This window comes from Chlorocebus sabaeus, chromosome 18 (genome assembly GCF_047675955.1).
Source record: "Chlorocebus sabaeus isolate Y175 chromosome 18, mChlSab1.0.hap1, whole genome shotgun sequence".
Classification (NCBI taxonomy): domain Eukaryota; kingdom Metazoa; phylum Chordata; class Mammalia; order Primates; family Cercopithecidae; genus Chlorocebus; species Chlorocebus sabaeus.
In genome coordinates this window covers 72,351,038-72,423,126 of record NC_132921.1, presented here as the reverse complement: position 1 = coordinate 72,423,126, position 72,089 = coordinate 72,351,038, and the positions used below count along the sequence as shown (strand labels likewise).

General features: G+C 40.2%; 1 long non-coding RNA gene across 1 annotated transcript; it reads left to right on the top strand.

Annotated features, from left to right (window-relative positions):
* Nucleotides 1–40,171: 40,171 nt before the first annotated feature.
* Nucleotides 40,172–60,733, top strand: LOC119618417 (uncharacterized). Its single transcript, XR_005234724.2, has 4 exons — nt 40,172–40,596; nt 40,836–40,924; nt 60,287–60,391; nt 60,512–60,733. It is a non-coding gene; the product is annotated as an uncharacterized lncRNA (long non-coding RNA).
* Nucleotides 60,734–72,089: the final 11,356 nt, after the last annotated feature.

Sequence of the window (72,089 nt, the reverse complement as noted above, 5' to 3'; positions counted from 1 at the left end):
GGTGGTTGTGCCTTAGAGGCTTTCATGGAGTGTGGTGGTCAAGCTGTCTGTTACGGCTGCAGTCCTGAAGGCTTGAGTGTGGTGGCTGGTGGATCTGCTTTTCATCCCACTTGAATGGCTGTTGTTTCTCACCATGCTGGCCTTTAAATAAGGCTGGAAATGACACTGCAGCTGGCTTTTTCTGGAATGACTGATACAAGGGAGACCAAATGAGTAAGTTATCTCGACTGGTCACAGAGACCATCCTTAATATGACAAGGGAGGGAACCACACAAGATTGTAAATACCATGAGGTAGGAATTCTTTGGGGCCACGTTGGAAGCTGGCTTACAAAGCCTACAATGTTCATAACATTGTACCCCTTACTATGATTTCTCTTTGTTTCTAGTCATCTAAGACCCATATTCCAGATCATATCATCAATTTATTGGCTGTGGCCCAAGAGTCAATATTAATCCATACCTCATTTTTGTTAATATCACTTAGTTTTGTTAATATATTTATGAACGCCACTCTGAATTCTGTCCATTGAGTGAATGAATCTTTCCCTTCAATAATTGTCTAGCCATGAGCAGGCTGCAATGGAGCCAACTTTGAGACCAGTGTGGGCCCTCCACATCTGAGCTACATTGTGTAAGCTGTGCTACTTTTGGGGATCCTGCAATATTAATCTTATGGGGATACTCATTCAGATGTGAAGTTAAGTAAGTCATCAGGGAGATGCATGTGGGGCTCCTAGACAGCACTGCCACTTGCTTGTGTTTGCAATGGGTTCCTTCAGTGGATTCCCCTGTGACATATTCTTGAATACACCATTTCTTTTTGATGCAGTTCCTTTGTGCAGTTAGCTTCCAATTGGAGTATTCATCTGATATAACCCATTACATGCAGAGTATTCCAGGTTTCAAAATAATTTGTGTCATTCAGTAATAGATACAGTTTCCATCAGGGATCAATAAAAGGCTAACAGTGGTCTCTCAAAAAGAGTTTACCTGGCAGCCATCTCAAGCAGTTTTCTAATTTAAAATATTGAGTGGTCATCACTGGTTGGCAATCAAGGGCTTCTGTCAAACGTCCTGTCAGCATGGGTATTTGTTGTGGACACTTTTTTTTTTTGAGGCAGAGTCTCGCTAAGTCCCACAGCCCAGAGTGCAGTGGCGCAATCTCAGCTCATTGCAAGCTTTGCCTCCTGTTTTTCACTGCATTCTTCTGCTTCAGCCTCCCGAGTAGCTGGGACTACAGGTGCCCGCCACCAAGCCCAGCTAATTTTTTGTATTTTTAGTAGAGATGGGGTTTCACCGTGTTAGCCAGGATGGTCTCGATCTCCTGACCTCATGATCCGACCACCTCAATATCCCGAAGTGCTGGGATTACAGGCGTGAGCCACCGCAACCAGCCTGTGGACACTTTGTTTTTTGTTTGTTTGTTTGTTTGTTTTTGAGACGGAGTCTCGCTCTGTCGCCCAGGCTGGAGTGAGTGGCACGATCTCGGCTCACTGCAAGCTCCGCCCCCGGGTTCACACCATTCTCCTGCCTCAGCCTCCCGAGTAGCTGGGACCACAGGTGCCGCCACCTCGCCCGGCTAATTTTTTGTATTTTTAGTAGAGACAGGGTTTCACCGTGTTCGCCAGGATGGTCTCGATCTCCCAACCTCGTGATCCGCCCGCCTCGGCCTCCCAAAGTGCTGGGATTACAGGCGTGAGCCACCGTGCCCAGCCCTGTGGACACTTTTAATATCATTTCATTGAATTGTTTTTAGAGGTTGCTTTGGGGATTAAAACATACATCTTTAATTTATCACAATCTATTTAAAGCTAATTTTTAATTACTTTTGACGAAATGTAGAAACTTTTCAATAGAAATTCATACAAATTGAGGGGAAAAATATATACTCATATATTTGCCATTTCGAATGCTTTTACTTCCTCGTTCAGGCTTGAGTTACTATCAGGTGTTACTTTTCTTCATTCTGAAGGACTTTCTTTAGTATACTTTAAGGTAAAAATCAGCTAGTAGTAATTTTTTTTTTTTTTTTTTTTTTTTTTTTTTTGGGACAGAGTCTTGCTCTGTTGCCAGGCTGGAGTGTAGTCGCAGCTAGCAGTGAAATTTTTTGTTGTTGTTCATCTGAAAATGGCTTAATTTAATACTTCAATTTTGAAAGATACTTTTGAAGGATATAGAATTATTGGTTGCAGTTTTATTTTTCTTTCAGTCTCTTGTGACATTCCAACATCCCCTGTCTTCCATTGTTTCTGTTGAAATATTGTCCACCAATCTTATCGTTGTTTATCTGTATGTACTATTTTTTGGCTGCTTTCATGACTTTTTCTTCATTTTTACTTTTTTAGAAATTTGATTATGATGTGTAGTCTAGTTTCTTTGTATTCACCTTCTTCAAGATTGATCTCTTGGATCTGTTTAGTTAAAGGTATTCACCAAGTTTAGGAATTTCAGCCATATTTTTTCCCATTAGGATGCCTTTTATTTCTTTTTCTTGTCTGATTGCTCTGGCTAGGACTTCCAGTATCATGTTGAGTAGGAGTGGTGGGAGTGGGCATTCCTGTCTTGTTCTAGTTCTTAGAAGAAATGCTTCCAGTTTTTGTCCATTCAGTATGATGTGGCTGTGGGTTTGTCATAGATGGCTCTTGTTATTTTCATATGTATTTCTTAAATGTCTCGTTTCTTGACCTTTTTTTTTTTTTATCATGAAGGAATGTTGGATTTTATCAAAAGATTTTTCTATGTATATTGAGATGATCATATGGTTTTTGTTTTTAATTTTGTTTATGTGGTGAATCACATTTATTGATTTGAATATGTTGAACTAACCTTGCATCTCAGGAATGAAGCCTATTTGGTGATGGAGAATTAATATTTTGATATGCTGCTAGATTTGGTTTGCTAGTATCTTGTTGACGATTTTTACATCTGTGTTCATCAGGAATATTGGCCTGTAGTTTTCTTTTTTGTTGTTGTTGTGTCTTTGCCAGGGTTTAGTATAAGGGTGATGCTGGCTTCATAGAATAAGTTAGGGAGGTGTCTTACTTCTAAGTTTTTTGGAATAGTTTCAGTAGGATTGGTACCAGCTCTTCTTTGTACATCTGGTAGAACTTGGCCATGAATCCATCTGATATGGAGCTTTTGGGGGGTTAGTAGATTTTATAACTGATTCAATTTTGAAACTCTCTACTGGTCTGTTTAGTGTTTCAATTTCTTACTGATTAAGCCTTGGGAAATCGTACGTTTCCATGGATTTGTTCATTTCCTCCAGATTTTCTAGTGTGTTTGCATAGAGGTGTCCATGATAGTCTCTGAGGATATTTTGTGTTTCTGTGAGATTAGGTGTAATGTCACCTTTTCCCTTTCTGATGATTTATTTCATTTCTGATTTTCTTTGTAAATATAGGGTAGTCTATCAATCTTGTTTATCATTTCAAAGAACCAACTTTTGGTTTTGTCGATCCTTTGTTTGCATTTTTAGGTATCAATTTTATTCAGTTCTGCTCTGATTTTAGTTATTTCTTTTCTTCTGCTACCTGTGGAGTTACTTTGTTCTTGGTTTTTTAGTTATTCTAAGTGTGATGATGGATTGATAATTTGAAATCTCTTCAACTTTTTGAATTTTGGGTTTAGCATTTTGACCGTGCTATGTGGAGATGTGGTGTGGTTAGTTTGTTTGCTTTTTCACTTACCAAGTTTGGAGTTCTATGCGTTTCCTGAATCTATGAGGTAATGAAGGGTTACACAACTTGGTAAGTTGGGGGTTATTATTTCTTCAATTAATTTTATTCTCCATTATCTCCCTCTTTGCCTGTGGGAAGTTCAATTATACACATTAGAATATTCCATATTGTCTGAAAGTGCCCCACAAGTCACTGAGTCTGTGTTTTTAAATCTTTTTTTCTCTTCAAATTAGATGATTGCTGTTGATAATTCTTCAAACTGAATTTTTTTTTGCCTTCTCTAATTTGCTGTTAAGTCCAATTCATCTCATTTTCAATTTAAATCACTTTTTTCATTTTATTTTCATTTGACTTTTTGCATATTTTCCATTTCTTTACCAGGATACCATACCTATTCACTTGCTGTGACTATCTTTTGCTGTAAGTTCACATTGATTTTACAATTTGTATTTTAAATTTGGCTTTAAAACCTTTTTGCTTTAAATTTTTTATCTATTAATTCTAATATCGGAGAGGTTTTATAGTCTGTTCCTAGTGACTGCTTTTCCTCTTGATTCTGTCATCTTTTACCTAATTTTTCCCATGTGTAGTAATTTTAAGTTGTATACTGGGCATTGTGGTTGACACTACAGAGATTCTTGACTTTGTTATTCTATTCTGAAGAGTGCTTACTTTTGTTCTTGAATGCAGTTTAATTACTTACTCATCACCCTGCACATGTGGAGGCTACATTTTTGTTATCATACCAAATGTCCAGGTTTTCTTTTCATCTTAGAACTCATCTTTATTGTTGGGATAAACAGTTTTTTCTAAGTTGCGATCTCTCTTGGATTTCAGTGGAAAGGCCCAGTTCTTTTAATTTGACAAGATTCAGACATCAAACTCTGCCTCCCCTGTGATGGGAAGCAGTTAAAATTCTGCTTAGATTTTTCAGCCTTAATGTTTTTGCTTTCTTCCAACCTCCTGGTATTCTCTTGCACAGCTCATGGGCAAGCCAAATATACGTGGGTAGTAGATATTTGATTTGTGTGCTCTTTCCTCTGTATCTCCCTCCTTTCAAGATGGTTTTCCTCCATTTCCACTCTCTCTGACAACCCTGAACTCCATATTTTCACATATTATCCAAATGAAACAGTACTGTTTTTTCTGCTTGAATTCTAGGTATCACCACAATGTGTGCACTAGGGACGGTTTTTAGGACAAAAATGGTATGAATGTAGCTCTCAGTGAATTTTTTTTCTTTCCAGGGTCAAATTTCCTCCAGGTTCAATCAGTTTCCTCCTGATTCTCCTTATTCTTCAGTGACTTCTAATAGTTGTGCTTTAAAAAGTATTTCATTCAGAGTTTATAATTGTTATGTTCAAGAGGATTAGTCTGATCAAAGATATTTCTGGATTTGACTGTTTTGATTATTTCTGGATCTGGCTCCATAAACTATGCTTAAATATTAATTGCGCTTATGGGTTTATGGTTTACTAAATCAAGCAGGCAATATGTATTTAAACTACAAACTACATGAAGATAGGCCTGTGGTTACAAATTCTCAGGTATGACTCTTCATTTGTACCCAGAACTCAGGCTGAGATAGACAAATTCATTTGTCATCTGTGCAAAAGTAAAATTTTCTATTCGCTCTTTCACTGATGGTATTTCCAAAGTCCAAGTTCCATATAAGATCTCCAGGTCAGCAATCAGCCTTGCATTACAGGACATACCTGAACTCCTGTCCCTGCGAGGCCATTTAAGCCCATTCTTTTTGGTTCTTGATACAGTAGCTCCTGCTATGGCAACTAGAGAGACAATTTACCATGTTTATTTTCCAGTTTCCTCTTGGTTTATTTCCAGTACAAACCATTTACTTAATATACCATTTTGATGTCTAATAGGACCTTCAAACATTATATACCAAAAATAGAGGTCCTGAATTTTTCTATCAATTCTCTTTCCTCCAAACTTCTAATCCCAGTAAATAACATTATTATTCACCTCCTTTCTCAAGTCCTTTCAATCGTCCTCCAAAACGCATCTTAAATCGGCCCACTTAACTCTCCACTAACATCATTCTAACATCAGACCTTAGCATCTTCTGCTTGGTTTGTTGCAATGCCTCCAACTAGGCTCCTTATTCTATCCTTCTCTGACATATCCTCCACGAGCAGCCCAACTACATATTTTAAATAAGGACCATATTATGACACTTCCCTGCTTAAAGCAGTTTAATACTGTTACATTGTTTTTAGTGTAAAATTTCAAACCCTTACGTGGGTCATAAGATTCAGCATGACCAGAATCACACATGTCTCTTCAATCTCTGCTTGCATCACTCCTTCTATCCCTCGGTTCACACCGGCTGGCACCCCAGTCTTCAAACACTTCCTTTACCCACAACTTGGAGGAGTAGTTTTGCATGTGGGAGAGTGGAGGCAGCTTATGCCTAGGTTCTGATCACAGACGCAGTGATGGTGCCATCCTCTGACGTGGTAACTGGGAACAAGTGACCCCAGCCCACAAGATGAGAAAAACTGTGGCTTGGCGCTCACGCTGGGAGCTGGAGGCTGGAGCTGTTCCTATCTGGCCATCTTGGAACCGCCCCCCAACTCCGGTTTTAAAGGTTGGAGAGATGTAGAGGTTTGCACTTGTGGTTACTGCTATTGTTGGAACCAATGAAAATGTTTTCCAGATTATTAACTTTTAGTAGTTGAAGATTTTTAAATGGAAAGATTGCTGGGCGAGACAACCTTGCTGTCTGATTAACGGTATGGATTTCTTCTTTATGATGTTCAACTAGAGTAGGAATTGGCAAACATTTTCTCTAAAGCTCAACACCGTAAATATTTTAAGTTTTACAGGGTAGGTATTCTCTGTTGCAGCCACTCAACTCTAGTGTTTAGTGCAAAACTGACCATTGAAAATACGTAAGTAAATGGGTGTGGCTATGTACCAATAAACCTTATTCATGAACATGGAAGCTTGGATTTCATATAGTTCTCTTGTGTCATGAAATGTTATTATTCTTTTGACATTTTTCCAATTATTCTAAAACAATAAAAACCATTCTTATCTTGCAGACCATACCAAACAGATGCTGGGCCAGATCTGGACTCCCTGGGGCCACAGAGCTTCATTTGAACTAAGTAGAAACCTGCTCTAGTTAGCTCTTCTGTATGTCTTTGAGGCTGGGAGGTAGGCTGGAACAGGCTTACTTTTCTCCTGGGACTCTGAAACTTCACATATTCCAGGATAGTGAAGCTGTTGGCAATCTGTGGTCCTAGTGTATCCCAGTGCATTCCAAAATGAGGCCCCAGTCTTTAATTCAGACTGTAAAGCTCCCACCCCAACAAGAGCCCAGAAAGTTTTCTCTGGTTGTCCACTGCAACAACCAGAGAAAGTTATGAGTTAGCCAGAGGATGAGAGTGCCACCTTCAGTCTACCGCCCATTGACATAATTTTAGTTGAGAGTGAGCAAGAAGACTTCTCTGGGCAGTGTTTTCAACAAGACCATAGGGAATGGGAAACCAGGGGCCTCCTATATCCTGCCTCCCAAAACTATCTGGAGCTTAGGAAAATGTTGAAAGAAGCATTTTATAGCAAAAGAAACATATACTTGGGTGATATATAGGGCTGGGTTTGAAAATACCAGAATTACCTCTCATTGCAAACCCAGAGAAAATTGCGCCAGCTCTCTGAATTTTCATGTCCTCAGGTCTGAGGTGAGTGTAGTGACGCCCGCCCAGGCGACAAGGGCCTTGGGCATAGCGCGAGCCTGGTTAATGACTTTCACTCAGGCCTGCAATACATATATTTATCAGGTGCCTTAATCTGCACAAACCACTGTTCTCTAAAACAAAGTAGACATAGTCTTTGTTTTCATGGAGTTTACAGAGTAGCAGAGAAGACAAAATTAAGTGAATATTAAGAATAAAATAAGAAGTGCTGTGACAGAAGAAAAATAGTCCGCTCTGAGAACACGTGCCAGGAAGGCCAACGGCTCTAAGGAGCCAGGGAAGGTGCCCTAGAGATAACACTTAAGCTGAAGCCTTCAGAAAGAAGAGGTAATTTAGTCATGGCCCAGTGAGATAAGGGACACATGTGAGATTGGGGGGGTCTTTGAATGCTTAGCAAATATTTACGTCTTACTGTGTTCTCAAGAGCTCCAGACCCAGATTATATTTTTTAAGAGAAGAAGAAAGGGTTGGTTGCAATACAAAACTAAAGCTAACCAGTCATGGCCTCCTGGGGGATTACTTCTTCTTTCTTCTAAAGCAGAGCAAAGTTAAATGTCCATCAATGATAAACTGGATTAAGAAAATGTGGCACATATACACCATGGAATACTATGCAACCATAAAAAAGGATGAGTTCATGTCCTTTGTAGGGACATGGATACAGCTGGAAACCATCATTCTCAGCAAACTATCACAAGGACAGAAAACCAAACACCGCATGTTCTCACTCATAGGTGGGAATTGAACAATGAGAACACTTGGACACAGGGTGGGAACCATCCCACACCGGGACCTGTGGCGGGGATGGGGGAGGCATAGCATTAGGAGAAATCCCTAATGTAAATGATGAGCTAAAGGGTGCAGCACACCAACATGGCACATGTATACATATGTAACAAACTGGCATGTTGTGCACGTGTACCCTAGAACTTAATAATAAATAATAATAAAAAAATGCAGGGGAAAAACAGCTTTGCTCTTTTCAGTAACAGGGAGAGGGTTAACATTTAGCTCGACAAGGATTCATTTCCTTTAGGCTTCTAAAAAGTTTGCAATTCAGGAATATTGATCTCTCTAAAGTAGAATGTTGGCCTTTAGTAAGCAATAAAAGAAAAGCATACACAATCTCTTCCCCGCCAAAGAATTTTGTTTTATTGTCTAAGCACCCCATGCCTCTGGAAGGTTCCAGGCCGGGCCATTCATCAGTGCCTCCAGCAAGAATAGTGAAATACTTGGGGGAAAAAAGAAGAAAACAACACGCCTTACTGATGAGGCATCAGAAATGTTTGATTTCCATTTTATGACTTCTAGTATTAATAATTCTAACTTTTCTAGACAAATAAATGTGAAACATCAGAATACAATGTCTTTAGAAATAATTAATGTTAATGTGTTCTAGATAATTTACATATTTACTCTTACTTCTGTCACCTCCTCCCTCAAAGACAAGCACATACGTGCCTTATTTGATCGTGTAGCCAGGGTCTCTTCCCTTAATCTCAATGTATTTGAGTAGCTTTCTAACATTTCTAATCACATTCATACTAAACCTTTAACCACCCCAGTCCACATTGTTTCTACATAATCTAGTGCTTCACCAATACTGACTTCTAGAACCTTAAGGGATGATCCTGAACGATGACAAAATCATTTGAATGTTCCCGTCACAGGATATAGAAACATTTTTATAAAGAATGCCAGTTCCATTAAGGCCAGTCAATAAAATAAATAATAAACGAATGGAACATTCTCATGTAATCTCAAATCACTTGCTCTGATGTCGTGTTACATGTGTATTAGTTCTCATTGCTAAACTTGTGAAAAAACAAAATTTGAAGAGTGATTTTTTAAATGCACAAAAGAGAATACATTAGAAAGAAACAGATTTGTGGCTATTTCTGTTTTACAAATACCAAAAAGTTTACAAGCCCATGTTTTCATCCCATTTTTCTCCCACACAAGAAGAACCCAGGAGTCACGTGAGCTGAATCGGCGTCATTACTCAGTCTAGGTTTCAGATCCATGCTGTGATGAATGGGCGGTTTTCAGGTTATTTACAGTGCTAGGGAAAGAAAACTGAGCAGCAAAGGAGCAGTAGTTTTTCCTGGGACAAGTCCTGCCTCTAACATGCTGGGTAAACTTGCGCTAGCCACTAATATGTTTAGATCTCAGTTTTCTTTCCATTTCATGATGACCATAGTGAATGTAACGGAATTCCCTATGTGCTGTGAACATTAGTTGGTACAAAAGTTATTGCTGGTTTTGCCATTAAAAGTAATGGCATTCAAAGTAATGGCAAAACCAGCATTTACTTTTGCACCAAAGTAATAGCTTTTCCCAGAGCACACTGACCATGTGTTGCTAACTCTCTGCAGATAATTTTTGGTGGCACTTTCTCTTTTGTTTGTTTCGGTTTCTTTCTTTGTTGTTAGTTTTTGGGATTTCTTTGTTTGTTTGTTTTTTGAGACAGGATCTCACTCTGTCTCCCAGGCTGGGGTGCAGTGGCACAATCATAACTGACTGCAGCCTTGACCTCCTGAGCTCAAGTGATCCTCTCACCTCAGCCTCCTAAGTAGCTGGGACTACAGGCGTGTGCCACCATGCCTGATTAATTTTTTTGTTTGCTTATTTTTTGTAGAGACAGGATCTCACTATGTTGCCCAGGCTGGTCTCAAACTCCTGAGCTCAAGCGGTCTACCTGCCTCAGCCTCCCAAAGTGTTAGGATTACAGGCGTGAGCTTCTGTGCTCAGCCTATGATCGCTCTTGCTGTGCAGAAAGATGACACTTGCAACTCCACAGGCAGAAGAGTACAGTAAATACAGAGATCCCCTCTTATCTGCAGTTCCATTACCTACAGTTAACTGCGGACTGAAATCCGTGTAGTCAGCACAATAACATACTTTGAGAGACAGAGATCATATTCACATAACTTTACAGTATATTGTTATAATTGCTCTAGCTTATTATTATTGTTAACCTCTTACTGTGACTAATTTATGAATCAAATTTCATCACAGGTATGTATGCGTAGGGAAAAACATAATTCATACGGGGTTCAGTACTAACCGCAGTTTCAGTCATCCACTGGAGGTCCCGGAACATATTCTCCAAGGATAAAGGAGGAACTTTTGTATATCAATTCATTTGATTTCTACTCAAGTATATTGATAAAAATTTTGGTGGCAGCAACAGTTGAAGTTATTGAATGAAATTAATATTTATAAATGTAAGCCGATCTCAGTGATTATTGATCAAGAACTGAGAATATTTAAAGTGAAAATTAGAGATAAAACTAGTATGTGAAAGTCAAAATGTTGCAGATATTCTCCTCACACTATAAAATCAAATACATGACAGATAGATTAAAGCAACAAATGTAAAAAAAATTAGAAAACCAGAAAGAATAGAGGCAAATATATTTTTATTACATAAATAGGAAATTTTAAAGATATAAAAAATTAGCAAAGAAAAAATAAAAATTTAACTAAAGATTAAAAATTCCTGAGCCTTTAATAATAATAGTTGAACATTTAAAACAAATAATTAAAAAATGTGTAAAAGACATAACAATCAATATATAAAAATATTTTATAAATCAATAAACATAACTAAAGCCTCAAAAGATATCTGGATTAAAGGGCATGGGGAAATACAAGTGAATTATAAATATTTCAAAAATATTTATTTTTACCAGTTATATTTTAAAATGTAACCTGAATAACTAATTTAAAATATTAATAAAGTACAAAGTTAGAAACAAGTGAAAATCCCTCCCATACAAGGCCTATCAGCTCCGTACTTCCTCCAGTATTTTCATAGCTGAAAACCTCAACGTGATCTCAAATATCTTACTAATTTACCTAAGGTTGCCTCCTTATGTGTCTTCTAAAATTTAAATAAATGTCACACCACCCATAATCCATTTTGTATGAAAGACTTTTTCAGTTACTCTTGTCCTGCCTGCACCATATAAGACTTCACTTACATTTGCAGGACACTTCACAAGTTAGGAAGCCCTCGTCCCAACCCAGTACAATAGATACTATCACACCAATTTTATAGGTTAAGAAATAGCTTCTCATAGGTTAATTCATTTGCTCAGTTAGTAAGACGAATTTAAGTGAAATTTATTTTGTGTAATGCTGCCTCCTCTGTTTGTCATAACTTGCTGTTTTTCCATGTTTCCTCTGCTCCTTGATGAGACCAGATGTTTTTTCTCCAAGTGGAATATGAGTAAAGCAAAACTGTACTTATCATCTTTAAAAATAAAATATAAAGATAACAAACACTAGGATCTGAAATTCATATAATTTGGGGAAGAAAATTCTAAAATTCTAATTGTAATCAATTTTCAGAACCTCATAGGTTGAAACACTGCTAAGTTTTATTATTTTTCTTTTACTAATTAAAATTGCTTAATTCAATATGAAGAGATAACGCTTGACAAATGGGTAAATTAATTAACTCTAAAAATAAAAACCAGAAACTTTGAAATGGAGAAACACTCATTTATGACTAGGAGTAAGGTGAATAAGAGACAAACAGCTCCAAAGTAAATTCTTCCCAGAGTATTACAAAGTTTATATTAGAATCAATTCATTATTTATAATAATTAACTCTTTAAATTTAACTTTTAAGTTTTAGACAATTCTAGACTTACATGTAGGTCTAAGAAATAATACAGAGAGGTCCCATGTACTCTTTATCCAGATTACCCGATGATAATTTCTTTCAAAATAATAGTGCACTGCCACAGTCATGATATAGACAGTGTGCACTCAAGATACAGAACAATTTCATCACCAAAGAATCTATTTTGATACCTTGTATAGTCACATCTACTTCCCTCTGGGCCTCCCTCTCACCTCTGGCAACTTCATCTATTGTCTATTTCTACAATTTTATCATTTTAATAATTCTTTATAAGTAGAGTTCTACAAGGTGCAATCTTTCGGATGAACCTTTTCCCCAGCATCATTCTCTAGAGATTCATCCAAGCTGTTGTGAATGTAAACAGTGCGTTCTTTCTTACTGCAAGTAGTATTCTATGGTACGGACATAGCACAGTTAGTTTAACCATTCACTGACTGAAAGAAGTCTGGGTTGTTTCCAGTTTGGCATGATTATGAATAAAGCTGCTATGAACATTCAGGTACAAGCCTTTTTGCGTGAACAGAAGTTTCATTTATCTGGCATAAATGGCCAAGAATATAATTGCTGGGTCACATGTTGGTTGCACGTTTCATTTTTTATTTCATTTAATAAACTATTTTCCAGTGTAACTGCACTGTTTTACATTACCATCAGCAATGTGTAAGTGTCCCAGTTTCTCCACATCCTCAACAGCATTTGTTACCTTAATGTGCATTAAACTAACGGCTAAAGATGTTGAATATTTTTCATATGCTTATTTGCCATCTGTATATCCTCGTTGATAAGATTTCTACTCATACCTTTGCATATTTTCTAAATTAGTTTTTTAATGATTGAGTTTTGAAAAATTTTACATATCCTAGATATTAGTACTTTGATTAAGATGTAGTTTTCAAATATTTTCTCTCATTTTTGTTTGTTATCCTAACAGGGCCATTTGCAAAGTAAAAGTTTAAATTTTAATGAGGTTTAAATTATTATTTTTTTTCCTTTTATGAATTGTGTTTTTAATGTCAAGTCTAAGAACCTTTTGCCTAGCCTTAGATACCAAATATTTTTTTCCTATTTTTTTCTAGGAGTTTTATCATTTTAAATTTTACTTTTAGGTCTGTGATTAACTATGAGATAATTTTTGTATAAAGTGTGAGAATTGGGTTGAGGTTCACCTTTTGGCCTATGGATGTTCAATTACTCCAGCATCAGTTGCTGAAAAGGATATCCTTCCACCATTGAATTACGTTTGCACCTTTGCCAAAACTCAGTTGAACATATTTGTGTGGGGCTACTTCTCAGTTCTCGAAATTGTTCCATTTGTCTATATAACCATTCCTTCACTAATACTACATAGTCTTAATTACCAAAGCTACATAGTAAGTCTTGAAATCAAGTAGACTGACTCTTCCCACTTTATTATTCTTTTCCAAAATTATTTTAGTTATTCAAGTTCTTTTTTATTTCCTTATAAATTTTAGGATAAGTCCATTGATATCTATAATTATAAAGGAGTCAATCCACCAAGTAAGACACAGCAAAGTGTATATATACACACCAAAAACAAATCACATTTTGTAATTTTGATAGGAATCACATTAAACTTGTATAAGAATTGCATTAAACCTCAATTTGAGAACTGGCATCTTTAATATGTTAAATCTTTCAATCCATGAACATGGTATGAGTTTCTTATAGAATGTATATGGTTGGTCATTTTTTAACCAATTATTGTCCATTTCTGTCTTAATTGGTGTATGTAGACTATTTATATTAAATGTAATATTATTGACATCTGAAGTCTTCCATTTTTGTATTCCATTTATCTCTTCTGATTTTCCTTTCTGTTTTTCTTTTCCTTCCTTCCTGTTAGTTATTTAAACATTCATTTAGAATCTTGTTTTGATTTATCTACAGTGCTTTTTATTCTATTTCTTCTATTTCTTTGTGTAGCTTTCTTAATGGTTACTCTAGGGAGATATATATATATCTTAGCAGTCTACTGGTGTCAACCTTTCACCAGGTCAAGTGAGGTTTGGAAAATTTACCTCTCTTTACCATCACACATCTACAATTGTCTTACATATTTAGTCTATACACATTTAGGTACACATCAGTAAGCACAATAGTTTTTGCTTTACGTATCAAATAAATTTAGAAAAGTCAAGAGAGGAAATATGTATTGTATTTATGCATATTTTTCTCTTTCCGTTATTCTTTCTCCCTTCCTGATTGATATGGTTTGTCTCTGTGTCCCCACCCAAATTGCATGTTGAATTGTAGTCCCCACGTGCTGAAGGAGAGCGTGCTGGGAGATGATTTGATCATGGGGGACAGTTTCTAATGGTTTAGCACTATTCCCCTGGTGCTGTGTCGTGAGTTCTCACGAGATCTGATTATTTAGAAGTGTGCATCACTTCCTCCTTCGCGCTCTCTCTCCTGCCACCACCATGTGAAGAAAGCACTTGCTTTCTTTTTGCTTTCTGCCATGTTTGCAAGCTTCCTGAGGCTTCCCAGTCATGCTGCCCGTTAAGCCTGTAGAATTGTGAATCAATTAAACCTCTTTTCTTCATAAATTACCCAGTCTTGGGTAGTTCTTTATAGCAGTGTGAGAACAGACTGGTACACTGATGTTCCAAGTTTCCTTCTCGTATCTTTTCCTTTCTTTGTAAAGAACTCCTTTTACCGTTCTTTTAGGAAAGAACTGCTGGTAAGAGTTTCCCCTTCATCTTGATTTCTTCTTCATTCCTGAAGGATAATTTCAGCGTATAGAATTCTAGGTTGACAATTGCTTTCTTTCAGGTCAGGACTTCAAAAATGGTGTGCCCCTTCTTCTGGTTTTTGTAGTTTCTGATGAGGAATCATTGTCATTTGAATTTTATTTTCTCTACATGTAAAATACCGTTTCTCTTTTGTGACTTACAAGATGTTTTGTCCTTAGTTTTTAGATGTTTGGCTATGATGTGTCATGATGTAGATATATTTGGATGTGACCTATTAAGGGATTCTTCCAGCTACTTAAATCTGTAGATGTGTGAAGCTTGTCTAAATTGGAAAGTTGTTAGCTGGGCACAGTGATGTATGCCTGTAGTCTTAGCAGTGCAAGAAGCTGAGGCAGGAGGATTACTTCAGCCCAGGGGTTTGAGACTGCAGTGAGCTATGATTGTGCCACTGTACTCCAATCTGGGTGACAGAGTGAGACCCTGTCTCTAAAAAAAAAAAATTGCAATAATTGGGAAAGTTTTCAGCCATTTTTTCTTTAATGCTTTTTTAGTCTTAGCTTCTTTCTCCTGCCTTTCTAGACTGCAGTGACACAAATGTTAGATTTTAGCCAGGCACAGGGGCTCATGCCTATAATCCCAACACTTAGGGTGGCCAAGGCAAGAGGATCACTTGAACTCAGGAAGTTGAGACCAGCCTGGACAACATAACAATACCTCATCGCTACTAAAAGTAAAAAAAAAAAAAAAAAAAAAAAAAGCCAGATGTGGTGTCACATGCCTCTAAGTCCCAGCTACTTAAAAGGCTGAGGTGGGAGAGTTTCTTGAGCTCAGGAGGTCAAGGTTGCAGTGAGTTGTGATCACAGCACTGCACTCCAGCCTGGGCAACAGAGCAAGATCCTCTCTCAACAACAACAAATTAGATTTTTAGTTATTGTCCTAAAGGACCCTGAGGCTCTTCTTTCAGTCTACTTTCTCTTTCTTCAGATGGGGTAATTTTTATTGCTCTTCCTTCACATTTACTGATTCTTTCCTTCCTCATACTCATTCTTCTGTTAAAGAGCCAACCAACTTGGTTTTTAAATTTTGGGTAATTATATTTCTACAGTTACAAAAATTCCATTTGGTTCTTTTTTATATTATTTATTTACTTAATAAAACTGTCTTTTTTATTTGTTTCAAGCATTTGTTTATAGTTTAATGAAACATTTTTGTGATAACTACTTTAAAATCTTTGTCAGATAATTCCAACATTTCAGTGTTAGCACCGTTGATTACATTTTTTCATTCAAGTTGATATTTCCCTGGTTTTTGATATGGCAAGTAGTTTGGTTTTGAAATCTGGATACTTTGGGTGTTTTATGAGACTCTGGATCTTATTTAAACCTTACTGGCCTCCTCTGACACCACTTCAGTAGAAGCAGGTGGGAAGAGCTGCCTCATCAGCACCAGATAGGGGTAGAAGTCCACATTTCCCATTCCCATTTCCCAACTATGTTATAACCCCTACAGGGGACAGGATCTTCAGTATTGCTGGACAGAAGAGGGAGGAGAGGCTTAGCTTCCCACTAGACCTCTGCAGATATCACTCTGACTGGGAGTAGCAGGAGTGCCTCACTACTGTCCCCACACTGTCCCCATATAGCCTCCATTGACCCCGCAGGGCCTTGGTACTCCTCAGAACGGCAGCAAAAGTCCTGAGTCTCCACTAGGCCTCCTACAACACAACCTTTATTCCTGTTGGGTGTGTAGGAAGTACAGGCTTCCCACATGACCTCAAATGACCCTGGGAAGGGGGGTCTCATTGCTGGCTGTCAGGGATAGAAGTTCAAGCTCTTTACTCTGCCTCTTCTGACACCACCTCACGAAGGGATTGAGGGTCCTGATAAGAGTGGAGGTCTAGGCTCCCCATTCACCTGGGTTGGCCATTGCTTTTTCTGTGGTGTTTGGGTGCGGCAGTAGAGCATGTGTTATCTTAAAGTTTTCTATCTGGCTCAACTGCTCCCTGCCTGAGCCTTTGTCTAGAGAGAGAAGGCTTTTGTTGGGGCTCTTTTCATCTGTGTTCATTGGTGTTTACAGGATGCTGATTTCTTTAGCCCCAAGTCTAGAACATAGGAGGCGAAAAAGAAAATCTAGGGAACCCACCATGATGCTCTTCTTGGGTTCCCACATCCCTAGACAGTGCTTTCTTCTCCCTACTCTTCAGAGTCTTCATATATATATATATATATTATTTTTTATATATAACGTTCAGGGTTGTTAGTTGTACTTAGTGGGAGGAATAGGGAAAACTACATCTACTCTATCTTCCCAGAAGTGGAAGTTCCAACAATTAACTATTTAAGAAATTTATCTGCCATTTATTTTTCTGAAATATTTAAGAACCTTTTAGATTTGCCAATTCCTCTAATTGAAGCAAATGTTTCAGGGAGGCAATCGGTAAAGAAAATGAAGCATCCATCTAGCATCATCCCACTGGGAGGAAAGAAGGAGACCAAAAGAAGGTAAACAATAGCAAAAAAAATCTCTGAAGGAGTAAATCAAGGTGGAGTTGATGGATAAGGGGGAATAAAACTACTCCTATTATCTGGAAGTTACACTAAATGAAAAGCAAGTCTCCAAGATAGAAGCTGAGCATGACAAACAAATGCCAACAATATCAGGTAAACATGGAATGTTTCAGGTACTCAATGCAAATTGTTATTAATCAGAATTAGTACTTGGCAGGTTGTATTTTAAGTGACTACATATGGAAGCCATTAAACCTTAATTGTTGGAAGGAATGGAGAAAAGGAAGGAAGGAGAGAAGGGTAAGGGAAGGAATGTTTTTGCTGTCTTCCATCTGCAGTACTGAACCTAATCATAGATCAGGTTGTGCCTCATGGAGTTGGGATGCCAAAAGTGATGCATAAATGAATATAATGGTGTTTTTAGCCCTGTTGTATGCTTTCCTGGGTCTTACATCTTTAAACATGGCTCTTCCTGGCATCCTTATCATTTTACTGAACTACTCACTACAGGCAGTGCTTCAGTTCAACAATGAGGGATTCTTTCTTCCACAACTTCCCTACTCCAGGAACTTGGAAAGTGGATCATCTCTGACAGCTAAATTCCAAAACAAACACTTAGCAGATTGGAACATAATTATGCCAATTTATTATCAAAAGCCAGAATAGCTCTCAGGCCAGCAATACCTGATTAAAATTAGAAAGATGCTGGACTACCTTAGGAATAGTGTGCTAAGAAGAAGGAGAATGATCAGTAATGCAAGCAGAGAAAAGAGCAAGTGAAGAGCAAATTTTGGCCCCGTGTCTGCTGCCCTGTGCACAGGAGAAAATGTTCTATCGCCAGAGAGCAGAAACCTCTTCATGGGGCAGGATGTCCCGGTAAGGGGATGGGCTCATGGGGCTGCCACATCAGCCTCCTCTTGCTAACAGCCCCTGCTCCCCTGTCCCTGAGAAACTCCTGATTGTAATTTGGCTCCCATGAAGACCTGTCTGCGGATAGAGAATAGGCTGCACAGAGGAGCGAATTATCTACTCTGCTTTGAGTTCTTATTGTAAAGTAATAAATTGGTATTTTGGTTTTTAATCATCAGTCCCTGGTGAATTTTGTGTGAGTGAGTCCTCTCACTCAAATACTTCTGAGAACACGAACAATCACATTCTGAGCCTGAAAAGCCAAGGACCGGGGTAAGGCTAATGGGCCTCCTGCATTCCTGGGGAGACATGCCTTGCGGACAGCCAGTCTTCCTTGGGGATAACTCTCATTGCTTGTTCCCTTCAAATGCAACAAGTAACCTTCACCCCACTTCAGGTCAGACCCCTGGATGCCTTACACTTACCCCCAGGCACCATCCAGCTGAGACACCACATGCAGGTTGCCAGGCTAGACCTTCACCAGGTACTGCCGCTGGGTCTGAGTCCCAAACTTGCCTTATCCAAGTCAGCTACTTTCAGTTCCAGGTGCTGGCCCCTGACCATTGGCCGCCACACACCATGATTGCCATGTCTCAGGACACAGCACAGGCCAGGAAGCAGCAAACACAATTATAATGGGTTGAATACTTTTAAGTACATTTACAACCTCCCCAAACATTATAAATCGTTATTATTGCAGACTTTGGGTCTGAGGCCCACTGAGAAAAACTTTTCAAGCAATTCAATGCTTTCAGCATTCAATACTGTCTAGTATTTAAGTGCATAATGGAACTGCATATGAGAGGAATGTTTACTTTATCAATATAATTGCAAACATGACCCACGCATCATGTAAAACAAGTCATAAATCATAACCTGCCAGTAAGTCTTGTCAAAGCATCAGAACACAACTCAAGATAAAAATCAGCTAATGCTGTTTCATGCTTGAATTCAGCTTCTAAACACAGAACTGTTTGAGCTCACAGAGATTCAGGTAGGTGAATAAATAGATATGTTTTTGTGTCCAGCAACTGAACCATATCAAATAATGACCGTATGAACCAGGGGGCTTCCTGGGAGTGGGGGGTGCTGTCTCCAGAGTTCAAAATTACCCCCACTTTCTTCCTTCCACTTGTAAGTTAAGGGCCAACCCTCAGGCCCTCAGCAGCTGGCCGCCGCACCTCAGCCCTCTCCCAGCTCCATCCAGATCCAGTGCTCAAGAACTGAGCAATGTCAAAGGGTGAAAAAGAGTTCCGGATTTAGTAGCTACCACCGCACAATACTGGGCTGCAGGTGGGCCTGGGTTCCTTCCTTCATCCACTGAAGTCCTCCACCTTGCCTGTTTCCAAACAATTTCTAAGATAATGGATTAAATGAAAAATACAAAATGTTACTACTTTTTCACGTACACAGACGTAATAACATGCTAAACCTGAGAGAGATTTCCACTTCAATGGACAAAAACATTTTCCCAAACTTTGGCCAGCCATGCTAGAAAAATTGCACAACTCTCCATGTTTTTCTTATCTTTCCTACACATTCAAATATAATTTACTTAAACCAGCATGTCTCAATCTGTGTATCAGGTGCTATGAAGTGTTAGAAAAAACATCTCAGATTCTACGTTTGGAAGTGCTCCATGAGAGATCCGAGGCTTAGAGGCTCACAGGAAACACTAGTACATTTAGAATCTGAAAGATTCTAAGCAGTCTTGTGGTAAAGAACCAATTAGATATTAATTAACATTAATTATTGATTGATATGCTTGCATATGTATGTATGTGCATATGAAATATCTATTTCCAAAAACTTTATTGAGGTATGATACATACAATAAAATGTACTCATGTTTATGCCATAGTTTCATTTGTTTTAACAAATGTATACACCCATGAAACCACCACAACACAAAATATAGAACATTTCCATTACTTCCAAAATTTTTCTTATCATTCCCTCCATAAATCCATAACCCCAGTCTAATGACGAGAAGAACATTCCACAAACCCAAATCAAGCGGCACTGCACAAAAGACCTGACCAGTATTCTTCAAAACTGTCAAGTCATGAAAAACTAGGAAAGAATGAGAAACTGACCCAGACCACAGGAAGAGAAGGGAACATCACAACTAAACACGAGATGCTGGATTGGACTCTGAAGCAATAAAAAAGTATTAATGGAAAACCTGGTGAAATCGGAATAAAGGCTGGAGTTTACTTTAATAGCATTGTCCCTAAGTTGTTCCTCAGTTTTGATAAACATGTCACAGTACTGCACGATGATACCGTGCGGGGGCAGTGAAAGTGAGTGCAGAGAGTGGAGAAACTCCCTGCCCATTTGCTGTCTCACAGTTTCCACAGGTCAGGAGTCCCGGCAGGCTCAGCTAGATCCCCTGCTAAGGTTCTCTGGTCTGCAATCAAGGTGTCAGTCTGGCTGAATTCCTTCCAGGAACATGGGGTCTTCTTCCAAGTGCATGTGAATGTTGGAAGAATTAGTTCCATGTGGACTTATAACTAGGAGTCCAGGTTTTCTGCTAGTTGCTGGTGGAAGCAGCTCTCCAGGAATAGAGGTCCCCAGGTTCCTCTCCACACACCCCTCCTCCTAGGCCCCACACAAAGTGCCTGCCTGCCTCCTCTAGGCCAGTGAGACACTCCCTCACGACTGTTAAGACAGTCTTACATAATGTGACATAATCATGGGCATGAGAGCTCACAGCCTTGCTGTCTGCTATAATCAAGGGAGTGACATCCCGTTGCCCATTGATTAGAAGTAAGTCACGGGCCAGGTGCAGTGACTCATGCCTGTAATCTCAGCACTTTGGGAGGTCAAAGCAGGTGAATCACTTGAGCCCAGGAGTTCGAGACCAGTCTGGGCAACATAATGAGACCCCTGTCTCTACAAAAAAATAAAAATAAATAAATACAAATAATTGGCCAGGCATGATGGCACACACCTGTGGTCCTAGATACCTGGGAGGCTGAGATGGGAGAATCGCTTGAGCCCAGGAGTTCCAGGCTGCAGTGAGCTATGATTGCACCACTACACTCCAGCCTTGGAGACAGAGTAAGACCCTGTCTCCAAAAAAAAAAAAAAAAAAATGATGGGACATGGAGTGGGAGGTGGTCACAATCCTGCTTACACTCAAAGGAGGTGGGGCGGGGCAGGGTATTACTCAGGAGTTATACCAGGTGGCAAAGGTGAAAGACTATCTCAATTCTTTTTGTGTGTGGTGTGTATGGATTTCACCATCCATTTTAGGATGGACTATTAGAGGCACAGAGGCATGAAATAAATCAATTTCAAGTATATAGATGGTCAATGACGTAGCAAGGGCTAGTCCGCAGGTCTTTTTTTTATTATTATTATTATTATACTTTAAGTTCTAGGGTACATGTGCACAATGTGCAGGTTTGTTACATATGTACACATGTGCCATGTTGGTGTGCTGCACCCATGAACTCATCATTTACGTTAGGTATTTCTCCTAATACTATCCCTCCCAGCTCCCCCTACCCCACAACAGGCCCCGGTGTGTGATGTTCCCCTTCCTGTGTCCAAGTGTTCTCATTGTCCCCAGGTCTTATAAAAGAAAAAAAGTTTCTGAAACTATAAGCTTTGTTATTTAGCTTTTAAGTAACGAAAGTTTTTTGAAGTCCATTTAAATTCTTGACTTTTTTGTGTTGAGTTTTTTAAATTGTTTTGGTGCATGTATTTTCAGTTTGATTAACTTTACTGGATGCCCAATATATTGGTGGGCACAAATTAGAACGTTTACAGAATGAGCGTGTTATTTTTCAAAGAACTGTATTGGTCCATTTCACGCTGCTATAAAGAACCACCTGGGACTGGAAAATTTATGAAGAAAAGAGGTTTAATTGACTCACGGTTCCTCAAGCTTAAGAGGAAGCATGACTAAGAGGCCTCAGAAAACTTACAATCATGGTGGAAGGAGAAGGGAAAGCTGTAAGCCGTCCAAATCCAAAAGGATCTTGAAAATACATCCCCTTTAAAAAGCTGTCATCCAGTGAGTTCATGTCCTTTGTAGGGACATGGATACAGCTGGAAACCATCATTCTTAGCAAACTATTGCAAGATCAGAAAACCAGACACCGCATGTTCTCAGTCATAGGTGGGAACTGAACAATGAGAACACTTGGACACAGGAAGGGGAACATCACACACTGGGTCCTATTTGGGGAGGGGGTAGAGGGGAGGGATAGCATTAGGAGATATACCTAATGTAAATGACGAGTTAATGGGTGCAGCACACCAACATGGCACATGTATACATATGTTACCCACCTGCACGTTGTGCACATGTACCCTAGAACTTAAAGTATAATGAAAAATTTTTTTAAAAAGGAAAAAAAAAGTTGTCATCCGGGACATAACACTGTTCTACATATTCACTCCCCTCTTCAAATCCTGGCAGAAGAGACAGTGAGTGAAGGGAAAAGTGCTACACACTTTCAAACAATCAGATCTCGTGATAACTCACTGTCACAAGAACAGCAAGGGCGAAGTCCATCCCCACTATCTAATCACCTCCCACCAGGTTCCTCTTCTGACATGTGGGGATTACAATTGGTGATGAGATTTGGGTGGGGACACAGAGCCAAACCATATCAGGAACAAGCACAATAAAACAAAGTTTGCAGTAAAGCTTTATCAAGATTTGGAAAGGCATAGATTCGATGTAGTGGGAACCCATATTACTTCCTATGATGAGCATGTCCTCATTACCTCTCACACAAATTCTGTCCCTGAACTTTTCTTCTTCAAGGATCATGCTTGGATTATGCCCTTAACCTTTTCATCTTCAAGGATCATGCTTGGATTATGTCATGATAAACAAAATATTATTCAATTATAAGAAAAATATGTCATCTGGCATATTACAAGTGGCACTAGCTCATATTTGGGTCAATTAAAAGACTTTTGCTTAGGGTATATATATTACAGGACAAAATCATAGTTGTGTTGTTCCCAAGGGTGGAAAAGTAGGTTTTTTATTGTTGTTTTACTTGTTTTGTTTTAAAAAGAATGGCATGGATATTTGTGTCAGAAACCCTTGAAGAGATTCCATTCTAAAAGAAAAGTAAGGCTCTGACTTATTCTTAAGAACACAAGTTTTCATGCAATGTAAAACCCATGTATACTGTAACATAGTATAACAGGCATTTCTAAACGACAATTAAGATGACCCATTTCTGTAAAAAATAGCATCTTAGCTCCTCCTCTATGCTGACTAGTCCAAAATAAGAATCACGGGAGAATTCTGAGAATTAACAAAATAGCAAATTTAGTTCAAAAAGTAGTCTTTCATGCTTTGCAGAAAACATAGAATTGAAAAATCAAGCACATTATGTTGGAAGCATTGAAAGGAATGAATAGGAAGTGTTGGGTAAATGGTGGCAATTGTTCCAACCCATCTTTGAATGCAGGAACAGAAGTGAATACAGGAAGCAGCTAAACAGGATCCATTCAGACTCATCCGTCCCTCCTATCTCCAGGAAGTCCACGGGGAAACCGTGGCATGACAGCTGGTGGGACATGAGCACTGAGAGGAGCCACAGAGGGGCCACATCAAACGTTCCAACAAGCCATCAGGAATGGTGGGCCATCTTCGGAATCAGACGAACACCGCACACAGAGCCATGTATAGAGAAGAAGCCGCAAGTAGACCACTGCCTAAAATCATCCATGAACTGTGATTGAAACCAAAAAGCCTCAGAATATTGGAGCTATAAGGAACCTTAGAGATCCTCAAATAAATGAATTTGTTTACATTTTTTTAGTGAAACATATAACCATGTTTGAAAATGGCATACTAGGAGGTACAATTTAAATTGTATTTTTATGTGTATGTTTTATTTTAGAATAACATTTTATTAACCTATATTTATAAATTTCAATGCTATTTCTATTTCTATGATACTGTGTCAATGCATTTCAGATTTTGCAATACTTCAGTGTTTGCTCAAAGCCTTTACTTTAAGAGATGATCTGATATTGCTCGTGCATCTGAAATCAGACAGGTGACTAGCAAGATAAAAGAATGTAACTTTAAAAGCGTAAATCTTCTTGGGATCCAATTATTTGTGAGTGCTCCTCAGCTCCCTCAGGAAAAGAAACTGCTGACATTCTGGTGAAGAAACAGGTAGAGCTCAGGCTGCCCTGCTCTCCTTTGTGGGTACGTTCTTTTAACAAATGAAAGGTGAGTAGACGGCAAATTGGTCTCCATCTTCCCAAAACTCATCAAAAAAAAAAAAAAAAAAAGCGGAACTCACGGCAAATTACATACATACACGAGCACATGCACGAACCCCAGGCTTCCTGGAAGCTGCCCAAATCCAAAGGGATCTTTAAGAAGCTGTCATCCTGGACATAACACTGTTCTACACATTCACTCTCCTCTCCAACACATCTCAAAGAAAGCAAAATACCAGTACTCTTAGCAGACTCATGATCATTCTCGGTCTTCCCAGAAGGAAACAAAAAGACTATCCCTCCTGAGGTACCAATTACCTTTGTGGCACAATCATCAGTATTTTGGCCATATGTAGCTGATTTCTCAGGTTCTAAGCACCCCTTGTGCTAACCAACCAATAGAGCCAGGTCTGATCAGCATTAAGACCTCTACATCCCTATTGCCGACCACACACTTTTAAGATGTGCTCTGGCCTGACAGGCTTCCCTTGTAACAAATACTAGAATAAAATGAATCAGCTACTCAAGGACACTAAGGGAAAATTTAACTGACTATATCCTTTCCTTTCAATCTTAGTTACCTGTGTTCTCCAAGGGAAATCTAAACTAACTGCCAGGGTCCTGAGAGGATCCAGACATATCTGCAAACTTGAGGCATTTTGGGTGCTTCATGAGCACTGGGAAAATCAGTCATGGGGATCAAGGACTCCCTGGTGTCCTGTACACATGCCGTGTTGTGTAACTTGTGTGCATTAGCTAATTTAACCCCTACAGTGACCCTCAGAGCAGAGGTTCTAAGAGTATGTCCATGGATTCCTGGGAGTTCCCCATGGTACATTATTTTTTATTTTATTTTAATATTGTATTAAAACTTCTATAATATTTTAATAAGTTTGTATATATTTAAATGATACTATTTTTAATCATTTTACTTTTATAATTTTTATAACTTTTTTTAATACTACAATGACATTATTTGCCTTTCTCACTGCACTGACATTCTTTTTAAGCTCTGTGGATTCTTTTTTAAAATTTATTTACTTATTTATTTTTTATTTTTTATTATACTTTAAGTTCTGGGATACAGGTGCAAAACGTGCAGATTCATTACATGTTCCGTGATGGTTTGCTGCACCCATTAACCCGTCATCTATATTAGGATATAGATGCTGATATATATCCTATATAATGCTATCCCTCCCCTTTCCCAGCACCCACCAACAGGCCCCGGAGCGTGATGTTCCCCTCCCTGTGTCCATGTGTTCTCATTGTTCAAATCCCACGTGTGAATGAGAACATGTGGTGTTTGGTTTTCTGTTTCTGTATTAGACTGCTGGGAATGATCGTTTCCAGCTTTATCCATGTCCCTGCAAAGGACATGAACTCATTATTTTCTATGGCTGCATACTATTCCATGATGTATATGTGCCACATTTCCTTTATCCAGCCTATCATTGATGGGCATTTGGGTTGGTTCTAAGTCTTTGCTATTGTGAAAAGTGGCACAATAAACATACGTGTGCATGTGTCTTTATAGTATAATGATTTATAATCCTTGGGTATATACCCAGTAATGGGATGGCTGGGTCAAATGGTATTTCTGGTTCTAGATCCTCGAGGAATTGCCACACTGTCTTCCACAATGGTTGAACTAATTTGCACTCCCACCAACAGTGTAAAAGCATTCCTATTTCTCCACATCCTCTCCAGTATCTATTGTTTCCTGAATTTTTAATGATCGCCATTCTAACTGGCATGAGATGGTATCTCATTGTGGTTTTGATTTGCATTTCTCTAATGACCAGGGATGATGAGCTTTTTTTCATATGTTCATTGACTGCATAAATGTCTTCTTTTAAGAAGTATCTGTTCATATCCTTCACCTACTTTTTGATGGAGTTGTTTTTTTTCTTGTAAATTTGTTTAGGTTCCTTATAGATTCTGGATATTAATCCTTTGTCAGATGGACAGACTACAAAAATTTTCTCCCATTCTGTAGGTTGCTTGTTCACTCTGATGATAGTTTCTTTTGCTGTGCAGAAGTTCTTTAGTTTAATGAGATCCCATTTGTCAATTTTGGCTTTTGTTGCAATTGCTTTTGGTGTTTTAGTCATGAAGTCCTTGCTCATGCCTATGTTCTGAATGGTATTGCCTAGGTTTTCTTCTAAGGTTTTTATGGTTTTAGGTCTTATTTAATCCATCTTCAGTTAATTTTTGTATAAGGTGTAAGGAAGGGGTCCAGTTTGGTGTTCTGCATATGGCTAGCCGGTTTTCCCAACACCGTTTATTAAATAGGGAATCTTTTCCTCATTGCTTGTTTTCATTAGGTTTGTCAAAGATCAGATGGCTGTAGATGTGTGGTGTTATTTCTGAGGCCTCTGTTCTGTTCCATTGTCTATATACTGTTTTGGTACCAGTACCATGTTGTTTTGGTTACTGTACCCTTGTAGTATAGTTTGAAGTCAGGTAGTGGGATGCCTCCAGCTTTGTTCTTTTTGCTTAGGGTTGTCTTGGCTATATGGGCTCCTTTTTGGTTCCATATGAAATTTAAAGTAGTTTTTTTCTAATTCTGTGAAGAAAGTCAATGGTAGCTTGTTGGGAATAGCACTGAATCTACATATTACTTTAGGCAGTATGGCCGTTTTCACAATATTGATTCTTTCTATCCATAAGCCTGGAATGTTTTTCCATTTGTTTGCATCCTCTCTTATTTCTTTGAGTAGTGGCTCATGGTTCTCCTTGAACATGTCCTTCACATACCTTGTAAGTTATATTCCTAGGTATTTTATTCTCTTTATAGCAATTGTGAATGGGAGTTTACTCATGATTTGGTTCTCTGTTTGTCTATGATTGGTGTATAGGAATGCTTGTGATTTTTGCACATTGATTTTGTATCCTGAGACTTTGCTAAAGTTGCTTATCAGCTTAAGGAGTTTTTGGGCTGCGATGATGGGGTTTTCTAAATATACAATCATGCCATCTGCAAACAGAGACAATTTGACTTCCTCTCTTCCTATCTGAATACGCTTCATTTCTCTTGCCTGATTGCCCTGGCTGGATCTTCCAATACTATGTTGAATAAGAGTGGTGAGAGAGGCCATCCTTGTCTTGTGTCAGTTTTCAAAGGGAATACTTCCAGCTTATGCCCATTCAGTATGATATTGGCTGTGGGTTTGTCATAAATGGCTCTTATTATTTTGAGGTATGTACCATCAAGACCTAGTATATTGAGTGTTTTTAGCATGAAGGGGTATTGAATTTTATCAAAAGCCTTTTCTGCATCAATTGAGATAATCATGTGGTTTTTGTCATTAGTTCTGTTTATGTGATGGATTTACTGATTTGCATATGTTGAACCAGACTTGCATCCCAGGGATGAAGCCAACTTGATCATGGTGGATAAGCCTTTTCATGTGCTGCTGGATTCAGTTTGCCAGTATTTTATTGAGGATTTTTGCATCAATGTTCATCAGGGATATTGGCCTGAAATTTTCTTTTTTGTTGTGTTTCTGCCGGCTTTTGGTATCAGGATAATGCTGGCCTCATAAAATGAGTTAGGGAGGAGTCCTTCTTTTTCTATTGTTTAGAATAGTTTTTGAAGGAATGGTAATAGCTCCTCTTTGTATCTCTGGTAGAATTTGGCTGTGAATCCGTCTGGACCTGGACTTTTTTTGGTTGGTAGGCTATTAATTACTGCCTCAGTTTCAGAACTTGTTATTGGTCTATTAAAGGATTCTACTTCTTTCTGGTTTAGTCTTGGGAGAGTGTATGTGTCCAGAAATTTATCCATTTTGTCTAGATTTTCTAGTTTACTTGTATAGGGGCGTTTATAGTATTCTCTGATGGTAGTTTGTATTTCTGTGGGATCAGAATCATTTTTTGTTGTGTCTATTTGAGCCTTCTCTCTTTTCTTCTTTATTAGTCTGGCTAGCAATCTACATATTTTGTTAATCTTTTCAAAACATCCTCTCCTGGATTCATTAATTTTTTTAAAGGTTTTTCATGTCTCTATCTCCTTCAGATCTGTTCTGATCTTAGTTATTTCTTGTCTTCTGCTAGCTTTTGAATTTGTTTGCTCCTGTTTCTCTAGTTCTTCTAATTGTGATGTTAGGGTGTTGATTTTAGATCTTTCCTGTTTTCTCCTGTGGGCATTTAGTGCTATAAATTTCCCTCTCAACACTGCTTTAGCTGTGTCGCAGAGATTCTGGTACACTGTATCTTTGTTCTCATTGGTTTCAAAGAACTTATTTATTTCTGCCTTAATTTTGTTATTTACCCCGTAGTCATTCAGGAGCAGGTTGTTCAGTTTCCATGTAGTTGCAGAGTTTTGAGTGAGTTTCTGAATCCTGAATTTAATTTGATTGCACTGCGGTCTGAGAGGCTGTTTGTTATGATTTCCATTCTTTTACATTTGCTGAGGAGTGTTTTACTTCCAATTACATGGCCAGTTTTAAAATTAGTGCTATGTGGTGCTGAGAAGAATGTATATTCTATTGATTTGGGGTGGAGAGTTCTGTAGATGTCTATTAAATCTGCTTGGTCCAGAGCTGAGTTCAAGTCCTGAATATCCTTGTTAATTTTCTGTCTCATCGATCTGTTTCATATTGACAGTGGGATGTTAAAGACTCCCACTATTGAGCCGAGATCGCGCCACTGCACTCCAGCCTGGGAGACACAGCGAGACTCTGTCTCAAAAAAAAAAAAAAAGACTCCCACTATTATTGTGTGGGAGTCTAAGTTTCTTTGTAGGTCTCTAAGGACTTGCTTTATGAATCTGGGTACTTCTGTATTTGGTGCATATATATTTAGGATAGTTAGCTCTTCTTGTTGCATTGATCTGCATAATGGTAAAGTACCATTATGTAATGCCCTTCTTTGTCTTTTTTGATCTTTGTTGGTTTAAAGTCTGTTTTATTAGAGACTAGGATGGCAACACATGTTTTTGTTTTTTCTTTCCATTTGCTTGGTAAATAGTCCTCCATTCCTTTATTTTGAGCCTATGTGTGTCTTTGCATGTGAGATGGGTCTCCTGAACACAGCCCACCAATGGGTCTTGACTCTTTATTCAATTTGCCAGTCTGTGTCTTTTAATTGGGGCATTTAGCCCATTTACATTTAAGGTTAACATTGTTATGTGTGAATTTGATCCTGTCATCATGATGCTAGCTGGTTATTTTGCACATTAGTTGATGCAGTTTCTTCATAATGTCATTGGTCTTTATATTTTGGTATGTTTTTGCAGTGGCTGGTACCGGTTTTTCCTTTCCATATTTAGTGCTTCCTTCTGGAGCTCTTATAAGGCAGGCCTGGTGGTGAAAAAATCCCTTTGCATTTGCTTGTCTGGAAAGGATTTTATTTCTCCTTTGCTTATGAAGCTTAATTTGGCTGGACATGAAATTCTGGGTTGAAAATTCTTTTCTTTAAGAATGTTGAATATTGTCCCCTACTCTCTTCTGGCTTGTAGGGTTTCTGCAGAGAGATCCACTGTTAGTCTGATGGGCTTCCCTTCGTGGGTAACCTTTCTGTCTGACTGCCCTGAACATTTTTTCCTTCATTTCAACCTTGGTGAATCTGACGAGCATGTGTCTTGGGGTTGCTCTTCTCGAGGAGTATCTTAGTGGTGTTCTCTGTGTTTCCCAAATTTAAATGTTGGCCTGTCTTGCTAGGCTGGGGAAGTTCTCCTGAATAATATCCTGAAGTGTGTTTTCCAACTTGGTTCCACTCTGCCTGTCACTTTCAGGTATACCAATCAATCATAGGTTTGGTCTTTTAACATAGTCCCATATTTCTTGGAGGCTTTGTTCATTCCTTTTCATTCTTTATCCTCTAATCCTGTCTTCATGCTTTATTTCATTAAGTTGATCTTCAATTTCTGATATCCTTTCTTCTGCTTCATTGATTTGGCTATTGATACTTGTGTATGCTTCACGAAGTTCTCATGCTGTGTTTTTTCAGCTCCATCGGGTCATTTATGTTCTTCTCTAAACTGGTTATTCTGTTAGCAGTTCCTGTAACCTTTTATCAAGGTTCTTAGCCTCCTTGCATTGGGTTAGAACATGATCCTTTATCTCAGAGGAGTTTGTTATTACCCACCTTCTGAAGCCTACTTCTGTCATTTTGTCAAACTCATTCTCTATCTGCTTTTGTTCCCTTACTGGCGAGGAGTTGTGATCCTTTGGAAAAGAAGAGGAATTCTGGTTTCTGGAATTTTCAGCATGTTTGCACTGGTTTTCCCTCATCTTCGTGGATTTATCTAACTTTGCTCTTTGATGCTGAGGAACTTTGAATGGGGTTTTTGTGTGGGCATCCTTTTTGTTGATGTCAATGTTATTGCTTTCTGATTGTTAGTTTTCCTTCTACAGTCAGACCCCCCTTCTGCAGGTCTGCTGGAGTTTGCTGGAGGTCCACTCTAGACCCTGTTTGCCTGGGTATCACCAGTGGGGGCTGCAGAACAGCAAAGTTTGCTGCCTGTTCCTTCCTCTGGCAGCTTTGTCCCTGCCAGATGCCAGCTGGAACTCTCCTGTATGAGGTGTCTGTTGACCCCTGCTGGGGAGTGTCTCCCAGTCAGAAGGCACAGGGGTCAGAGATCCGCTTGAGGAGGCAGTCTGTCCCATAGCAGAGCTCAAGCGCTGTGCTAGGAGATCTGCTGCTCTCTTCAGATCCTGCAGGCTGGAATGTTTAAGTCTGCTGAAGCTACACCCACAGCCACCCCTTCCCCCAGGTGCTCTGTCCCATGGAGATGGAAGTTTTCTCTATAAGTCCCTGACTGGGGCTGCTGCATTTCTTTCAGAGATGCCCTGCCCAGAGAAGAGGAATCTAGAGAGGCAGTCTGGCTATAGCGGCTTTGCTGCGCTGTAGTGGGTTCCACCAAGTTAAAACTCCCAGATGGCTTTGTTTACACTGTGAGGTGAAAACTGCCTACTCAAGCCTCGGTAATGGCAGATGCCCCTTCCCCCACCAAGCTCAAATGTCCCAGGTCGACTTCAGGCTGCTGTGCTCCAGCGAGAATTTCCAGCCAGTGGATCTTAGCTTGTTGGGCTCCATGGGGCTGGGATCTGCTGAGCAAGACCGCTTGGCTCCCTGACTTCAGCTGCTTTCCAGGGGAGTGAATGGTTCTGTCTTACTGCGGTTCCAGGCACCACTGGGGTATGAAGAAAAACTCCAGCAGCTAGCTCGGTGTCTGCTCAAATGGCCGCCCAGTTTTGTGCTTGAAACCCAGGGCGTGGTGGTGTAGGGACCCAAGGGAATCCCCTGGTCTGTAGGTTGCAAAAACCGTGAGAAAAGCATAGTATCTGGGTCAGACAGCACCTTCCCTCACCGCACAGTCCCTCACAGCTTCCTTTGGCGAGGAGAGGGAGTTCCCCAATCCCTTGCACTTCCCAGGTGAGGCAATGCCCCACCCTGCTTTTGCTCACCCTCTGTGGGCTGCACCCACTGTCTAAGCAGTCCCAGTGAGATGAACTGGGTACCTCAATTGGAAATGCAGAAATCACCTGCCTTCTGTGTTGGTCTTGCTGGGAGCTGCAGACCGGAGCTGTTCCTCTTCAGCCATCTTGCCTGGAACCAGTTCACTGCATGGACATTTGTACTGATGATGCACAAGCAATGTTGGTGGAAATTGCTAGTGCCTTTGCACAAATCAGTGCAGTGGTATGAAACTGTATGGGTGGCCATTGGATTCTTCACTACCAAAGTTTAAAAATAAGCCAGTTTTATTTAAGAAAGTTTTTGATAAACGTGTAGCAATTTTTTATTTTACTAAATCTCCACCCTTGAGTTCCCATCGTTTTATTATTCTGTGAGACAAACGGGAAGTTCTCACAAAGTGCTTCTGCTGCATATGGAAGAAAACCGTCATCTTCAGGAAAAGCACTTGTACAGGTATCTGAGTTGTGAGCTGACCCCACTTCTCCTTTCATGGTACACCATTTTTATAGTACTTGTGACAATGACTGACATGTCAATTATGATTATATGGATGGGTATCTGGAAGCCATTTTCTTGAAAATAAAGTAAGCATCCGACTTGAAGAAAAACAACTAAGAGTATTTGTTCCCAATTTAAAAAAAGTAGACCTTTCAAGCAAAAAAAAAAAAAAAAAAAAAAAAAATCTTACTTAGAAAACCATATCTATCATGGTGAGCTTGTGAAAATGTTGACAAATGTGGGGGTTTGGGTTATCATGTAATAAAATGGATAAACATTTGGAAGATCCTCGTAACTCAGGGAACCTATGCATGACACTACAAAATCATTCAAGGTAAAAGATCCATTCAAAGTGCAAGTTAGACTAATGGATTCAATGTAATCAAATAAAAAGTTCCCTGGTGTGGTTTCAGATTACACATTGCAACTAGCCATTGGGAAACTATAACTTGTGGAGTTTTGGTGTAGTCTCAGAGAAGAATACCCACAACCTTCTTGAAAGCTATTAAAATATTCCTCCCTTTTCCAACTGTATTCCGTGTGAGGCCAGACTTTCATTATGTATTTTAGCCAAAATGACAAAAAACAAGACTGAATGCAGAGGCAGATACAAATCCAGACGTTTTCTATTACTAAAGAGACATTAATGATACTAAAGAGATTTGGGAAATGTAAAACAATGCCACTGTTCTCACTAAAGTATTCTTTGTTTTGGAAAATATGCTTTTCATTAAAAATGGTATTGTTAGTTTTAAATAAGCATATTAAAGATATTTTCAAGCTTCTTATTTTTACTTTCTAATATGGTAAATTAATATGAACTTTTGGGGTCCTCAATAATATTTAAAGGAGTTAACAGGTACTGCAACCAAAAATGTTGAGAACTGCCGCTTTACAGGTAACTACTACAATGGAATCCCATTTGTCTGTCAAAATCCAGACTGGTAGTAGAAACGTGGGTTGAAGAAAGTTGAACAAGTTAGGGAATCATAAATTGATACTATGTTCATACTTTAATCACTTTCCTTTAAAGAAAAGTATGCAAACATCGATTTCTGCCACTCTTTTGATCTAAGGATAAAACATTTTCTTTGAGTGTGGGTCTGCCTTTTGGAGCTTTGCAGTGTCTTCCTTGCATAAACTATACCCATAAAGCAATATCTAAGATTCCTAATTTTTTTAGTGAAGAACAGTATTTAAAACACTGTAGTAGAAATCAACCCAAATGAAGGCCCTTTCTAGGTTTCCAAACTACTTTACACTATTTTTTCCCATTTTTAAACTGTAATCTCACTCATAGCTAATTCAACATAAAATCTTAACCCATCACTTATACTCTTTCCAAAACATCCAACTTAAATTTCATAAAAGCAGCAACTCTCTACACACAAACATTCTGAGAAGTTACAGAATATGTGAAATATTTTATTTACACTAAATTTCAACAAGCAGACACACATTTGGAAATAAATGCAATGATATCGGTAAGCATACATTCTTTGGGTAGAACTGCTATGGTTGACTTAAAATGCACATTGGTAAAGCATAAAATTTGTAAGAATTTTTTTTAAAAAATCAATTTCTTGTAATAAGGGAAATTGGCCATGTTTACAGATTGGGAAACTTGTAGGTGTGGCTGTTCTAAAATTTCATATAATCTCTTTCATGCATGCATCTTACTTTTTTACTTTAATTTTGACTAACCCAGGTCCATTCCAGAATTGACTGGAGATGCCGATTTAACCCAGGGTTCTAAGCTAAGTTGGAAAATATTCATCTAGTTACTCAAGAAGCAACCAATCTCCTAAAAGTAGAGACTGAACAATCAAATAAGTCTAGTTCCTCAGGAAATAAATTTCTATGTGGCTCCACTCCTTTGAAATAGGAAGGAATCATCCTTTGTATTTTGAGATGAATATCTGTTATCTGTCTTCTCTTCTTCTCAACCAAAACCTAAAAGATTTCCCTAAGTCTGTGGTTCAGGGATGGAAGAAAAAATAATGTGCTTCAAGTAAAATAGTAATAGCTAATTTTAAAACATTTCTAGCTAGTGACTAGAATGGGTTAGCACATTTTATTGTCATATCACAAGGCAAAATTATCTCAAAGCCCACAGTCACATAGCCTCCCCGCTTCCTGAAATGATAGCCCTGTGCCAAGAAAGATAAAGGTAGAATGTCCAGGTTTTTCAGGAAAACGGCATGGCTGCATTGTGGTCAGCCACAGCTCTGGAAGATTCTCCCCTTCTAACTAAGCAAGCAGACTGGAGCAGCGCCTGTTGTCGAAGCTACTTCCAACACAAATTCCTAGAAAAACATACACCCCTTTTAGAGAATTTTCTTCTAAAGGAGACCTCATGCTTAGACAGTAATATGAAGACTTCAGTGAACAGGTTCAAAAGTTAATCACAACGAGATTAACTCATAGACTCACTGACTTTGTTTCTTGTTAGCTGAGTTGAGAAATGCCTTAGACATCTCGAAGTCTTTCATGAATGCAATGCTTTACCTCTTGACTTTTTACTCTTTCCCAGATTAAAGTTTGTGATATACCTAACTCAGGATTTAGGCAAACTGAAGGTGAGATGAAAGGCAATAACCAAATAAATTCATTTAAAATTATTATTTTTTTCATTTAAAATTAAATTGTGATATGTTGTAGGTAATTTTTAGTTTAGTTCTCACTTCTCTGTTTCCTGTTTTTTTTTAAGTTGAATATCTTTCAGACATCTGAGAAATGTAGAACATTATTTGGCATTTAGCAACTTCACACACTGGAGATAGCACCTTAAATTTCTCTGATGATACATTTTGGAATTGTTTTCTAACCTCAGCATATTTGTTGGTGTCCTAATTGTGATGATATTATCCAGAAGTGACTGTGAAGAACACATTCTGTAGATTGACTAATTGGAGATAGCCTGCTCTTTGAACTTTACCCATAGAGCTGCGTGGTAATTACAATTGCAATTCATAGCAACATGTTTCAGAAGAGAAGGAAGTCTCTGAACACGCATGAGTCTCCCCTCACTAATCATAAGCTATCACCAAAAGCATAAAATCATGGAATTTTAAATCAATAATTGATGCTCAGTGTCATCTAGTTGAGTCCCAAAGAAATCAGGGCCCAATTTTCCCAGATGAAAAAGAAAATTACAATTGTTCTCAAAAGAGCATAATAATTTTTCTTCTGAAAATATAAAGCAAATTGTTTAAAAACAAATGGAGTGTTTCACACTTAGGTTTGTAAAATATAATAGCTTGAATTGGATTTTCAAATATGCTGTCACCTAGAAAACTGATATGAGGCCGTTTCGACTCCAGCAGCTCAAAAGTGGGTTTTAGTGCAGCATTAAAAGAAGTAACCTTCCCAAAGCCAATAATGGGAACTCAAAGAATGACTGTCAGGCACTCTCAGATAGCTGGAAATGTGAGTTTGGGGCTAGAGTAGGGAGAAGTGGGAAGGAAGCAGTCAAGAGAACCGAAGAGGTAATTTTGTCAGATTCACTGCTCAGCACATTCACAGAAAGCAGCATTTGTTAGTTCCTCTCGTTTCGTGATCCAACATTATCCACTTTTCTCATGCTTACATCAGCAACTAAACACACAACCTCTTAGTGTCCTGTTTGTAATCCATTATTTAAGGAGCTCATGCATAATCCATCACTACCATTGCCTCCTTGCTCATAGTACTACTGCACATGCAAGCAGTACTAAACCAGGAACTATATAAGAAATGATGACAAGAAAGTTATTCATCTTAAGCAATGGAAAAGGGCTATATGTATCTATTGGTTGATCATCTGAAGGTGACCCAGGGTGCAAAAAAGTGCATTATTTGAAAGGCAATATTGCATTGTCAAAAGTGTGTATAGGTAGACAGACATGGGTTTACTTGGACTTTGGGCAAATTAATTAACCTACACGGTGCTCGATTTCCTCACTGGTGAAATAGCTATTTTCATACTTTCCTAGTTGGGATATTGTGAGCATTCAAGAAGACATATGTAAAACTCTGGCCCAGTGCCTAATCCATCCACAGAAAGGACTCAGTAGATTGTAACACAAACAGCAAGAGTGTCCGTAAGAAAAGTATTTCCTTAGAAATTCTTCTAAGCCTAGAAACAATAGTCCAGGACTTGCCTTTAAAGCAGATAAACTAATGACTTCCCTAGAACAAGGTTTTCCTAGTAGTGGTCTGAGTCTATCAGTTTTCCATATTAAAGATTTCTTGCGGGGGAAAAATGCAGTTGAAGGCTTCCTATGGTCATGTAAGTTTTAGATATTGTAGGTAAAGAAAGACCAGTATTTCCTTACTAAATATTTCTTTGGGATTTAATATGCTAATGAGCATTGAAAATGTCCAAGAGAGTAACATAGCATGAAGCGCACCCCAAAAACCTATTCATAGCAGAATTGTTTTTAGGGAATATAGTATGGGACAAGTGACTTATGGAAAAAATGCTGGCAATTGCTGCCATAAAGATACAAGTGATCACAAAAAATTAATTTGACAATGTAAATGGGAAAATCGCATGAAACTCAGAATTCTTCTTTAATAATTTTATTGACAATTAGTAACTCTGCAAATCTCTTTCTGACTTTTTATTTGTATAGTCTAAACATATACCTAAAAATTCAAACATCCGTCATCCTGAAGGAGCCATGGGTTTTGCCAGTCCTTGTCTCCGAAACTGTTGCCAGTACAGCTTGGGGGCTTGGCAGTGCCATTAGCTCAGTACTGAGCCACAAAACCAGAAATCTGATCTCCAAAGGGACCATGCAGGGTGGGCCAGAGCAAAGCAAGGTTTCAGTAGAATGAACTAAATTCCCTTCTGCTCAAGTCTGTGCAGAACTTTCTCGCCTTACAAAGTCATATGAAAACATATCCCTTAGCTTCTGCTTCTGATTCTGTCTCCAATAAAGAAGAAAAAGAAAGTCAAGGGGACCAAATGGGGAACAAACTCTAGGCCACCCTTGATAGCAAAACTATTCCATGTCATAGTTCAGGCAAAATCCAAGACTCTCAAGTCAAGCAAACAAGTACTAAAGTGAGTCACTGGCCCACAAATTGCACTAATCACCAAATCCTGAAACCCACCTTCTCTTGCTGAATTTGAGCAGATAGTAACCAAGAATACAAATGGAGAAAGCGGGTTTGGCATGTGCAAAAGCATTAATGGGTGAAAGTAGCTCCCTAATTGTTACTTAAGGGACACTGTGGGCTTACATCTCCCCAAGAAATATCTCTGCCTTAAAGCTTATGACTGGCAGTCTTTCATGCTTTTAAGTTTTTAAGCCCTGAGCACAAAACTGCAAATCTCCCTTTGAGGGATGGCACATGAACCTGTGCATCTCACACGGAACAAGTACTCACTGAGTAGCCACTATATGCTGGGCACTGTTCTAGATGCTGTTGATACAGCAATTGATTAAAAAAAAACTACAGTCTCTTCCGCCTTAAGAATTTGTATTCTACCATATCATGGCTATCAACAATAGAATGTTTCTGATGTTCATTTTGATGTTACAGCCTACTTGGAACCACATTAGAATTAGTTTGTCAAAGCAAGTTCAAGAGATGATGAACACTGCCCAGGTAGAGCAGGCCAAGACACGGCCATTAGACATGGCCATTATGACTGTCAGGAAAGGATGAAGTCTAAGACCCTGGGCACTGAATCCCTGGGAGTATGTGTGTGTGTGTATGCATACTTACACACACCATGTTTGGCATGGATACTGGAAGTAGTCATGCAAAGAAAACTGAGGCAAGTATGCCAACCTCAAGATTTATCCTAGGCCTGCCTCAAACAAAAATGGTATATGAAAGAACAATAAATGGATACCCACAAAGTACTGTGCCAAAGCAACATTGCCATCTCTATTGTGAGTCTGATGAGTTTCATTAACTATTTACACAGGCTTTGCTAATTGCAAAGGGCACTTGGGGAATTCTAAGAGGGTGCATACTTTTAATGGGAGAATAGAAATTCTGCGTCTGACAACACAGAGTTTTAAAATAAGCTGGGGGAAGCAAAATGATGCAAATGGAAATGTGACAGGCCCTAGTGTCCGCCTGGTTTAAAGAGAGCCCCTGAGGTTGTGCTTGGGCCCATGATCCCTGTCCCAGCCCAGCTGTCTGAACCAGGGGCAGCACCAGATCCCATCTGGAAAAATTAGATTATCATTCTTGGTAGTTTGTAAATGGAGCTATACAACCTTAATTTAGTCTGTAATACTCTTTTATCTAGAGTATCTCACTAATTCCAAAAAAAAAAAAACTTATGAGGGATTGCTGACCCAATTTTGAAAACATAATATTGAAGGTCTCTCTGTCTCTCTCTGTCTCTCTCTCTGTCTCTGTCTCTCTCTCTCTCGCTGTCTCTCTCTCTCTCACACACACATACACACACACCCATGGTGGCCACCACAATTTGGCCAGACTAATAGTGGATGCTGTGCTGTGCTCTGGCTCTCTGCGTCAGTGGACTGTCCTCTATTCTCTCTTCTGTTGACTTCCACTGAGCAGTGTTGGCTGAGGAATAACGTCGTCTTCTCCCCTATCCCACAGGCGAACTGAAAAGCAACTCATAATAAAATGGAAAGCAGTATGAAATAGGTGTAAAGAAACTGTTCGTGTACCTGAGGGTTTTGTAAATACTGATTTTCGTATCATGGAGAGGCTCTAGATTGTGTTTTCCAAAGATGGCTAAAACGGTATCATCTCCCATTCCCTATGCTCTTCTAAGACCTTGCCATTCATTTTCCCATTAAGAGGTAAAGTCCAGTTCGCCTCCTTTTGAATCTGGTTGGGCTTGTGACTCACTTGTAACCAAGAGAATGCAGCAGAATTAGTGCTGTGCGATTTCTAAAGCTAGGTCACAAAAGGCAAGTCGGCTTCTGCCTTCTAAGCTGAGGCGTTCGCCTTTGGATTCTGTGCCACTGTGTAAAGAGTCTGACCACCCTAAGACCACCATGTTGTGAGGAGGCCCAGGTCACATGGTGAGGTCACGTAGATGTTCCAGTGACAGCCCCAAATGAGTGTCTGCTGACAACCAGCATCAGCCACCACACACACAGATGATAACATCTCCAGGACTCTAGTTCCCAGGTGCCTGCATGTCCCCAGGCTCTGAATCCTCCAGCGGAGGCCCAGACACTGGGGAGCACGTGCAACGCATACCATCCCTGTCATGTCCTGTCAGAGTTCCTCACCCACAGTATTCAGGAGCATATAAAATGGTTGCTCTATGCCACTACAGTTTGGAGTTGTTGGTTTCCCAGCAGCACAAAATGGAACAGAGGCTTAAGTTTACTCTTACCCTAGAATTCCAGGAGATCCTACTGTATTCTCTTTCACTCTTCTGCAGATTTTGAGCATTTCTACCAGGTTGTGAGGATTTCTATCACTTGCTGTCAAACCACTGAAATTAATACAAAATTGGTAATCAAAATGGGGTCGCAGAGAACAAGTGTCAGAGTGGATCGGGACCAGCAGGAAGTTATTGTCCTGGGGTAGAGCCGCAATGCACGTCTAACGATAGCAGTATGTCTTGTTTCTTGGGAGTCAGATGTTTTACTTCATCAGATAGCTAGACTTTAGAGGAATTCATCATTTTAAATGTCAGAATATCGGATTCAGTTATTGATTCCTTATGGCCTTCAGTAAAGGTCAGGGAAGTGGCAAGCCTCAGCCAACGCTGCTCAGTGGAAGTCAACAGAAGAGGGAATAGAGGACAGTCCACTGACGCAGAGGGCCAGAGCACAGCACAGCATCCACTATTAGTCTGGCCAAATTGTGGTGGCCACCATGGGTGTGTGTGTATGTGTGTGTGTGAGAGAGAGAGAGACAGCGAGAGAGAGAGAGACAGAGACAGAGAGAGAGACAGAGAGAGAGAGACAGAGAGAGAGAGAGACAGAGAGAGAGAGAGACAGAGAGAGAGAGAGAGATTATGAACTGATTGAAAAGATTACCAGCAGTTGGAATCAGGATACACAGGAGAAGCCAGAAACGTTAGCAAGCCCTTCAGCATGTACCTTCTCCGCCACCAAGTAAAAGTGATGATTCCTCCCCTTGTAATACTCGATTGTCTGTGATGCAACATTTTGGCAAGACTCCAAAGCAGATTTGCGAAGAAATGCACCCTGAAATCCATGCCAAAACTCCACTCTATAATATCGTGTTCATGCTCTGAGGTCATTAAGGAAAAAAATCACAAAAATAGGTGGAACCCCAGAATTTCCTCTAAAAATCAGAAGACTCACAGGTATGGCTTAGCCCTGAAAGTATAGCCAGCCAAGAGATTCACAAAGATGTTTCAACACTATTCTGGACAAATACAATTCTCAAAAATGAAACCGGCACATGGCTGACCATAGTTTTACAAGAATGGTCATGCAAGAAAAATCCCTCAAACTAACAGCCCCCTGAAATGTTCAAGCATAAGTATAAACAATGTGGGTAATGGCTGATTGTTACTAAGACCTCCCTGTCCCCCCTCCACAGAGAAAACCCCCCAGATGCTCTGGTAGAACAATGGCCAAGCAAAATTCTCCCGGAGGACAGGGTCTGCGGCAGTCCTTCTGGGTGACCAGGTAATTTACTTTGTTATCACATAGATTAATCAGCAAATTAACATTTATGAGCATTGTCAGTCATTTCATTTACTTCATCATCCCTGTAGAAGCCTCCAGTCTCAACCAACATGCAACATGATCTTGGTGATTTGTTCAGCCTTCCTCCTTTATTAATTTTTTTTTTTTTTTTTTTTGAGATGGAGTTTCACTTGTCACCCAGGCTGGAGTGCAATGGCACAATGGCTCACTACAACCTCTGCCTCCTGGGTTCGAGGCATCCTCCTGCCTCAGCCTCCCGAGTAGCTGAGACTACAGGCACCCACCACCATGCATAGCTAATTTTTCTACTTTTAGTAGAGATGAGGTTTCACCATGTTGGCCAGGCTGGTCTCGAACTCCTGACCTCGGGTGGTCCACCTTCCTTGACTTCCCAAAGTGCTGAGATTACAGGCATGAGACACCATGCCCGGCCTATTAATTTAACCTTTTTTTTTTTTTTTTTTTTTTGAGACAGGATCTCGTTCTATCACCCAGGCTGGAGTGCAGTGCAGTGGTGCAATCACAGCTCATAACAGCCTTAAATTCCTGAGTTGAAAGATCCTCTCACCTCAGCCTCCAGAGTAACTGGGGACTACGAGTGCATACCACCATCCTCAGCTAAATTTTTTTCATTTTTAGTGAAGATGGGGTCTCACTATATTGCCCAGGTTGGTCTCAAACTCCTGCCCTAAAGTGATCCTCCCACCTCAGCCTTTCAAAGCGCTGGGATTACAGGTGTGAGCCATTGCACCCACCTTTTTTCTCATTTTGAAAAAGTAAAACATTAAAACAGAAATAGGGGAAAAATGAATCTCACCCAGAGGTAACAGGCTCCAAGAACAGTGGCTCCAAAAAGTCTCTCGAGATGAGGGATGGACTTTTCCTTTGTCTCCTCGTTGTGGGGGCGGCGGCAGTGAGTGTGTTCGCAGCTGTGCTTGCATCCTGTTACACGGGATGCCTTTTGATGTGTGGGATGACAGGTGTGTGTCATGGAGGGACAGATGCTGGTAGTGTCTTGGGTACAGTTCCCTGGAGCAGAACCTGAGAAGGGGATGTTTGTGCAAGACATTTATTAATGGAGTGCACTCACAAGAAAGAAACATGGAGGGTGGGTGGGAGCCGTATCTGGAAGGGAGGAAAGAAAAGTGGTAAAGGATGTGGTCTCCGATGCAGTCCGGCTTCAGCCTGAGCCCGCGGGGCCTCTGGAGAATAAACCGTACCACAGAGTCTGCTCAGTCTTGGGGCATGAACGCAAGGTGGGTTTTTGTTTGTTTGTTTGTTTTTTGTTTTTTTTTTTTTTCCATAAAGCAGTCAGTTATTGGCCCAGCACTACAGGAGAAGATACAAAGAGCCTAGGTCCCTTCAAGGGGAGGGACTTCCCTATCTCCCGGGGATGCTGGCTCCACTTTTCAGCCACCTGCCCAAGATGCCTAGTCCTGCAGGAGGGGCCAGAGGCAGATGATGTAGACAATGATGATGTCACAGAGACAAGTGAGAAATAATGGAAGCAGCTCCATTCCCCCGGCAGCTGTGCAGAGAGGCCTGCAGGTCCGAGCCATCAGTAGCAGCCCCTGGGATATCCAGGACATCAGCACATAGAACCAGTGAAAGGGTCCTCCCTCATAGTGACGCATGTCATAGACTCAGATTTATACAAACAAAAGCTGAGTAAACCATGAAAAGAGTCTCTGGTATTTTCAACAATATCACCACAGAGGAACCGTATTGATTTCCTTGTAAGTATTTAGAATTTTCTCTCTCATTTAAAATGTCATATCCGGTTTTTATCATCTCTTTTAAATTTGTAGAAGAGCATTTCCCAAACTCTACTAAAGTGACAGATTTCCATATCCATCTATCTCGCCAACATCCAGGCACGTGCGGGGTACTGGGAGAGGCAACAGTTCCCATATCAGGGGACTTCACAGTGTGACGGGGATATTCAACCTGCACCTGTTCCTTGCAGGTGCAGGTTGAATATCCCCATCCAGCTCTTGGCTCTTCCAGTCATTTAGGCTCCTGTCTTTCCTGGAGGAAGCCTGGTAGTATCTCCCGGGGACACTGGGTCGACTTTTCAGCCACCTGCCCAAGATAGATGGGACCAGGGGCCAGATGATGTGGACAATGATGATGTCACAAAGAGAAGTAAGATATAAAGGAGGCGACTTAGCGGGAAAGGTGATGTGCTGGGTTCTGAAGAAGATGAGAAATACCAGGCCAGGCTGTGCTTTGCCTCTTGGCCTCTCCATTTTCCTTCCTCACTTTTTTCAGCCACAGTGAATCTCTAAGACCTAGTTTTGGCAGAAGGAAGTACCAGAGGGAGCTGAGTTGTTGAACATTATGTGCGATCACGTAATAACTGCAATCAGAAGGGAAACACACAGAGTTCTGGAGAAAGAGAAATTTGCGTTTGTGGACACCTGCTAGGAGCTAGGCACTTTCAAATAGTTCCTGTCACCTAACTTAAGCATCATTACTCAAGTGTTATTTAACTTAAGTATTATGCAGAGAAGTCGAATAATTAGAAAAGTGGCATGACTTATACAAGGCAACATAACAGCTAGAATTTAAATGTAAAACTGCCTGATTCCAAATCCACACTCTTTCTACTACAAGGCCTTGCCCCCTCCTCTGGGCTACACTGACATCAGAGTTGCAGGGGAAGAGGCCATGTCTAACGACAGCCCCCTTTACACGCCAACCTAGTCATGGTCACGGTGGTGTGATGACTGAAAACAAAAAGGAACCAGGATGAAAAATTTGTCTCTGAGGACCCAGAGTAATAAAATCCCAGGATAAGGAAGGCCTTTAGTGGATATATGACCGGCTGTCCCGTTCAGTCTAGAAAATGCCTCCTCAGGGTCCTGCAGACGGTCACCTCCCTCTGCAGGAGGATGTCCAGTGGGAGGGGAGCCACTTCCCCAGGCCTCCCTGACCCTAATGTCAGAAGGTGCTTTCTTAGGTTGAATCAAAATCTCTCTCCCTGTGTCTTCTCATTGCTTCCTGTTCTTTTCTCTGGAGCAACACAATGTAAACAAGGTTATTTTCTTTTGTGCACATCAGAATTTCATATTCAAAGGCCATCATCAGCTCTCTTGTTAGAAGGGATCCGGGCTGAACACCCTCTTTTCTCTCAATGATCCCAGCTGTGACACAGTTTTCTCACCTTCAACATCCTGGAGGCCCAAGACTATTCACATACGCCACATATATCTCTAATCACATCCTATGATTATGACTTGGATAGAAGATAAACACTATTTCCACAATGATGAACGTAAGACATTTGAGATTTTTTAATTTTTAGAGTTGTTATTTTGAATTTTTTACCTTCTTAAATCTAAAAAATACTCCCTTTAGAACTCTTCATTTCTTTCCTAATTTCTCTATCCTACTCTCAAGCAGGATCCACCTGCCAAACGCATTGCTCATTAGGCTGTGATACCAAACTGCACAGGAAAAGCTTAATCTTCAAGAACCTGTAGCTATCCTCCTAGACATCCATATCTCCTTGCCCTAACCCTTTGATTTATGTTACTGTTTTTAAGTCCCATTTTCCAGGCATTTGCTAAGCCAGTAGAGAACTGGGCCAGTTTCCAAAGTCCTGCTAAGAAGTTAATGTTGAATAAAATTTTTTTCAATGCAGCAATTGATCCGCCGTCATTGCCTGTTTGGGCTTCCCAACCACAGCTCCAGGCAATCAAGGAGAAGGCTTATGCCATTTAAACATCTCCCTTCCAGCAAAAGAATCTGGATTGCTTTGTCAGAAAAGCAAAAAAGAGACATGTCCAAATTATAACTCATCTCTCTACCTTCAGCCTTATCAACTATTTTAAGTATCATAACAACTACTCACCAATTGCCTCAAGTCTCATTTTCTCAATGTGATTTCAGTCACTCTGTCTTCAAAGACTATTTTATAGAGCAGCAGACAGATCCCAGACCAACTCTGTTCATTTCTCAAACTCCTGTTCCACGCCCAGAGGCATCCCCTTTCCAATGACTAGACAGGGGCTGGGGACATTTAGAGGCCTGGGTACATTATCTCAAGGCTGGACAACTGTGAAGAGTCAACCCAGTCCCAGAGCTCCTTGCAGAATTGGCTGAAGCCGCTCTTGCAATCTCATTGAGGTTCAAATATTAATACCTCCTGGCCCAACCCAATCGACTCACCTCCAACAGGTGGTGTTCCTCAGCCTTAGTGGGAAATAGTGTTATTTCCCATTAAATCAGCTATCTGCATGTAAATGTCACAGTCTGTTTCCCGTGAAAACCAAACAACTATATACACACACACACACACACACACATATATACACACACATATATATACACACACACACATATATATATACACACACACACATATATGTGATAGAAGAAGGAAAGACATCCAAAGTTGTAGGTGACCTAGATTGGACACATATAGTTGCCTCTTATTGTCGGTGGGGGATTTGTTCCAAGACCCCCCTCAAATACCAAAAGCCATGAATGCTCAAGTCTCTGATACAAAGTGTTGCATATAACCTATGCATATCCTTCCATGTGCTAACTCAGGGGAAGACCATGAAGAGCCTGTGTTCTCTTTAATATTCATTTTATTCTTCGTTTTAAGGCATTTGCCTCAAAACCCTGCAAGGTTACTCATCACTGCCAAATTGGAGTCTGTGAGATTCTTCGGAAGAACCATTCATATCACAAGTTTATATTCAAGTGTCAGTCACTGAGGGATTATTGGGGGCAGTCTGACTTTTTAATGATTGCCATTCTAACTGGTGTGAGATGGTGTCTCACTGTGGTTTTGATTTGCATTTCTCTGATGGCCAGTGATGATGGGCATTTTTTCATGTGTCTGTTGGCTGCATAAATGTCTTCCTTTGAGAAGTGTCTGTTCATATCCTTCACCCACTTTTTGATGGGATTGTTTGATTTTTTCCTTGTAAATTTGTTTAAGTTATTTGCAGATTCTAGATATTAGCCCCTTGTCAGATGGGTAGATTGCAAAAATTTTCTCCCATTTTGTAGGTTGCCTGTTCACTCTGATGGTAGTTTCTTTTGATGTGCAGAAGCTCTTTAGTTTAATTAGATCCTATTTGTCAATTTTGGCTTTTGTTGCCATTGCTTTTGGTGTTTTAGTCATGAAGTCCTTGCCCATGCCTATGTCCTAAATGGTATTGCCTAGGTTTTCTTTTAGTTTCTTTCAGGGTTTTTACAGTTTTAGGTCTAATATTTAAGTCTATAATCCATCTTGAATTAATTTTCGTATAAGGAGTAAGGAAGGGATCCAATTTCAGCTTCCTACATATGGCTAGCCAGTTTTCCCAGCATCATTTATTAAATAGGGAATCCTTTCCCCATTTCTTGTTTTTGTCAGGTTTGTCAAAGATCAGATGGTTGTAGATGTGTGGTATTATTTCTGAGGGCTTTGTTCTGTTCCATTGCTCTATATCTCTGTTTTGGTACCAGTACCATGCTGTTTCGGTTACTGTACCCTTGTAGTATAGTTTGAAGTCAGGTAGCGTGATGCCTCTAGCTTTGTTCTTTTGACTTAGGATTGTCTTGGCAATGCGGGCTCTTTATTGGTTCCATATGAACTTTAAAGTAGTTTTTTCCAATTATGTGGAGGAAGTCATTGATAGCTTGATGGGGATGGCATTGAATCTATAAATTACCTTGGGCAGTATGGCCATTTTCACGATATTGATTCTTCCTATCCACGAGCATGGAATGTTCTTCCATTTGTTTGTGTCCTCTTTTATTTCGTTAAGCAGTGGTTTTTAGTTCTCCTTGAAGAGGTCCTTCACATCCCTTGTAAGTTGATTTCCTAGGTATTTCATTCTCTTTGAAACAATTGTGAATGGGAGTTCATTCATGATTTGGCTCTCTGTCTGTTATTGGTGTATAGGAATGCTTGTGATTTTTGCACATTGATTTTATATCCTGAGACTTTGCTGAAGTTGCTTATCAGCTTAAGGAGATTTTGGGCTGAGATGATGGAGTTTTCTAAATATACAATCATGACATCTGCAAATAGGGACAATTTGACTTCCTCTTTTCCTAATTGAATACCCTTTATTTCTTTCTCCTGCCTGATTGCCCTGTCCAGAACTTCCAACACTATGTTGAATAGGAGTGGTAAGAGAGGGCATTCCTGTCTTGTGCCAGTTTTCAAAGGGAATGTTTCCAGTTTTTATCCATACAGTATGATATTGGCTGTGGGTTTGTCATAAATAGCTCTTATTATTTTGAGATATGTCCCATCAATACCTAATTTTTTGGGAGTTTTTAGCATGAAGGGCTGTTGAATTTTGCCAAAGGCCTTTTCTGCATCTATTGAGAAAATCATGTGGTTTCTGTCTTTGGTTCTGTTTATATGATGGATTACTATTATTGATTTGCATATGTTGAACCAGCCTTGCATCCCAGGGATGGCAGAGACACACACAAAAAAGAGAATTTTAGACCAATATCCCTGATGAACATCGATACAAAAATCCTCAATAAAATACCAGCAAACGGAATCCAGCAGCACATCAAAAAGCTTATCCACCATGATCAAGTGGATTTAATGTCTTAATGAACTATTTAGTTTATAATTAAGAATTTCTTGGCATTGCATATTGAATCTGTTGAGATTATTTGGAGAGTTATGAGTGTTGCAGGAGATATTCATAACTTATTACATATCTAGAACGGGTTAAAATGGATTTCTCACCTTGAGGATAAACATTTATGCCTTCATTTTCAGTAGCGTAGTAAAATAAAGACAAGGGAGAAATAAGGAGGCTTGGATTCACTCCTGCCTGCACCTCTAAATTGTTCTGCAAACTTTTCCAGGTTACTGTGCTTCCTGGCGTCAATTCCGTATCTGTGGAATGAAGAAGGTGTCCTTGATGTAATTCCAAATCTAACACTCTATAACTGTAAGATGACATCCCTAGCCCTTTTATATAATTGTTATAACTATTAAAGAATAAAAGCATAGAACAGAAAACGTCTAAAAAGACTGCTTCTACAGATGAACTATGGAAATACCTCCTTAGTGACACACTAAAACAATCTGCACTGTACTAAGAAAATAGTACTTTGCAGTATCTGTAGACATAGCAACTAACAGGATGGCTGCCACATAGCACCAGCTGAATACGTTCTTGATAAATGAGTAAATGATTGTTACGTGAATGCATGTTTCCATTCCTGTCATTATCCCACAACAACGCCAAAGGGAATACAATAAATTCTATCCAATGAATGAGCCCATGTCTCAGATATTTTACCTTCATCTGTTTACTAATCTACCTCACAAAAAATAATATCCTTGTGGAAAATACTTCAATAGAGAAATAATATCCAACTGTGATCTAAATGTTTTAGTTAAGTCAACATGTAGTTTAAATTGTTGAGTTGCTGATTAGAGCAATCTTTTTAACTTGTTTTGGAGTGAAAGTGCTTTCAAAATGCTTCCATAAGAAGGAGGGCTACAGACATATGGCCTATGTGGTGAAATCCAGCTCCTGTTCTTAGACTTAGCCAAGGACAGTTTTTAAAGGGATTCAGTGTTTGACATTTTGGTGGGTTCAGCATAAATGCAGAGGGTTGGGGCCCATCTTATGCCCAAGGGTGTTCTTACACATATTTTAATGCCTTCACTTTGAAACTGACCTGATCTCTTCTCCCTGGCCTCGTGGGATGGGTTTTGCTGTCTCCACAGTCTCAGCTTCCAGTCCCAGCTCCACTACTGACTGGATATATTTTCTTATCCATAAATTGTGGATAACCACAGGAGATTATTATATGAGGTTATACCAGTAAAATGCTTAGCATGGTACTTAACATATATTAATGATTTCTATGAATATGTTTGCACAACTTGTTATGATTATGGTAAAGCATATCATTAAATCCTTGGAATTATTTTTTAATCTATGAAATAACTTTAGATGATTACTAAAAGTTCTGATTTTGAAATGTTTAAGTCTACATCCCCTCTTTTATAAACTGATACACCATCAAGTAGATTTCTGTGTCGAAGATGTAATTACTTCCACTGTATTTTCAAATATCCAACTGGAAAGATCACGGAGAAGTACTGCCCAAGGAAGCTGGATATCCCAAAAGCTGGGAGCCAAAAAATAATACAGAGATAAATATCTTGAAGTTGAATACTGGCTAAAGAAATGACAACATATCAGTGTACTTAAAACACTGTAGAGAAGCAGAGAAGCTAAACATGAACTGCTTCATGTGTGAATTCTATTGCTACTTGGAAATGCATCTAAGAAACATTACATGAAAAGAGCAAAATATCAAGGACTCTGAACCACCACTGTCCACAGTGGGCTGTCAAGCCAAGTGGAATTTAGGCATCTCTCCACAGCTGCATTGTTGCCTACAGTCCCACAAGGTGCCTTCATGCTCCGTGGCAGCCGTAAATAGCAATGTCTTCAATCACACACCTATAAAAACAAGGCAACTAAGAGTTCACACCCCTCAGGGCTAAAGGCCTGGATTATCCCATTGGTCAAACCACCCAGACCCGCTGAAATGTTGGTTAGTGGTGAAGAATCTTGAATGGGCAGTAAAGAAAGAAAATGATAAATACTAATCAGGATCCCAGGACCAGCTGCATGAGGGGACCCTGAACTTTGGCTTACAGACCCCCTTTCAATCTTTACAAGAGACTACAAATGACCGTCTCCACTTTCTGGAAAAAAGTGAGGTCATCTTGTTCTCTGGCCATTCAGTTTGTAAAGAACAGAGATGTGCCAGGTTGCTCAAATCAGTTCTCCAAATGTGGTACTCAAATAGCAGCACATTTTCTTACTGGATCTGTTTTCTGGATGACAGTCTTCCCCCCATTAAAATAAATCTATTGTAGACTGAAGTATCAAAATCAGGTACATTTTTGAGATCCTAAGAAAAAGTGAAGGGAATCTCATAGAGAAGTAGAGAAGTGAAGGGAATCTGCCTGCAGCTCCAGCCTGGATCTCCAGATCTCCAAGGCTCCTCTCGACTATCAGACTGTGGGGTACTTTCACTGGAAATTTTGAGAAGCACAGCCTGAGGTGTTGAAGGTAATGAAGAAAGAAAACTCAGAGGACATCTCTGAAACTACACAGCCAGGCCTAGTGGAGAAATGAAGTAGGCTCCGTACTGTCTGAGCCCCACACAGTCCATGGTCTCTCCCCATCTTACTGGACTATGAGCACCCTTCATCAGCAGATGCCCACGACTGCCTCCACTGATGCCATTATCCCCACGGTGCAGCTTCTCTCTGTCCTCTTCCCCATCCAAGTCTTTCCCTTCCCTCTTATGATACAACCCTTTGTTTTTACTGATTGATCTTATGACACATCCTTTTTTTTTTTTGCCAGTTGACACATCTGATATTTTTTCAGTGTAAAACATTGAAAAAAATTGGATGAAATATGTCCCTGCCGTTGGATTACACATTAATTTCTGAAGTCAATCTTCCTGAGGTTACCAAGAATCTTTTATGACATTGAAAAAATGTCAGAGGTGTCAACTGATAACTACTCAATAGGCAACCTCACCACAGAACGGCTGAAGCACCTTGTAAAGAAATTACATCTCATATTCGGACACTGTTGGTTAATGCCCCAAACTGGGCCAGTCAGTTTGAGGCAAAGCACCTGGCCTTTGTGAGGATGCAGCTTGTCTTGAGAAAAGACACTGGCTGTACATAAGATTCCCAACGGTTCCCATGATGTGCAGACATGTCACCAGCATGGCTCTAGTGAAGAATTCTTTAGAGAAGTGAGAGGGTTGTCACACCAGCTGCCATCTGCATACACAGTGCACCAGGCACTGTGCTGAGGACTCTGCAGCCATGATCTTATTTAATTCCTCTTAAACATTCAAGTTGAAGTTGTGTCCTATTACATTTTACATCATAAATGTCATTATATCAAAAAACATTTTTTCCTGTGCAAAATACATGTTGTACATATTCCAGTGAATAAACTTTTAACAGCTTCCATAGCATCCTCAGATTTCAGTATGATTTTTAAATACCCCACTTAGAAGAAATTTAATGTTTCTTTCATCATACTTTGAGTCAGCTTAAATCACTATGTTTTTAACTATTCCACTTGCACAGAAAAATACAAAGTGATGAAAATTGCCTTTCTAAATATTTCTCCCATTGAGGAACAATTCTCAAGTTTCTATTCTTCTAGAATTCAAAGAGTTTTCAGTATTCAGGAGTATTTTCCCCATTGCTGCAAAATTCATCCTCTTCAATATTTTCTTTTAAGTGAGCACAAAATGAAACAATGGTAGGGTTAATTGATTTTGATAGACCCACCAAAAATCATCAGCAAACATTTATGACTTTCCATTGAAGACAATTCCATCAACGTGTTGTTTCCAAACATCTTTGAAATACCGAGTGATCCCTCCAGTAGAATCTCTTATGAGACATAAAAACTACTGGCACAGAGAATAATTGAGTTTTACTTCTATCAGTGAGCATTATCTAATGTTGCTTAGAGGTTTTATGAAACCAGGGAATCATCTATTCCCATCTGTGTTTATTCCTGAAAATTGCGGCCTTGGTGTTATACAGAGACCACGATTACACAGAGAAGGCCTCAGGGGAGCAAACATGACTTCATCCTTTGAGGGAGTGCCACAGCTCACTACCACATGCACAGAGGATTAAAAGGCAAGTGGGGAGACAAAATACTGTGATTTTTTTTAAAAAGTACAAAGAATTAGCTCATCCAATGATGAAGACAGGACAGCAAATGCCAGATTAGCTTAATTGAGCATGCAAAATTAGATGTTCACCTTGATGAACGTAATTATTACAATTTCAAAACTGCAAATGACCTCAGGAAAAGAAACCTAGAATGGTGTCATTCTCAATTGAAAACAACAACAACCACCACCAAAAAAAAAAAGCAGAGTTACCCCCAATATAATGCAGAGCTGGTGACATGGTTTGGGTGTGTCCCCACCCAAATCTCACCTTGAATTGTAGTAATCCCCAGGAGTCAAGGGCAGGACCAGGGGGAGATAATTGAATCATGGGGTTGATTCTTGTGGTAGTGAATAAGTCTCACAAGATCTGATGGTTTTATACATCGTGTCCCCCGCACAAGCTCTCTTGCCTGCTGCCATATAAGGCGTGCCTTTGCTTTTCACCTTCCCTTCTGCCATGACTGTGAGGCCTCCCTAGTTATGTGGAACTGTGAGTCCATTAAACCTCTTTCCTTTATAAATTACCCAATCTTGGGTACATCTTTATTAGCAGCATGAGAACAGACTAATACGGCTGGCGATAGAATGGACAAGACTCTCATTGCACCCTTCTGCCTTCACGAGGCAAGACCCACAGCACTCACACTTTCATAGATTCTGGCAACTATATCCTAGTCCCGCAGCTTTAGAGATGCAAGAGCTGCACCTCTGATCACCTGGTCTGTTTTTGAGTTTTGACTGAAAATACTAACACTCAGGGCTTCTGACTACTTTTCTTTCCCCCACACATAAACTTGCTACATTTCTTCCCCACCCCACTGCTTGTCCAGAAAGCTACAAATCTTTCCAGAAATATCCATATGGCATATCTCTGAAATCAGTCAGCCAGAGGTATGTATCTGTGCTTTAACTTTATGATTAGTGCCCTAAAAATATTGTTATATTCTGCATTGGGTAAAACATGCCCCTGCCCTTGGATTTCACATTAATTTCTGAAGTTAATCTTCCTGAAGTTACTGAGAATCTCTGTGTTGCTAAATCCAATGGAATCTATCCCTCCTCATCTTACTGGACCATCTGTAGCTTTTGGCACCACTGACTATTATTCTCTTTCTTTGAAATACCACCTTCCTTTGGTTTCCAGGAAACTGTATTCTCTTGGTTTTCCTCCTGCATGTCCCTCTCAATCTTCCTTGCTGGCTCATCCTCCTCCACTCAGTCATTAAATGTTGTAATTTCTCAAAGTTCATTTATAGTTCATTCCTTTCACACTCTATCAATACCCATGGCCATACAGAGACTCCCAAATTCTTTTGTCCAATCTTGATTGCTCTTCTGAGATCCAGAGCTATATAGCTAGATGGATGTCTCTAGCTGTCTCTATTGGGATATCAGAAAGACATGCTTCAACACTATATGCTTCTAAATTCGTAACATTTCCAACAATAACAACCTTAGTCTGCTTCCAGTGGTTCCTCTCTGAATGAGTAAAACCACCCTCCACTATTTGGAGATGCTTCAACGCTGGCAGTCAATCCAGTCTTTCTCTCTCTCTCACTGTGTTTAAATGGTCCCTCTCCCAGTCAAGGGAGATTTTCCTTCCTACGTGTCTCTGTCTCCATCCTCACCACCACCCTCATCCTAGAAACGGTGCCTGCCCATGCCTCAACCTCTTGACTTGTCTCCATAATTCTGGCCTGTCTGTCTGTGTTTGTTCTTCACATAGTGGACAGAAAGTTCTTTACAAAATGCAAATCTGATTTTATCACCCTTTGCCTAAAATCCTTCCGCAGCTTACCCCAGCTCAGAGCCCACAGGCTCTTCATGGTCTTCTCCTGCCTAAGTCATTCGCTCCATCTGTACCCTATTCCCCTCACCCCAGGATATCCAAGCACCAGCGACACCCAGTGCTTTCAGCTCATCAGACACATCATTCCTCTCCCCACCTCCACCACCTCCACCAGGCCTTGAAGACATTTTCCTCTACTCAGAAGGTACTCCTCATCCTTCGGCAAGTTTAACCCTATTTCTCCTTCAGATCTCAGCTGAAACATGACCCCTCCAGAAAGGCTTTCCTGAGTGTCCCGACTAGCTCAGCCCCTCGCCGCCCTTCCCTGCTCAGCCTATCCTGGCAGCGCTGGCCACTGCTGGGCTTCCGCACTTGCTGTGTATGTGACTGCGTGTTCCTAGGCTCCACATCCTGGGGCTTAGGAACCACTTCTGGTTTGTTTTCTGTACAAATCACAGTGTGTAGCCAGGACCTGGCATATAGCAGGCATTTGACAAATATTCACTATCAGTCAATGATTTCACCCTTTTTATGCAAACGTTTGCAACAGGCTGGATTATTCAGGAGGGATAGTGTGTTCTTATTAGTCGAGTAGATTCCCTCTCCTCCCCTGCCTGGTCCTCAACCAGCCTGACTTCAGCACTGTCACTCATTATCTTCTAGAAGAGAAAACTTACTCCTAGAGATAGACAAGAGGGCAGCTTACTCTGCCTACTTACAGGTCATGTTAGAAACGTTTTTCTAGGAAAGGTACTGAAACCCCTAACAAAAATTAGTTTGTGGTTCATCAATTCACATTGTTTAAATGCCTCATGAGAATAAACAAGTGGAAATAAGCTACAGCTATTTTTGTAACTCACTAAAACTAGAGGTCACAGCTGTGCCCCAGGGCAGTCCTGCCCAAAGCTACTTACTTTCAACCTTGCATGAGTCACCCTGTGACGCTGGAAAGAGCAAAGTCTTGACAGAGATTCCAATTTTTTTTTGGCCAAATGACTAATAAAAGGTCACCTTGTCAAATTTAGCCTCAGCAACAGGCAATAAATTTGTAAGTGTATTGTTGAATTAAATTCCTGCTCTTAAATTCGAAAGGATAGATTTGTCACCTTAAAAAAAAAGATTTTAATTTCAAAAACAAGTGATTCTCTTTATCCTCTGAAAAGATTCCTGGCAAGTTATCTTTGCCAGGGCAACAAATAGAGGTCTGGAGGCCTTCATGTATTTTCCAAAAGCGAGCAGGTTACTGATCAAAAGTTCTTCACTGTAGACAAAGGGATGATGTATTGACTATTACTTATACAGATACTTGTGTTTCAACTCATTGGCCTTTAAATATTTGACCCCAAGAAGAGGGCGTCTTTTCTTTGTCAAGCTAAAAGTTTTTAAACGTAGAAAAATCAAAGAGAATGAAAATTTTCAAAGATTAGAAGGGATCCAGATCTAGCCACAGTGAAATTGCTCAGCACAGGCGACATCTAAGAAAGCACGCTAAACAATTTTTTTTTAATTCTTCATTATTACTGCCATTACCATATTTGAAGTTTGTCCATAAATGCAAACAACAAATATAGAACATTGCATCACAGAAATGTTCTTCATAGTCTAAGAAAGTAGAGCTGCTGGACTTCTCTTCATTATCAAGATTTACTACTACAGGCTTTACACTTTCAAATCTGTTTGTATCCATTTTACCAATGAGGAAATCGACAGCCAGAGAAGTTGGTTTGTTTAGCGGTTCCCAGAGTACAAAGAGCATAAAAGCTGAGCAGGCACCATGGTGCTTGGGAGTGTGGACTCTGAAGACACGTTGCATGTGTTCACATCCCCGCTCCATCATCCATTGTGTGACCGTGGGCAAGTCCAATGGCTGCTCTAAGCCTTGGCTTCCTTGGCTATGAAACACAGATGATAATACTGAGCTCGTACCATCATTTTACATTCTAACTGAGATAATGCATAGCAAGCACTCGAAACAGTGTCTGGCACATAGTAAGCTCTTAAAAGCTTTAGCTGTGTTTTAAAATCAGCTGGAGAGCCCACTCAAGATTAGGATACCTAGGAACCTCCTCCAGAGATCATGATTCACTAGATCTGGGCAAGAACCTAGGAATCTGCATTTTAATAAACACTGCCTGTGAGTTGGAAAACCACTGTTAGTGCAGCCAGATGTACCTAATTCCAAAGTTAATGTTACCTCACCAGGAAGCAAATTCTTCAGTCCCTTCCCATTTTGTATTGGTATTCCTATGATTTTCCAAAGGGGCCATGTGTTACCTCAATTTAACACCTTCCTAAGTAACATTTCATCTACATTGCTTTGAAAAAAAATCACTTTTTTGCCTCTTAGACACTCTCTTAAGTCACAATATTTTCCATGATGCTGCCCTTCATTTTTAGAGTCCCACAGACCTGACATGACCAGGCCCTCGTGTCCTTCTATCGCATAGCATCAGGGACTTGACTCGTGTCCTCTCTAGGCTAGAACCCAGTCTCCAAAGCCAAGCCCATGTCAGAGAGAGCTGAGTGTTCAGGGGTAGCTGTGTTTCAGGCCAACTCCAATTTGGTTTTCTTGCTTCCATCCCCAAACCAGGAGGCCTGCAAGCCCCACATATCAAACAACTGGTTTGTGGAATTGGTTGTTATTACAGGGAGATAACTGAGCTGCCTCCTGAAACATGAGGTCCTTAAACCAATGGGGTATCATACATACCCAGTGCTTTCTGGAAAAGTAAAGTGTACAACTCCATTTTCACCATGTTGTTTTGGAAAATAGACCTCAGAAACCAAAGGCAAACACTCAACATTCCAATCCAACTCCATCATCTTCCATGATATGGGCAGTGAAGTCACATTTGGTTAGGGCTTTAGTTGCTCTCCAGGAATGATGAACTCAGCTTGATAACAGATGTTCTAAGAAGCTAACAAAAGCTACCAAGAAAATAACTTTTTTCTGGTATCACTGTATGCATCTTTTTCAAACTGACCAAGTGATCGGACAATATAAGGAAAAAGCAGTGGAGTGATTTCATATTGTAAGCCAGATATTCACTTTGAATGAAGCTCTTTGAAGCCCTTAGTAGCTAAGTAGTCTTCTCCTAAATCCTTATAAAATTTCAAGACAACAAAACGCTATGGAAGATGTCAGAACAGCAAACAGCCTCAAAGTGCTGTAGTTGGGATAACTGGAAAATAAGAAATAAGAATTGATTTATCTTTTCTCAAATTTATAGTAAATTCAATCGTGCTTACATACTGGAAGACTTGTATTTTTTTCTATTAGTAAAACATACCCCAAACGTTTCATGATCTCCCGCTCAAAGAACCTAGAGTATGCTTAAGTACTTTGTGTTAAACAGTACCATGGTGGGTTTTTTCTCTACCATTTCAGTAAATCCAACCATTGCACCTGTGCACAGGTGTGAAGAGAGAAATCAATAAGGGAGGCTTCTTTCCCGAAGGCCCTTCCCCTCCTCACCCGTTAAACCCAACAGCTGAGGAGTTGTCAGTCTGTACTGAGACATTCTATCAAAGAAAGGATAGAAAGTTATTAAAAAGTGATAAATATGGAGGTTAGGAACCTATGTAAACAAGGATACATAAGATAATGTGAAATGAGGAAAAGCAGAATAAGAAAATGAATAGTTACTGATTAAAACGATGTTAAAAACCATACAGCGTGCACAGTTACTGTCAGGAGACCACAATTTGTGCTCTTAAGCTACTGGTTGGAATATGATCTGCAGCGAAAAAAATTATATGTGTAGGTATATATAAAACCTTCAGCTCATTCTTATAAATTGGCCCAGTGAAAACAAGAGCAGCAGTATATATAAACACACACACCAAATATACATATACACATTATATATCACATTCTTGTAAAAAACATTTTCAATGACCTCTGAGTCAGAAGGAAGGTGCCGAAGAACACATACGTGGCTGTTATCTCGAGGCGGGATTGGAGGCAGAGGGCATTTATTAACCTTTGTCACAGCCTTCAGTGGTACAAGAACCTGCTGCTCCCGGGTCCTCTCATCTGAAGACACCCACCGCCCAGGATGAAGAGAAGCTGCTTCTTGCAGATCTGAGGCTGATTTCCCAACTCCCGGGAGTACCCTTTCCACAGCCTGGTCCCCAGACCCAGGCCTGTCCCCTGAGGCCCGGTCCCAAGTCAAAACCAGCTGTTCCTGTTTTAGAAGACAATACTACTTCTTCCCTTGCCTTGTATTACCAGTGGTCTAGGTTGTCTGATGCTCCTCAGGGTACAGCCTTATTCATCTCTGTGTGTCCCCAATGCCAGACATAGCACTTGTTACAGAGTTTCTGTTCCATTGTATACAGGGAATTATAGAGTGCAATAATAGACACCGGTGAGATGGGGGTGAGGGTTGAAAAATTACCTATAGGGTACAACGTTCACTATTCAAGTGACAGGTGCACTAAACTCTCAGACTTCACCACTACACAATATATCCATGTAACACATCTGCACTATACCTCCAAGTCATAAATCTATGAGATACATACAAATTACATATATATGCATCAAACTAAATACATACATACATTTAAACACAGGAAACTAGAACTGATTATTTTACAAAACGAAGTTACTCCTTATCTTCATGTGACTAATACCCTTCAAATGGTAGAATTCTTAAAACATAACATTTTTACTTTCTACAGAAAGCACAGAAACACAGAAGTGTTTTTAAATGATTAAAATATTTTGCAGGAATGTACTATTTAGTCCCAATATCAGTAGGGAAATGTTTCTATACAACAGTGAATTCATAGCATAGCATTACACACAAAGGTCGAAAAGAATTAGGATAGTCTACATGTACTAACACGAAAAGATCTTTAAATGTAATGTTGTCTGAAAACAAACTGTAGAAATATAACTAGGGCCTTCTGTCATTTTTAACTAAGGTAAGCAAATCATGTATTCAGATGAATGAAAATAAGTTTACAGAGGTCTTGCATAATTTTAAGTTCTTAAAACAGCTCCCATGTACACATACACAAATCTGATCATATCAATAAAAACACAGCAAGAGAGTCATCCCACTCTTATTCAACAGGAATTCTTGACCAAGACTACAAATGTAGCCCATTTGACATCGAAAACATTGAGACTGGTGTGAGAGTGAGGAAAATGGAGAGAAAAAAAGAACTTTGAAGACAAGGATTTGAAGTTAGCATGAAGCATGGAAAGGAGGAAAGGCAAGCTTTCTTCAGTGAGGACGTGCCTGTCGGAGAAAACCAGATCCTGGGGAGGGGTGTCTCCAGGAAGAGAAGGTCAAAGTTGCAGGTGGGCTCTGGAGACAAGGAACTCGCACACAGTGAAGGTGGCAGCCACATTGAGAAACCACTCCAGGCGGAAGGACATGCACCGAAGGCGGGAAGGGTGGCACCGTGGGCTGCAGTACTGGACAGAGCTTCGGATGGGCGGGGCCCATTGGAGGGATGGGCGCAGGTGGGGCGAGAAAGCAGCATGGGGCAAATGCTGCAAGTATGGAAGCCAAGACACGAGCTTCCTTCCAACCACCAAAGGGCAACTCACAAGCAAAATTCTTTCATAATGCTTCACCATGTTTTTTTTTTTTTCTTTTTTAGACAGATCTCACTCTGTTGCCCAGGCTGGAGTGCAGTAGTGCAGTCACAAACTCGCTCAAACTCAAACTCCTGGGCTGAAAGGATCCTGGCACCTTAGCCTCCCGAGTAGCTGCGACAACAGGTGTGCACCATCATACCCGGCTACTTTTTTGATTTTTTGCAGAAATGGGATCTCCCTATGTTGCCCAGGCTGGTCTTGAGCTCCGAGCCTCAAGTCATTCTCTTACCTTGGCCTCCCAAAGTGCTGGGATTACAGGTGTGAGCCAAGGTGCCTGGCCCCCTCACCATTTTTGCTGACCGAATCACTTGACTAACCTAACCATAGCTTGCTACTGAAGATGCTGGCAACCTAGTAGACAATATATCAGGATGCAATGATGCTCCATGGAAATGCAATACCTTCCATCCAACCAAGGTAAAAGTGTCAACTAAATGCTAATGTCTCCACTAACCACAGATGGGGTTTGCAGGAGCAATGGCTGTAGGGACACTGAGATTTCACCCTCCAGAAGACAGCATCTTCCTGTGTCACAGCTAGATCACCAGCTACCCACAGACAGCCTGAACTCCAATAGTCTCCCTGCACATGTGCCTTTAAAAGTTTTACTGGCATTATTGCTTTTTTACTTCTGGTAATTGCTTTAGAAGAACAAAGCTCTTTGTTTAAGGGGGGCCCAGGGATCTTATAATTGCCACGAGGCACATGAGAGGTTCCTAGACTTTCTAAACAGTTTCTCTTTTAACATTAAATATTAAGTTCCTAATGTTTGGCCAAAATGTAGATGCTCCCTAAGGAGGGGGAAGTGATGCTATCAGGAAGATCGTGTAGACTGGTAAGAGATCCCTCCCACATTGCTGACTTCAGAACCACATTTTGACTACAGAACCACAGTACCTGAGGAGGGGTGCCAACCACCCTGTGCCCATGAAACCATGATGTCTTGCCAGAAGCAGGGCACACTCTGGCCCCAGCTGCGTCAGAGGGTTCAGACTCATTAATACTATTTTCTATGTTAAAATAAATGATGACGTATCGGTTCACCTGCAATGAATCACATCGAGTCAGTTCTTCAACGAGTGTTTCCAGAATCTTCAGAAAGGGCTCCAACCCAGCCAGTGTAGGTGCTCACTGTCCCGTGGTATATTTTTCCCCAGAATTTTCCAGCTGTAACTAACAGTAATTTCAGTGACATTAAATACTATTACAGGAACTTTCCAAATGTAGAGGACCCTTTAGAATGAAGCCTTGAGCATGAGGGGCAGACCCCCTCATCCAACCACCACCTGACTCTGTGTGAACCGGGAACTGTTAGGTGAGCCCATCGGCTTGAGCAGATGACCCAGGCTTGCAAAAGAGGAGACTAGGGAAAGCTTTGCCTCTCCCTTTCCGGGGGAAGACCCATTTTTAAAATAACAGTGTCCTATTTTCACAGAATGTCTGTGCTGTGATGAAAGGTCATCTGCCTACAATGTTATGATACAGACCTCAAACCTACAAACATGAAGAACTTCTGCCTCTAGGTTAACTGGTTACCCACTGTATAAGACACATCACACACAGTCCAGGAGGCGGAGTTTCTGAGATACCTAGAAACAGCTTAGAGGCAAAGTGACAAAGCAGCAACAACAAATAAAACCAATCCTCTGAAACTGGCTCTCACTTAGGCCTAACTAGTTATGCACCACTTGAATAACTAGATCAAGTTCCCTTGAGCTGTCTTTTATTTTAAAATGCTATTGTAGGGCTGACTCATCCATTCCTTATCATGCCCAGTGTACTGTTCATATCTTGTAATCAATTTGGTGCTAAAAGTAGTGACGAGCCATTTACAATGCCAGAAATCAAATTTTGTATCAGTGAGAATCAGTTTTGGCTCCAAACAATATATAATAATGAATGTGATAACTTGTATGAAATGGCCAAATCTGTTAAGAAATGAGAACTACCAAAATTCACTAAAGAAAAAGTAACCTTGTATAGTCCTATATCTATTTGAAAGCAGGTATTATAGTTCAAACCCTTCACACACACAAAGGCTACCAATTTTTTTTTTTTTTTTTTTTTTCTGACACGTAGTCTCGCTCTGTCGCCCAGGCTGGAGTGCAGTGGCCGGATCTCAGCTCACTGCAAGCTCTACCTCCCGGGTTCACGCCATTCTCCTGCCTCTGCCTCCCAAGCAACTGGGACTACAGGCGCCCACCACCTCACCCGCCTAATTTTTTGTATTTTTAGTAGACACAAGGTTTCACCGTGTTAGCCAGGATGGTCTCGATCTCCTGACCTTGTGATCCTCCTGCCTTGGCCTCCCAAAGTGCTAGGATTACAGGCCTGAGCCACTGCACCCCGCCAAAGGCTACCAAATATTTAAGGAAGAAATAATACCAACTGCACACAAATTTTGCAATAAAACTAAAGAGAGAGGGATACTTCCTAACTCATTCTGTGAGGCCAGCATTAATTTGATAGCAAACTAGACGAAGACCTTATAAACAAAATACACACCAATATTTCAGATGAGCATAGATTTAAAATAATAAAAAAATTTCAGCAAATCAAGTCCAAAAATACATAAATACATCATGACCAAGTATGGTTTATTTCAAGAATGCAAGCCTGTTTTATCATTAAAAATCAGTCAATATAATTCATTATAACAAAATAACGTTATAATTCACAGGAAAAAATTATGTCTATAGATTTAGAAAAAAAAATTTGAAAAAATCCAAAGTGTTATTGATAAAACTCTCATAAATTAGAAATAAAAGAAAACTTTCTTAACCTGATAAAGGGTATTTATTTTAAAAACCTATATCAAACATGATTTGTAAATGTAATAAGAATGTCAGTTTATGGTGAAACACTGTATGGCTTCCCAATAAGATCAGCAACAAGGCAAATATACCCATTCTGACCACTCATATCCAACTTCGTACTAGAATTTCTACCCTGTACAATAAAGCAAAACAAAGAAATAAGATGTGTCTAGATTGAAAAGAAGAAACATTATTCACAGAAAACATGATCGTCTATGTAAAAAATCCCATGGAATCTCAAAAAAATACAAGTCATGCAAACAAATAAGGGAGCTTAGCAATGTAGCTGAATATAAGATATATAAAATCAATTGTATTCTACACGTTAACTAACAATGAGAAATTTAAACTTTTTAAGAAATCCCATTTACAATAGAATCAGAAAACAAAAGTTACTCTGAAATAAATCTGAGAAAAATGTAAAATACTTATACACTGAAAATAGAAAATATTGCTGACAGAAAATTAAAGAAGACCTACATAAGTGGAGACATATACCATCTTCATAGATCAAAAGACTCAGAATCAATAAGGTGTCAGTCATCTCTACACTGACCTACAGATTCCAAATAATCTGAATCAAAACTCCAGCAGGGATTTCCGTAGAAATTAACAAGCTGACTCAAAAATTCATGTGGAATGCAAACAACCTAGAGTAGCTAATTCCAATGATAACTTTGAAAAAGAATATATTGAGAGGACTTATATTACCTGATATCAAGACTTACTACAAAGCTACAATAACCAAGAGAGTCTTGCGTTCGTGAACTGATAGACAGAAAGACAAACAGAACAGAACAGAGTCAATTTATTTTCCACAAAGTTATAAAGTCAATTTATTTTCCACAAAGTTACAAAGTCAAGTCAATGGAGAAAGAATGGTGTCTTCAACAAATGACGCTGAAACAATTGGACACTATTACGAATTTCAGAGTCGTAATTCATAATTCACACCATACACAAAAATTAGTCAAAAAAGATGATAAACTTAAATGTACAACATTAAACTATGAAACTTTCAGAAAAAAAAATAAGGGAAAATCTGTACTCTGAAGGCCACACAACAATTTCTTAACAACAAAAGCCTTAGAAACATAGTCAATTGGATTTTGTCAAAATTAAGAGCTCTCAAAAGATACTTCTAAGGGAATGAAAAGATAAGCCATAGACTAGGAGAAATTATTTGCAAATTACTTTTCTGATAAAAGACCTACTAAAGGTATTCAGAACATTTAAAGAACTCTCAAAACTTCATCAGGGAAAACAACCGTAGTTTTTAAAAATGGCAAAAGATATTCATATAGAGATCATCAAAAATATATATAAGAAGGCAAACAAGCACATGAAAAGATATTCAATATCAATATTCATCAGGGAAATGCAAATTAAAGCCTCAATAAGATCCTACTACACACATCTGAGAATGTGTAAAATTAAAAAGACTGGTCACCTCAAGCATTGATGAGGATCTGCAGCAACTGAGACCTCATGGACTGCTGGTGGGAATCGGCAATGTTACAGCCACTTTAGAAGAGATTTTGGAGGCTGGGCACAGTGACTCACACCTGTAATCCCAGCACTTTGGAGGCCGAGGTGGGAGGATCACTTGAGCCCAAGAGTTTGAGACCAATCTGGGCAACATAGCAAGATTCCGTCTCTACCAAAAAAAAAAAAAAAAAATTTTTTAATTAGCCAGGGGTGTTGGCACATGCCTGTAGGCCAAGCTACTCAGGAGGCTGAGGTGGGAGGATTGATAGAGCCTGGGAGGTTGAGGCTACAGTGAACCAAGATTTCACCACTGCACTCCAGCCTGGGCAACAGAGTGAGACCCTGTCTCAAAAAAGAAATAAAAGAGAAGAGCTTGGCAATGTCTTAAAAAGTGTTAAACTCGTAGCTACTATATCACATAATCATTTCATTCCTAGGCTTCATCCAAGACAAACAAAGCATATGTCCACACAAAGACATGTATGCAAATATTCGTAGCAGCTTTATTTAGAACAGCCAAAACCGAGGACCAATCCACATGTCCATCAAAACGTTAATAAATAAATAACGGAATTCTACTCAGCAATAAAAAGAATAAACTATTATTGAAACACTCAATGAGAGGGCTGAAACTCAAAATAATTATGCCGCGTGAAAGAACCATATCCCTCCCAAAAAAAGTACATCTTATACGATTTCATTTACATCAGTATCTAGAAAATTCCTGCTACTGTATGGTGACAAGAAGCACACCAACGGTTGCTGTGGGGGAGACAGGGCAATGCGGGAGATGGGTTACCAAGGGGGATGAGGAAATTACTGAAGTGGTGGGAATGTTCCTTGTCTTGATTGTGGTGATTGCTTCTTGAGTGTATACATCTGTCAAAAGAGTTCACTTCAAATACGTGTGTTCTGTATGTCAATACACCTCAATAAAGTTATTTTAAGTCACCTTATCAATGAGGGCTTCTCTGAATAACCCCCTCACTTCAAATTACAATATTGCCCACCTACCCCACCTGTCTCTCCCTTAATTTTTCTCCATAGATTTTATCACTTTCCAATATAACGTATGTTACTTACTTGTTTTGTTTATATCTGCCTCCTCCTGCCCATGCCACTGAGCTGTGAGCTTCCTGAGGGTAGAGGTTGTTTTCTGTTTTCTGGCATGATGTGTCCCTAGCAACTCGAATAGAACCTCACTGAAGGAATGAATGGTGAAGGCTTCTTTGCCTCTGTAGCCTCCCATGAGCTCTCTCAGGTCCTCTTATTTTTTATAACGCAGACTGAGTTCTCCTGCCTAAACACATAAGGTAACAGAAAGCAGGAAATATACATGTATTCTACTGATGATTCTCTGTTAATCATGGGAGTCGTTCAGCCCTTCTGGGTTTCAATGTCCTCATTTATAGAAAGAGAAATAGATGATCTCTATGATCTAAATGTTTGTTATTTGTAACGTACCCTTCTCAAAATTAACCTGCAGATCCATCAAAAGTGTGAGACTTAGTAACTTTTAGCATATACATATACACAGTAGATTTATATGAACTGACTCGAAAAAATACACGTCAAAAATTAAGTAAAAAGAGATGCTGTCAAACAACATGCATAGTATGATCCAACATACTAAAATACTGTAAAACTAGATCTACACGTATATGTCCAGTGGGACACGGAGGCCTACAGAACAGGCGGGGTGATGGCTGTTCAACTGCCAGCTGTGGTTACTTCGGGGATCACAGGAAAAGAAAAGAGAGTTTCACTTTTTACCTCACATGCTTCAAAACAAGACAAGTGAAACTATTATGAAAGAGATATTTTTGTATTTGTTTTTTTCTAAATTTTATATATATATATAACTATTTTTTAAAAGCATTTTAAATTAAAACTCTTGCTCCGGACCTCAAATATCCACTTCTATTAGGAAAACCTCTCTAACTTAGATTGCAGAATGCAAGGCTGTTGGCATTATTTTTCTGGGCCTGCAAATCACCCTGAAACTAATAGCATTCCAAATCTGTGTCAAGCTCACTGCAGAGCTGCATTTAGCACGTTCCCTGAAGGGTCCTTACCCTGTAGTAAAGTTTCCCCATCCTGCAGAAAAGAGATAATTTCTGTGCTAAAGTGGACAACAACAAGAGAAAAAGAGTCACTGGAGAAGAAAAGAATGGGAAAGGTCCTGATCTGTGATCGCGATAGCAAAGATTTCCCATTTTTTATGACTCAGTGGTAACTATCAATGTCCGTCCTAGATCTACCAGGGACCAAACTGCAATTGTGTTGCCATAACAAACTAGCAGAGTGGACCAGATCACAGAATGGCCAGCAGCTTGAGGCAGCCCCAGCGAGGCCCAGCTAGACTAAGGGAGCCGTGACATTATGAATGCATCTTGGGGCAAGAACATGGCAAAATGGTTTTCCCTTATCGTATCAGTTTTCCCTAGCCAGGGAAGGAACCAGGTTAGCAAAACTTAGCATATCACATAACCTTACAGGGGCTAGCACAGAAACACATTCTCCCAGCACATTGTTAAAAGCAGGACACTCCCCATCTTTGTTACATCCTACACAGCAGTGTGGCTGATTTTATTTCACAAAGGAAGAACAGGTTGTGGAAACAACCAAGTCCGCGTATTTTTCTCAGATGCATTCGGTTTCGCTTAGGTAATTTTTAGCATGGTGCATCTTCCCTTTCTAGCTGGCCTTTTTTTTTTTTTTTTTTTTTTTTTTTTCTTTTGGCTAAAGGAAATGAGAAGATAATATATTACACTCCTAAAATTCTAGACAGGTCCACCAGTGAATTCCATAGTACAACAATACCAACTTTCCTCACGATGGGATTGTTCTGGAAGGAGGTTCATGACTATCACACAAGCTTCTGAATTCTGAGGTCACCTCCCTCCTGTCCTGCTGATTGACACTTGCTTTCTCATTTCTGGGCCTGCAGCTGCCACCACGTGGAAACAGAGTGTGCAGGTGTGACAGGCACTGATCCCAAAGGTCCAACATTACAAATCTGTGTCAAGCTCACTGCTGAGCTGCATTTAGCACGTACCCCGAAGTGTCCTTACTCCATAGTAAAGATAAGTTTCCTCATCCTGCAGAAAGGATATAATTTCTGCGCTAAGGTGGACAAGACAGAGAAAAAGAGAGTCATTAGAGAAGAGAAGAATGGGAAAGGTCCTGATCTGTGATCTCGACAGTGAAGATTTTCATTTTTTATAATTCAATGGTAACTATCAAGGTCTTTCCTAGATCTACCAGGAACCGAATAGCAATTGTGTTGCCATAACAAAATAATCCAACTTTCAGGAGTTATAATTTCGGTGGCAGTCCCGAGATACAGCACTAATTCCAGCCGAATCGAACAGCAAGGGGAGGGACGTCTAGAACACTAGACCTTTGTTACATGCATACGGCTTAAGAAGTCACACTTCATCAAGAGGTGAAAGCAAATGCCCTCGTTCATGCAATCAGCATCTTTAGTCACATGGCATCCCCAAAACGAGATACCACTAATGTTGACTGGAGACATCTTAAATATTGACATACAATTTGGATACAAATTGTTTGCCATCTACATGTCTAAACAAGAAAATAGATTAGCATTCTTTCTCCAGTCCTCTCTAGACAATAGTTATCTGGATATCTCGAATTACCTCCTTTTTCTAATTCATCCAATCCTTTAACAGAAAATTAGAATAACCTTTCAAGCTGTAAAAAAAGAACCAATATTCTGATAGTTGTTATTTGTGTCCATGAGTTTATGCTTACAGTTGCATCTTATGGTACCTAAGAGATCATACTGAAAAAAAAAACAAGTGTCTCTAAAAGATGAGTAAAAGCACAGGGAGTTTAATAAACAAAGTTTGTTGCACCACTTCTGAAATGGGACCGGCAAACATTTAGTAAACTACTACGTACTTAGAGAGTACATAGTAGCTGTTATTGTCCTTAAGAAAGAGTTCTGGCCAGGCGCGGTGGCTCACGCCTGTAATCCCAGCACTTTGGGAGGTCAAGGCAGGCGGATCACAAGGTCAGGAGATTGAGACCAGCCTGGCTAACACGCTGAAACCCATCTCTACTAAAAAAACAAACAAAAAAATAGCCGGGTGTGGTGGCGGGCGCCTGTGGTCCCAGCTACTCAGGAGGCTGAGGCAGGAGAATGGCAGGAACCCGAGAGGTGGACCTTGCAGTGAACCGAGATCCGTGCCACTGCACTCCAGCCTGGGTGACAGAGCAAGACTCCGTCTCAAAAAAAAAAAAAAAGAAAAAAAGAAAAAGAAAAGAAAGAAAGAGTTCTGGGACACCATTTAATATTTGTTGTATTATACTTCATTTCTTCTAAAACGTCTTGTGAATGCAAACATTGATTAGTAAATAAAGAGACATGTTTTTACCTCTGCCTTTCCAAATATATTTTAATCCTTTTTTCCCACATTTCATCTACCAGTTGCAAGCATTTCATATACATCTTTAATTATTCCTTCATCCTAACAAATTTCCACTTCAATGGGGCCTTGTCTGCCAAAAAAAAAAAAATTCTATCACTGTTTTTATTCAGAGATGTTTTTGTCTTTGAAAGCTGGAATATAAACTTGCATGAGAAAAAAGGTTCTTCCTTCACATAAGAATGATTACAAACCAACCGAAAGGGTGAAGGAAACTCCAGAGGACTCACCTTAAGTGGAGACAGCAAATTAATTTATTTAGAATGTGCCGGTTCTTTATCATTTTGCTTAACTATAGCCTCTCAAGGTTTGTTTCCCTGGGACTAAAGGACTCTCTAAAGAAAAATGACATTAAGAAAATTATCTCAAGAGGCAGAACTTTCAAACAGCAATGGGAGGCTTCCCAAGTGATGTTTTGGACTTTGATCTGCAGCAGAACTACCAAGCAGCATCACTCCCTCCTAACCAAGACAGCCACCCATGCCTAGCCAATGAATTCCACCTGCCAAAATGCTTGCAAATGCTTCTGCCTCCAGAAGGAAGAGATGGAGGAAGCCCCACTGCATGACGGAAATTAGGGAGTCTTAGTACACAGTGGGTGGGGGTCAAGACTGAGCTGAGCAGAGACAGCGGAGTGACCAAATAGAGCACACGGCCTGGACGGCAAGACCCCAATTCTCATCTCTGTCAAGCCGGGGTTCTCTGACTTACAGGGCCCCATCTATAAAACAAGACTGTGTGAAATGATGCCGACGTCTCTTCCTTCTCTAAAATTGTGCATCTTGAATTGTTCTAGATTCTCATCTTGGTATATCTTTTAATGGACATGAAAAAACGCGTGTATCTGATGCAATGTTGCCTGAATCAACGATTACAAAAATGTTAGAATTTTATGAGCGACCTGGGAAAATCCTAACACAGAGGAAAATAAAACCATGGCTTCAGACTTTTTAAAATGACAATAAATAAAAGTTTAACAAAGCGATCAATACAAGTGAGACTCAGCTTATTTGGGGTAAGCATCTGGAGCATGCAATGAGATCCGGGTGACCTGGGCAAAAGCAGGCCAGAGCCCCTTCCCGAAAAGCACTCACAATCTACGAGGGAAGGCTGGTAGACATGGCCATCCCTCTGAGGAGTCATGAAACGAAATTTGTTCCTGGCACTGTGCTCAGCACTTTGAAGGAACAAGATTGTTGATGTCCCTGCCCATAAGAACTTTCGGCTCTGCCCAGGGAAAACAAGAGGAAGCGAAGGAAACATTTTGAGCGCTGGTTTAAAGCGGCCACTACAAGCCCTGACTGCATTCCTGGGGAGTACCGCCTGCCTAGCACAGCCCTGAAGCCCTTATGAAGGGACAGGGTGGGAGCTGGACAACTCATGCACTGGACTAAAGGTGCCAAACACGGGAAGAGGAAATGTGGCTAAGACGTCAGAGTAGGAATAAACACAAACCCTGGAAGTACAGGAGAAAACCAGCCCAGCACACTCCAGGATGCTGAGGACCACAAGGGTAATGCTCAGAAGGAAAAGATGGAGCTGATTATGGGTGCTCTGGAAGCCAGCTGGGAGCCATGAGAGAGGGTGAGGTAGGCCCCCCTGTGCTGCCTGCGAACCAGCTTCAAGACAGAGCACTGAGTGGAAAGTCAGAGCACAGAGCACTGGCAACAGCATGCCACTTACCGCTTCTTCAGAGGGCGACAGAGGACTGTGTGTGCACGTGTGGGAAAATATCTGAAAGACACACAGCAAATTCTTCGTCATGATTGTCTCAGAAGCAGGGCCATGGGAATCAGGTGGGAGGCAGAGATTAATGTTTTAATGACTGCAGTTTTGAACCATTTGAAGGAAAGGAAGGAGAGAGAAAGAGAAAAAAAGAATAAGGGGCTGGGCGTGGTGACTCATGCTGGTATTCCCAGCACTTTGGGAGGCCAAGGTGGTCGGATCACTTGAGGCCAAGAGTTCAAGACCAGCCTGACCAACATGGCAAACCCCCACCTCTACTAAAAATACAAAAATTATCCAGGCATGGTGGCAGGTGTCTGAAATCCCAGCTACTCAGCAGGCTGAGGCAGGAGAATTGCCTGAACCCGGGAGGCAGAGGTTGCAGTGAGCTGAGATTGCACCACTGCACTCCAGCATGGGCAACAGAGGGAGACTCTGTCTCAAAAAAAAAAAAAAAAGAAGAAGAAGAAAAAGAAGAAGAGCAGGGAGAAGAAAACTGGGCAAAGGAGTGTAGACGTGAAACAAGAGGCTACTGACTTTCTTCCAACATTTCATAGGAAATGTTGGAGATTGGTCAATCAACTGGAAGATTGATCAAAAAGTTCTAGAAATGGGTAAAGAAATGTGATAAAATGGGAAAAAAGAAAATTTGGGTTGACTGAATAGAAGAAGTAAAAACAGACAAAGTCTATTATTTTCATATAGGAGAAATGATGACAGTCTTACACTACTGGTGCCCACAGAAACTAATTTATCAAAAAAATTCCTCAAGAAAAGGGAAACAATAATATTGAAATTTTTATCAAAACAAATTATTGTTTTGCTGCCTTTCCAGTTTTACAGGCCACGTTATTTAAAAGTCCAAAGAAAAAGGAGGAAGATTATTGAAATACCATCTATAAAGCAGATTTTACTTTTTGGAAGAAAATATATGTACATACAAGTTATTGCCATAGTTTAAGCAGCCACGATCATTTTTAGACACAACCCTCCATCCATCTGAGTGATCCTGGAAGGACTCATGGAATAGTGAGATGGGGAGCAGTTCAGCAGACCGTCCTCGGCGGGTCTGTCTTGTCCATCCCTCAACAAACCCTGAAGTGCCTCAGCTGCGGCCCCACGCTCAGGTTCCAGCCAAGGCTGACTTCACTGGAGCATGCAAAGACCGCAACAAGGATCCCATCACGTGACCACACGGCAATACTGGAGGAGGCAAGACCTACTTCATCTACAATACTTGGCGCACCGTTTTAATCACTGTGACATCCAAATAAAATCGTTCGGTATTAATTGGTGACACTGGAAGTTCAGACAGCAGACATCCTAGGACTTCCAGGCTGCAGCAGCCATGACAGGAGAATTTCCCAACCCACGCCTGAGCCCCAGACTCCCAGGCCGGGTGCCAGTGATTATCTTCAAAGCTGGAGGCCAGCTGAGAGGAAAAGTGGCCAGTTGGGCCCTTTGATTAAGTGTTAGTTGGAGAATTTTCCATGGAACATACATTTTGCAACGCAGTTAAGGAGGCAGGGGGAAAAAGTGTCTCTCTTGCAAATATTCTATGGGGAAAACAGCCTGTTGTATGAAGAATCCCCCTCCCCACAGGCTCACCCTAATAGACAAAACCTGAGCTTCTACAGACGTACACGAGGCATGGGTCTGGTCTGTGCCAGATGGTGACTATGTTTTCCTGCCCTGGGAGAAGGCTGTCTGCATAAGACATCTCATTCGGCAATCTATTAGGACTTCAGAGGCTTTTAGGGGTGACAAGAGCCCACATAAGGATTTAAGAGAGTTAAAAACAGATGTCTGTCTCTTTCATTCCTGGCTCTGTGTCTTTATTGTGAGAAGGTTGCTTTACTGGCCATTTTTCTGTAGAGTTAATCTCCCATTAGAGTGGCTTAGAGCTACGGCCCAACGGGTCTGCCACCTATTTTTATAAACAAAGTTTTACTAGAACATAGACACTATCCTTACGTTTGCCTGTCACCCATGGTCACCTCCACGCTACATTGATAAAGCTGAATTATTGTGGCAGAGACTGCTAAGCTTAAGACATTTACTATCTGACGCTTTACAGAGGCTGCCGACTCTAGACTAGAGGCTAAGAGCAGGCCCGGCAGGCTTGCACCCCGTCACAGCCCTCCCCCGCTCACAGCCTCTGCCTGTGTGTCACCAGATGGACGAGGCTCTCCCTCTCAGAACCAAAGCAGCCCAGGCACGGTGTTTTGGGAGAATTCCAAAGTGTCATCATGCTGCTCGGGAGGTGGCTGGTTTCTTCTGACCCACCCAGCAAAGGCCCAGGACTATACTGTGGGGGACCTGCTCGACGCCCATGGCTTGACATAAAATGAGAATCCAGCAGAAGGTGCTGAGGGCTTTGGAGGCTGTGGTGTGGCAGTCCCTGCATGAGCAGACTCACATGGCCGCCCTCACAGGTGCAGACACAGTAGGGCCACGGGGTGCCCAGCTTCAGTGGGGAAAGCAAAAGAAATGAGCTCTTTTATCTCATCCACCCAACAATGGCAGGGTC